Source organism: Sinohyriopsis cumingii, chromosome 11 (genome assembly GCF_028554795.1).
Source record: "Sinohyriopsis cumingii isolate HCF-2022 chromosome 11, ASM2855479v2, whole genome shotgun sequence".
Lineage (NCBI taxonomy): Eukaryota > Metazoa > Mollusca > Bivalvia > Unionida > Unionidae > Sinohyriopsis > Sinohyriopsis cumingii.
The window spans coordinates 49,726,194-49,798,282 of record NC_142971.1 but is presented as its reverse complement, the minus strand read 5'-3'; the positions used below and the strand labels follow the sequence as shown (position 1 = coordinate 49,798,282).

The window sequence follows — 72,089 nt, the reverse complement described above, 5'->3', positions numbered from 1 at the left end:
TTTACTTTGAAAGGAATGACACGTAGTAACGGTACGGAGGTGTGTCCCACCACGTTGTACTCCACCACATCGGAGTACACGAAGATCAAATTCAGTCCTTGATTCAGTTCTACCGGGTAACGAAAATACCTTGCAAAATGCCCGTCCTTGTCAATCTCTACCCTTTTAATCTTTTTGGTGTCCTTATCCGTGACCATTTTGAGGTCTCCACCCAAAATGTCATACAATTCAGGGCAAAATTTAATACGTATACTTTTTTCCTCACTTTCAAATTTGATGAGTAGACGGTGAGACAGTTTGTGGTACTCGATGGTGACACGTTTTTTTGCTGTGGTCAGAACTTTGTCAAAGGTTGCATAGAATTTGTCAGCGATGGCTTCCACCAGGTGTTGACCACTAAAATAATGGCCTGGGTTAATTTTAAAGTGATAAACGAAAAGAGGAGGAGGAGGAGGAGAAGAAGAGTCACTGCTGCGGGGTAATAGCTCCTTTGCAGAATGTGAGTTATGTTCAGGACTGCCCGTCATCTTTTGCTGCAGTGCTGGGTCCAAAATTTCGACGTCAGAAGTGTTTTGACCTTTATTGATGTTTTGGATTTGTGTTGGGTGAATCATTTCTACCAAAGCCACTTCCCAATGGGCTTCGTGATCTAAGGGGATGGCCTGAGGTAATTTGGCCGTGTAACAGCACAACGTGTTGTGGGGAAACACCTCCATGGAACTGTCACTGGGTAAAGTTAAGTAAAATTGGTTTTGGTGACTCATAATTCCAGAGTTCTGTGGCTGTCCGAGGGGTTAGTGGACGTTAGAGGCGTGTCTCCGCCCAAAATGGGGTTCTGGTTGTGGTTGAAGTGGTGACTGGCACTGGCACTGGACACAAGGTTCCCGTGGTTCCCGTTCGAGGAGAATTTCAGGGAGGGATTAGGAAGTAGGTAACCGATGCAACTGCTCAATAAAATGGTCCACAATTGTTTGTCTCCTTGTTGCAAACTCAGATTGGCAATGGCTGCCCCGATGACACAATACACCACGAAGATTTGGCAGAAAAAGACGATTTGCGTTTTAGGCACACGTTCTCCACACCACACCCACAAGGGATGTTTTTGTAAATCTTGCACAGAAGAACTAGGGGAAGAAGGAGTGGTCGACGTAGCTGCGTCTGTTGTGTGAAAGGGCATGATGGTCACTTCTTTTTATAGTCGATGACTTGCGAAGCGTCGATCCAAGAATCGAAACTGGGCGGATATCCTTTCCAACGTACTTTGACTTCTTTGACACGTCGTTTGCCCACTTTACGGGTTCTGCGTTCGAGAATGCTTTCGATGTCGTACACGTCGTCTTCTTTTTTGGTGACACGTTGTAACTCGGGTAAATAAAATGTTCCTTTGAGTACTTCTCCGTTCATGTCTTCCAATTTATAGACGGCAGGATGACGGCCATGCACTCGTCCAGTGACGCGAAACAATTCGGTCGTCCAGTTAGGTAAGTAACCTTTGTCGAAAGTGCGTTTGGTTTTGCCAATGCGCACCCAATCTCCTACGGCCAACTCTCCACTTTGCTTGGGGACAGCCCTCGTCGGGGACGTACCAAACAGGCGCTCGAACACCAGCACTTCGTTGTCGGGAGTCACGTCTTGCGGGGCACGTCCGATGCTTCGATGGTAAGATTGGTTGTACGCTTGCACCAGGTGCGGTAAGATGTCGATGTACTTCAGAGTGTAGTGATGCGTAAAATATTTCCAAATGCGTTCTTTCAAAGTGCGTTGAAAACGTTCTACGATGCTGGCTTTGGTTTCGGGATTCTCGGTGGCAAAAAAATGAATGTCACGTTTCTTTAATTCTTTTTGGAAAGCTTGGTTCAGAAATTCGGTGCCTTTGTCCGTTTGCCATCGAAGTGGGTGACGGCCACTTTGTTTCAGCACCCGTTGCAGGGCTCGCGCTAACTCGCTGCTGGATTTGGAAGTCAAGGGCACGACCCAGGCAAATTTGGAAAAGACGTCGATGACACAAAACAAATATTTGTAGCCACGATTGTAGCTGGCCAAATGAGAGACATCGGCTAAATCGGCTTGCCATTGATGATCGATGCCTTCCACTCGGGTGCGACTTCTGGCAAACTTGCGTCGAATCGGTTTGTGCAAAGTGTAGGTAGCTTGTTCTTGTAACCATCGTTGCACTTGAGGTAAACGGAGACTTTTCAATCGCGTTTTGGCAGCACGATACAGTTTTTGAACTCCTGCGTAACCTGCAGGATGCGAGGGATCGTAGTAAATGCTGGCTAAGACTTTTTCCATTTTTTATTTTTTGTGTTGGTTGGTGTGTTAATAAGTCACCCACTCTTCGGTGATGCTACTTTGGGTGGGTCGAAAGGGTGGTTTGGAAACGGATTTACGTGTCCGATGGGCTACGGGAGTAGAAGTCGAAGGTAGTGGTGGTGGAGGTGGAGGTGGCAATGGAATGGCTTTGGTTTTCTTTTCTTTTTTCGCTTCTGGTTTCCCTTCTTTCTTTTTCACTTCTGTCGAAGGAGGAGTGGACATCATCTTTTTAACCCAAGCTTTCATTTCTTCTCGTTGGGGTGTGGGGGACGGGGTCAACAAGGATGCTGCAATCTTACTCGAAATGGGAGCTGCTGACGGTGTTTGAAACACTTCTCCCATCTCTTCTTCCTCAGGTCTTCGTGGGGTAGCATCTCTGGTGACCCCAGGGGATGGTAGTATTGGTGGTGGTAATGATGATGGTGCTGGACTTTTCATAAATTTCTTAAAATCTTTCAGAGTGGGTAAAGCTGTTTCGTCTAAAGCTTTCTGGTGAAAGAGTTGCAGTCTTTGCAAGAGTTGACCGTACTTTTGCGATTTTTCTGTTTCGGACAAATCTTGGCGATCCATCAAGGATTGCATTTCGTGTTGTAACTGGGACATCTCGCTCAAATTGGGATTGGGAGGTAAATGCGGGGTGCGTTGTTCTTGCCACCGATGGTATTCCATCCATCGTTTGTAAGGCACTAAAGCTAGTTTTCGTCCTTCCATGGGGTTGTCAGGGGTGAATTCTGAGATCTTGGGACTTCCGAGGGTCTTTTTATCTTGCTCCCACCAGTCCTCCCAACATGGTTCCCAAGACTCCTTTCAGTATGGGGCCTAACAAGAGAGGCAAAATGCCTCCACGTTGGACCAACATCTTCTTTTTTTTGACGAATGGGAATTTTCTTTTGAACCATTTTCCGAAGAACGTGACGATGTTTGCCTAAGCATTGTTTCTGGTGTTTGGACAAAGGGATCGTGCCTTTCAAAACGTTCAAACAACATTCGCACACGGTATCGATGACCTCTTTGGAGGCTGTTTGAATCAGTTTTTTTCGTAGGGGTGGAGAAGCTTTGGACAGGATAGATAACAGGTCCCCATGTTTGGCTAAACGTGGTGGCAGTCCTTTCCTTTTCTTTCCTTGGGGTTTTCTGGAGGGTGACATCTTTGAGTCTTTAGGAGCACCAAAAAACACTGATACCCTACTCGGTCACAGGCCTTTTTTATACTGGAACGCGTCGCCACTGATTGTCTTTATGGCGTATCAGTTTGAGGACAGGCATGACACGTCGTGCAGGGGTACGTAACGGACTAAATCGAGCCAGTTCTTGCTTGGACAAATCCAGTAAACTTTGTAACATGCCCGATCTTTCATGGACTTTGATTTTGGGAGAAGGTACTTTGTGAGCAGCAGCCACTGCCGCTAAATTGGAAGGTCCTGCCACTGGGGAAGTTCTTTTGGGGGTCATCAACGGAGAAGTTCTTGGTGTGATCAACGTCTCCAAGTACTCTTTAGTTCCTGGTGACATCAACGGAGAAGTGGATAAACGTGAGGCTGTCGGAGACACAGTCACCGCTGTGGCAGGTCGTGGTTTGCGAGTGTAAGGTTGCGTCCTGGCCGAAGTGCCTCTCTTGCGACTAGTTTTCTTCTGTGGACTTTTCTTTTTCTGGGGACTTTTTCTCTGTTTCTTTTTCTGGGGGCTTCTTTTCTTTTTCCGGGGTGGTGTCTGGTAAGAGGAGGGTCCTGCCACTGGAGAAGTTCTTCTCTTTGGGGACCTGGTCTTTTTCTTTTTCTTCTCGGGACTTCGTTGGACTTTTTTCTTGGGTATAACTTTGGGGGCATTAGGATCCCATCTTAAGAGTGAGCGAATGATGACCCCTCCTAGAGTACCGCTCCCTCCAGGTTTCAAAATGATTTGTTTTTTGGTTTGAGTGTCGATGCGGGGATCGGCCAGTTGGACCAAAGCGACTTTGTTTCGATCGAAAAAGCGTTTGGTTTGATGGGGAATCTGAATGATTCCTTGGAGTATTTGACGTGCCGTCACCGTGAACCATCGTAAGACTTCTTTGAGACTAGCTTCTAAGACACGAGCTCGTGTTTGTGGATCTTTTTCTCGACTGATGCCATACAAGGCACGAATCAATTTGACGGGAAGATGCGACTGAAGGGACGTCATGTTCGCACTGAGAGTGAGACAGACGAAAAAGGGTCTGAGGATTTTATAGATTTTTTTATGGGGAGTGAAATGAAGTCGAGGACGGAGACGTGTACAGGACAGGCCCTCCGTCTTGGCACCAGTGGTGAAACAAGTGGGTACGAAATCGCAAATCCTCGGGGGTGGTAGGTTTCAAATCGACGAGTAAATAGGCGTGTGGCATTTGAGTGGCATCGTCGTACGCCTGAGTCAGCCAAGGCGTTCCTAACTGTTTGACTAAGACTTGCACTTGCGATTTATCTCGAGGGCTTTTAAACAAGACCACGTAATGCGCATTGAGACTGATGGTGCGATGGGCTTTACTTTGTTGAAACAAATTTTGGGTGATGTAAATGACACTGGCATTACGGTGATGCCCTTTGCGCGTGAACCACAATTTAATTTCTTCTTCGTCTTCTCCTAACATGTCGTCGAAAATGACCAAATGGGTTTGACGGGAGTCAGAGACGATGCCGTCGTCTTCTTTAGGAATGCCTTCCACAAACACGATGGAATCGCCTTGACTTTCTCGCAAGAGGCTGTACGCCGATTGCCACTCTTTGTAACACCACATGATCCGTTGAGGGGGCCGATCGATCAAATGATGTTTATGTTCGATCAAACGTTTGACGAATTCGGTTTTGCCTGAACCGCTAGGTCCGACAATGAGCATGTTAAAGGGATGGCGAAGATACAAAGCCTCCCAACTGGCACGATCTAAGTGTTCGTCGATGACTTTGACAGTAGAGGAAGCGGGAGCAGAGACAGCAGAGGTAGCCATGGTGTGAGAAATGTCACTTGTGACACGAAAAACAAACAAGACAAGAGTTTATATACTTTTTTAGAACACGTTTATTGAATGTTTTTTTTTCAAACATGAATACGAAAGACAAAAATACATAAAAGCCAAAGGCTTAAGTACAAGGATAAAAGACACATGATAACTATGAACGTGGAATAAACACAAGTGTCTGTACAACATGTTTTGGGTAATGTTCTAACCAGTTCTATAGTAGGGGGTAAGGTCACACAAGTGTCCTCCCGAAAGGGTCTTTCAGGCCTGTCCACGACAGTCCTGTCCTGGGTGACGGGTTCTTCTGGCACCGTCACTAACAAGGGTTGAAAAGTAACTTTTTTCCTTGAACAACTCTCGTGCATACTGGGCCACTTCTTGGGTCCAAGCCTCAAAACCCCATTCTTTCCAGGCACGGACATCTGTCCAATGGGGATGTAAGTCACAAGCTACACACACATCGTCATACACGTCTTGGGTAGCTAAAAGTTGACGAATCTTTTTTTCCTGTTGAGGTCGAGAAGTATCCAGATGAAAACGCAAGGCTTTGAGCAAAAGGAGTTTTTCGTGACCATTTAAGGCCATTGAGGTGGTAAGTACTGATCGTAAAGAGTCCACAAAGAATCGGCTGGTAAACGAAATCCCAGAAAACAATTCACTAAGACACACACCACTTGTCGTCCCAAATTGAATGGCTACAGTTCTTGTAATAATCGATGGTAATGATCCACAGTTTGAATATGGTCATTGAGTTCCTTCCACGGAATCTGTTGGATTACATACGACATAAGTCGTGGCATAGCAGCCTGTTTTTATAGTCTCTTTGTTTCGAAAAGAATACACGTACTTTCTAGCCAGTGATCTTCGTTCTCCAGTTGGGAATGTAAATCTTGCATACTGTAACCGAAACGTCAGAGTTCGATTAGAAGTTTCCTCTTCCGCTAAGTAGATTCCACGTAACAAATGTTGGTAATCCTTTACCTCGTCTTCCTCAAGGGGTTGCTCTAGGTGAATCTCGAAGTAACCAAAATGATCAACACGTGAATCATCGGGGGCCTGGAAGTATTGAACAAGGTCTGACCATTGAAACAATTTCTGACGAATCAGTTCTCTTATACCATTCAGGTACCAGTGGTTAAAGATCTGGTGACGTAACGGATGCAATTGTTCTTTACGTTTCACTTGTATTTTCACCAGCTCTCGGTAAATCCTTTCTCTCAACTCCTCAGGCAAGCCCAAAATGTTCTCTTCTAAAGTATCCATAAGTATATATACTGTTTTTGGAATCGTTGGGTGGTGGCCAATAGCCTCGTTTACCTTTGTGCCTAATGTAATATCCACTCATAATCAGTCTTCTTGTACTTTGGAACATAGCATAATTTAAAAACGGACGAATCACTTTGAGTTTGCGTTTCACTTGTATTTTGATCAGTTCTCGGTAAATGCGTTCTCTCAACTCCACAGGCAAAGCACGAATGTTCTCTAGCAAAGTATCCATGAATAGGTCATACTAAATCCTCTTTGGTCTGACACAAGAAATGTACTCTTTGCACAAACATGGTTTTACTTCAGTGTCGAATTTAAATCGTTCAGTCACTAATCTACACATTACAATTCGTTCAGAAGTTTCCTCTTTCACCAAGTTGACATTGCGTTCAAGATGTTGGTAATTCGTTAACTCTTCCTCTGGAATTCGATGCAGTACGTTTACAATGATGTAGGTAGAATCGTCCATACCAAACCAATCCTTTTTTAAAACTAGAGGATCGTTGATCAATGTCTGTCCGATGGAACACTTTCAATTGAATCAATCCTTGTATAGCCTTCAGGTACCAGTGGTTCAAACACCGGTTACGTAACGGATGCAATTGTTCTTTACGTTTCACTTGTATTTTAACCAGTTCTCGATAAATGAGTTCTCTCAACTCCACAGGCAAAGCACGAATGTTCTTTTGTAAAGTATCCATGAACAGATTATTATGGTAAGAAGTTACTTCAATGTCTCGGTCCCACTAAGGGTAAGTAATGACAATTCGGTGACCATCGAGCATGTTCTACGTAGGCCGAATCTTGCGGTTCCCAGTGGTGAAGTGACACACCGCAACTGAAGCACTTGACTTTATCTCCTTCGCTCAAGTAGAAAAATCCGGCTCTGGCTAATTCTTCGGGGGTCGGTCCTCCCAGATACTTAGGCCATTTTCCTTTGAACGATTGAAGACGATTTTCAAAGTCGCAGTATTCCGACAAACGCACAGGGAACGAATATTCGTCTTTCACAGGTTCGTTTCGATGAGGGTTGAGTGACATGGGTAGGAGTTTGCTCAGGGCTGGATGACATCCGTAGGGGGGTAGACGTGAAGGTGAACATTCCCCTTTAAAACGAAACCCAGTAAAATGTCCAAGAGGACGAGCGGCATCACTTTCGCATCCCACAGGTTTGACACGCACAGCATCACTTTCCATGATAGGGGTAGGGACACTAAAGTTCCCATGATGCTTTACGGCATCGCTCAGGTCACAACGTACAGCATCGTACCCATCGCAAGGCTCACAATCGCATTCCACTTCCGAAGCCTCACACTTGAATTGTGCCTTTCTAAACAACTTGTTCTGTGTTTCTCTGAAAGTATTCATCTTGTTTGCTCGGTCTTGGTAGTCACAATGAACTATCGATCTTGACCATAGCCCCTTTTTATACTACTCGCAATGCAGTCTCCAGCTTGTACATCTTTCCTTTTTTACGTTTTTTATGTCCTGTTCTGGAAGGTACCGTCTCTAAGGTACCGTCAACATTGTACCGTAGTGTGATGGGTGGAAAGGCCATAGAAAGGTAAGGGCAATGCGGAGACCATCGAGTATGTTCCAGAATAGCTGAATCTTTATAGATACATAGATCCATTCGTAACTTCAGTCCGCAAGCGAAACACTGTACCTCGTATCCCAATCCTGACTCAGGTCCCAAGTAGACAAATCCTGTTCTAGCTAAAACATGCGAAGAAGGTAATCCTTCCCTATCCGTAGGCCATTTTTGAAACGTGTCCAATCGACGGGCACAATCACAATAGTCAGGTAAGAAGACTGGAAAATGGTAGGGTTTGAACTTGGAGTTCTCATCGGGTTTCTCACTCGATTCTTGCTGTGGCGAAGTCATCTTTCTGGTGGGTGACTATCCTCTTACAACCAATGTTTTATACCAACGTGTCCATACGGTAAGGTGAAATGAATGGGAAGTCGAACTCGCTTCTGGCACACGATTTGATAGACTTTTTCCAAGGACCAACTGACGATGTGGTGAGTGGGTAAACGTACAATCTTGTTCGGTTGATAGGTGGTCACTTTAAAGTTTCCATCCTCTCCCGATTGCAAGGCTTCTTTCAATACCCCAAAGTTGACCACTCGACTGGTACGATAATTCAGAGTCAGTCCTTTCACTTTGCACGTCGTGTGCACTTCTCCTTGTTTGTCACGGTATTCGTAGCCGTAATTTTTGGGACCGCCACTGACGAAACTTAGAATCTTGTCGTCGGGATGCTCGTCTGTCCAGGCACCTAAACGGTCTCCTTCGATGTCAGGGTGATGTTGAATCGGGTGATGGATGTAAATGCAACTGTCCGTGTCAAAGTACAGGACGCGTTCTTCTAACAGTTCTAAAGCTTCGTACAATTTTAAGCGAGCATGAGCTGTCACGTAAGCCGCAATGATGACATTTCCAAAAGGGTCGTCTTGTACAAAGTCCAGATCTTCTTCGTAATTGACCAAGATTAAATTCTCTCGAACGACGTCCACGTGTTTCATGTATTTGGTTTTGTCGTGAATCATCTGGAAGTAGCGGGAAGGTTCTGTCAAATATTCCGTCTTGGGTAAACACGGTCGTTGTGCCATTTTACCCCACAAGCAATTTGACATCACTTTGGCAAACGATCGCCTGCCTTCGTTTTTTTCGATGTGGTCTAAAGTGATGCCTTCTTGTTCATAGTATTTCTCTTTGAATTGTATTTGGTCTTCGGGAGTGTGACACCAGGACGGATAGCCGCTGGCTTCTTGCTTCAGTTTCAAAAAGGCATCCACGTAGTCAGCGAAAATGCCTTTCTGACTGGGATCACCCTTGTGGTACTGTTGTGTCTTGGGAAAGTGGCAAATTTCGTACACTTCTAACAGTTGGTATCCCATGTCCAGAGCTTTGAACAATTCTACGCTGACCCAGGTTCCCGTCAAAGCCCGTTCTTCCTGGCTGTGCTGACAAGGTTGGTCTTGGTTGCACGTTTCGGCACAAGTACGGCACAAGGGAAACATCAGTTTGCCTTGACAATGGTGAGGTAAGACGGGATGGTATAGGTTCGTGGGAGGCAAAACTTTACACTTGATCAAGCCTTCGTATTGTCGAATGTTGACCAGGTCGATGTGTTCCGTCAGCAATTGTGGGTGCCCTACAGGAAAGCGACAATATTTGCACACGTAGGGATACAGCGAACACACGTCCAAGTATTTGATTTCTTCTCCTTTCTCTTCGTCGGCTTGGTACAGCAAACAGGTGGCATTGGTCCTTCCTCCGTACAAACTATCCCTCGGGTTCAACGGGTCCATGAACTGGTAACTTTCCACGAGGCGTTTAAACTCGGGATCGGTTTTCATAGGGTGATCGTATTCGTGTTCCCACATTTCCACCACTTGGTATCCTTGCTGTTCTAACTTTAGGCGCCGCTGACAAGTGTCCTGGTACAAGTCTTCCATGGTTCGTTGCAAAAACTGATTTTTAGTGCCACGGTCAGGGTAACAAACGGGACATCCGTGAAATAAGCAACCGTTAAACTCGTACACGATCTTGGGGTTTTCTAAGTCCCAGCCATCGACCGAATACGTTCCGATGGTCTTTTCGCCCCCTCCGTTGCGGGCATGTTGAATCCACTTGTCTTCCTTGTCGCACAAGTAATGTAACCAACGTAGGGCTTTGACCGAGTATTGACGTTTGGCATAGTGGGTCGTTTGAGGACTGATGACAGCCACGGTCTTTTCAGGCATGAATCGTTGTCGATACACTAAGGAACACGCTTTGGCAATGGTGCAAGCTTCTTTCAAAGGATCGACCCCTCCGTGTTCCATGAACAGTTCTCGAAATTTTCCAAAGCAACGCCGTAAAATGTCCACGTCGGAACGACAATACTTTAGCATTTCTTCCTGAAAGTCGAAGGGGTCCGAAGCATGAGCCTGGTACCAAGCGTAGAAAGCTTCTCGTTGTTCGGTACGCATGTTGTCGGGGTCGTAATAGTGAGCCTCAGGTAAATGGGGTAGAACGGCATGTTGATTGGCTTCCGTATTGAAAAAGTGTGGAAAGTACCCTTTAGTCATTTCTGTCATTACAAACGTTTTAGGCATTCGACTCAAAGGCATGGCCAAGTAACTCATCGAATCTTTAAACTGTGCTTGTCTCACTTGCATGAAAATGATTTTGGCTCCGTTCAAAGTCACTTTAGGACGCTCGGTGCCTTGTTCCGTATAGTACCTCAAAAGAAACTGTCCATCGTATCCGGAGAAATTGTGAGCCATCACCGTGGCATGACGATGACAATCTCCATAACGTTCGATGTCCTCTTGGCTCCACGTCTTGTCGACGGGGTCTAAGACCCCTTGGGCAAAATCGGCTAACGTGTTCGGTCCTCGAAAGATTTTTTCACGCCCTCCGGGAATCTTGCTGCAGTGAGGGCAATGACTGAAGATAGGTTCTTGAATGCACTTCTCGCACGCTCGATGAGCCACGCAGAAATTAGGAATGTGAATGCCAGTCTCTTGCATGCATTCGAAATCGAAAAAGATGAAATTGCCTTTCTTCTTGTGACCGTCCTCTTTCTCTGGTGGGGGTTGGTATTTTTGCACGTAACATTGGTGTTCCAAGTCCACAATGTGGTGACAAATGTGACATTTTTTCTTTCCTGAACATATGTGTGCCTTGGTATTATTGGTACGTATGACTTGTTCACACGTAGGGCACAATCTCAGGAGTTGACAAGCACATTTCTTCTGTGAACTTGCGTTTTCAGATGTTGTTGGTAACAGGTAGGGCTGACAAACGTGCGCAGACAAGTTGAACAAGGCACTGGTTCTTCGCTCAGACAGGGTGAAGAGGCCAAACATCCTGAGCATTTCCATCCACAATGCTTGTGTTGCTCTCGATTATTATAACCATGGTCACATTTCTCACAATAATAAACATATCCCAGGAATCCGGTGATACTGGTAATGGTATCGAAATGGTCATCGTGATGATAAAGGTGAATGTATTTTCTGTCCTTAAAGTCTTGCCCTCGAAACAACAAAGGCCCACGCACTTCTTGAGGGTGCACTTTCAAGGTGTAGCGTGGAGCTAGGACATCTTGCAATTTTTGCATTTCAGGAATGCCACAAGGTGTGTCTTTGGACAGGCCAGCTTGTTGCAACAAGAGTTCTGCTTCGTTTCGTTGTTTGGCTCGGTCCGATTGTCGAATAGTTTTCCAGGTTCTTTTCCATTCTACCGTGTCGTTCTTGTTGGCATAGGTTCGTCCCACCACGATGGCACGGGCTAAACACATCTGGTCTTGAGGGTTGTGAATTTGGACGAGGCTCTTTTTGGTACTGCGAAGTTCGTTCACCAATAACACCTTATTGCGTTGTCCGGTCCCTTGAGGAGGAGAGACGTGGGTCATGTCCAGTGTGGCTTTTCCATCGGTGATGTCAAACTGGTCATTAGATTGTTGTACGTGTTGAATCTTGTCCATGACTTTGGAAGTGGTCAATTCTGCAGGGGTGCTAAACTCGATCCAAACAGGGGATTTCAAACCATCGTGTTGTATGGAAAGTCTCAAGCGATCGTCTTCTTTGGGTTGACATTGTCGCTTGAGTGCAGTGAGCAAAGAATCCCACACCCCAGTGATAAACACTTCTGCTTTCTCTAACGGCACTTCAGCCTTGAAATCTTTAAACTTCACTGTGTATTTGTAAGCCGTGGTTCTAAATTTTCTAGAGGAGCGCTTTTCCGTCTCTCGAATGGAATAGTACTTTTCAGGGTTGACTAAGGGTGGTGAACTTGGTTTAGAGGGTTCGGATTCTGGTTCACTCATGTCCTCTTCAAAATCACTGGCATGAATTTGTGCCAAGATTTCAGCCCTGGTACGAGGCGATAGATCACGTTTCTGTCTCTTACTTTCTTCTTCTTCTTTCTTCTCGAATGAATAGGATCGTTTCATCTTGAGTGAAAAACGTCAAATGACTCAAGTTCAAACACCATAGACTAATTTATAGTCATGGCAGACCAGCGTATATAAAAGGGTGTGTGTCTTGTTCTTTCACTATTCATTTCACTCTCAAGCCGAGCACAACGATGGAAGAGACTAACCAAATCGAACGTTTCGTCAGAGCTTTGCGAGGGGTCATTAGAAAATTCTCTTCAGACCAGCCTACGGACTACTCTCCTTCCTTTCGAGATAAAAGTCAGGATACTTGCTATATCTGTCAGAAGAAAGGGCATTGGTCTTCAGAATGTCCAGACCGTCAAAAAAGAAAAAAAACAGGGGATAAAAAAGACAAAAGTCAAGATACCTGTTATTATTGTCAAGAAAAAGGACATTGGTCTCCAGATTGCCCAAAAAAGAAACAAGAGGAGTCAGAAGAAAAGAGGAATTCTTCAGAAGAAGAGAGGGATTCTTCAGAGGAAGAGAGGGATTCTTCTGAGGAAGAAAGAAGACAGGTGAAGAAAAAGAAACAGGAGAAAAAAAGAAAAAGGGAAGAAAGCGAGGAGGAAGAAGAAGAAGAGGAAAAGAGTGTAACGGTGAAGAAATTCAAAAAACAGAGAGACTAAACAAGGAGAAAAGAAGAAATCAATGAACTTTTAATTAAAGTGTTCTGTTATGAATTGGATTGTAAAAAATGGAGAAAAGAATAAATGAATGATATAAGGTAAGTGTCTTTGAGTTTTGATTTTAAAATAAGAAGCTACACTCACGCACTCATACACAGACACGTACTATAAGGGTAAAATGGGCTGTTAAATATTTCCTTTGAGTTATTGGCAAATTGAAAGGCTATCTCTTTTTCGAGAAATATGGCTGGCCCTGAAAAGGGCCTTTTTTATTTCGGTGTAGGGGTGAGTTTAACCAATCAACTTTAACTGCCTTATGCCTTTGCCACGGCCAAGGCCTACTTCTGAACTGCGTAATGTTGATGATTGGGTTGAAATCACTAAGGGTGGTACGGTAGGCTTAGTCACAGGGTTAACGTGTTTAGCTCGGGAAGGTCGTATTCTCTTCGGTCGTAATAAAGAAGTCTGATACATTTGTTTCAGACTTCTTAACTCCGCTAAAATGTCCAACAGTACCGTGACCGTTTGATTTTCACCCTCATGTTTCTTTGCTGCTACTTCTTCTTGCTGTTGTTGCTGTTGTTTTTTTCTTACCTCTTCTTCTTCTTGCTGCTGTAGGAGAAAAGCTTGTTCGGCTTCCTTTTGTCGTTGTATAAATTTCTCCAATTCTTCTTTCTGTCTCTGTCTAAAATTATCCACTTGCGGTAATGAAGAAGGTAACGAAGGTTCCGGAACAAATTCTTGCGAGGTAAGAAAATCCACAAAATCCCAATTCACCTCTTCTGAAAGTAAGTCAGGGTTCCCTTGGGCGGTCTCCCCTACTGGTGCACCCCATTGGATCGTTTTCTGAGTTTCCGTCATGTTGAATCACTGTCGCATAGATTGACTGCACACAAGCGCTAGCGAATCTATATTGACTACGTGACGTCACAGACTGCTCTCTTCGGATTGGATGCGGGCTGACTGAATTTCGTAACGCGTGTTCAGATTGGTGAATGAACTCAATCCGTTTCAATCCTACCTCTGCCTATAAATAAGCGCAGTTCACTGCATTGATTCACCTGTTCTCGTCGCTTCAAGATGTGGACCACAGTTGAGTCATCCACCCTTGTGTCTTCCATGATGTTTCGGACAGACTTGCACATGTATGTCCGATCCAAATGGACCGTTGTCCACAGGACAAACACCAGCCTGTGGATACGTAGGATCTACGTTGAAAGACAAGGATGCCTGAAAAGAGTGCTGATGTACGGACCAACAGTGAGACGCAGCCTAAGGACAAGAAGAAGACCAATGCGGTGCCCTTTATGTTAATGAACACATTAACATAAACCCAAAGGCCCTTTTCAGGGCCAGCCATATTTCTCGAAAAGAGATAGCCTTTCCATTGCCTACCCCTTTTTTATTTTTTTTAAAAAAAAAAAAATCCCATGTTCAATTCCCCTTGTACGTATATTAACCCACAATTTATTCCCATGTTAAATTTCCATTGAGGCTAATCTGACCCACGATTTTTCTTCATGTTAAATTTCCATTGAGGCTAATCTGACCCACGATTTTTCTCCAAGTTAATTTCCCTTGAGGCTAATCTGACCCACGATTTTTCTCCATGTTAAATTTCCCTTGAGGCTAATCTGACCCAAGGGTGTTTTTAATGCTAATTCCCATTGAGGCTAATCCTAGCCCCTTCACTACTATCAACCTGTAGCAGCTGTGGCCATCGCAGACCACTTTGTGGTCCACCACCTCGTTGATAAATTCGTTCAAACGCATCGGCTACTTCAGATGATGTTTTCGTTGATAGCGGCTCTGCCTCTTTATATCTACTTGCAACATCAACTACAGTTAACGCGTACTTGTACGTTTTTCCACGCACAGTATCATGTGGTAAAAACAGAATATCTGCTTGATGAACTTCATTAGGAACACTAACATCGAAATACGCGTACTGAATTCGTTTCGGTGGTGGTAGATAAATTTGCCATATTGCCTGTTTGGATAACCACGCTTTAGCAGCAGAATGTTTAACCGCTGCTGCATCAGCGAGTTTACCAATTGCTGCTTTGCTGTCCAATATCCTCTTGGTGAATAATAAATTAATTTCATTATATATTACCAGACCCAAACGCTAATTTACCTTTCATCGCGGATCTTACTAACCAGTTAGCTAATGATTCTCTGATATTTGTATTTTTTATGGAATTTAACGCGTGAATTAATTTCACATCTGCAATATGCCTATCCTGTAGATTTTTACTCTTATACACAACATCATGAATATGACAAGCTCGATCAATAGCGTTTACTGGTTCCTCGCCTGGTTTTGGTTGATCCTGATTATCGAGCCTGATATCAAGTCTGGTACCAGGACCGCAATAATTATATCCTGGTAGATGTTTTTCTCCTGGGTATTTAGCCAATGGAGTACCCGGAAACTTTGATATCAAATTAGCAATATCACCACCGCGCTTATTAGGTAAAAATGAAAATTTCTTTCTACCGCATACAGCACATTTTCCACCATACGCTATTTTTTTATTTTTTGTTATAACTGTAGCTAAATCAGTAGTCGGAGTTTTAACTCTACAGCGTAAACAATATAAATTCATGTTATAATATATATGGATATAATTGATTTCTCAGCGACAAGAAAACGAGAACCTGTTAAGCATCATCCTGCGCTACCGAATTCCATCAGAATGATTATCATAGGACCATCTGGATCGGGTAAGACGCAATTATTACTTAATCTGATAATGAGATGGTTGAAATGGGATAAGTTGTATTTGGTAGCACCATCCGCTGATGATCAACGATGTTATGAAGTATTAAAAGATTTTAACGAAAATGCAAGATTACTGGACGAAGATAATGATGTTATAGAGTTTATAACAGATATTAATGAAGCACCGTCCGTTGATGTTTTAGACGGATTTATTAATAATTTAGTTGTATATGATGATGTGATGCTAGATAAACAATCAAATCCAGACAGAATATTTTCTCGCGGCAGACATAAAAATACAGATGTGATCTATGTTACTCAGCGGTATACACAAATACCAAAAGTGATCGGGGACAACTGTAATATTTTAGTTGTGTTTAATGGCGTAGACACACACACGCTGCGAAATATTCATCAAACCTGGTGCAGCGGTGACATGGATATAATTAAATTCAGAAATTTCTTTTCACGAGCGCAAGCTACTCCGCATGGATTTATAACAATAAATTTACATGATCCTAGAACAAGATATCGTGTGGGTCTTGATAAAATATTTGGATAAATTAATAAATTTAATTAAACAGATATCATTAATATAATGAACAACTGTGCGTGGTTAATTCAAGGAACAACAGATAAATGCAACAAAAGGTGTCGTGGAGAATATTGCAAAAAAACATAATTATATTTTAAAGAAAAATCTTCATGCTGGTTCACGAAGTTGTGTTGGATGTAACAACGGCGTTAGAGGATTATATCAGATTTGTAAAAATTGCGGTGGAGATCAATACAGAAGTTTGATGAACTATTACAGAAAAAGAAAGAACATAAATCCAAAACCACCATCAGAACTTGAATATTACTTGAAGAACAAAACAAAAGATTCCCAGGATTCAGATGAAGATTCCTAAGATTATTGAGCAGCAGAGAGGGTCCTGTCTACAATTCTGTTTGGGACAAACAATAATCGTAGACGTGGTATTGACCTCTATGAAGGGTCACTATTTTTTTTGGTCTAAACACAAGGGTGACCATTCCCTTAAGTGGTCTGTTCACCCTCTCTGCTGCTCGGGATCTATTTGATCTTTCTGATTATCCAACAAATAGCGGATATCACTGCGATGATAATAAAAAAGTAATCGGAAAGTTTAAGGATGAAGTTTCTATGAAAATTAAAACGGAATTTATTGGTTTACGTAGTAAAATGTATTGCTTTAAATTATCTGATAATACGGTTAAAAAATGATCCAAGGGAATAAAAAAACTGTCGTCGATAAAGTAATCGGATTTGATAATTATAAGTCGGCGTTAGACGGGTTTCGTGGTCACGTTGAAATGAAGGCAATAAAATAAAATTGTCATAAAATTGATGTTATAATAAAACTGGTCATAATTTCGATGATAAGAGATAGTGTTCTGATGGAATTAATACATATGCGTTAGGTTATATAATTCTGATAGTGTTGATTTTAGCAAGGTGGATTTTTACAGTATATCGCCAGCGATTTCATTGAAAAAAATAAGGATAGTAAAACATTTGTGTAAAATATAAATCACGGTACAAGCCACCATGCTGTAAAAATAAAATGGCAAAAGGGAGTACCTGACGACTAAGTTGAATAACGTTGGATAACTCTGTTATGCCAAGTACGAAACAAAATTTTAGAGATTCAGAGGGCTGCTTATGCTGATTTTCAATTTTGCAATTGCTGGATCGTTAAGCGCTGCAAGTAAGACCTAGTGATTCTCAGGGCTATGCCGGTTGAGGTTCCATATCGCATTGCCGCTACGGTAGCCGGATTGGTCTGAGTATGAAGGGACGAAAACGTACAATGACACACTTTTACTTATTTCTGCCTTTCCTATCATTACTCTTCTGATTGTCCTATCACTTCCATCTTTACTTTATCTTTGACCACGTACCACCCGTTGCTTAATAGTCAAGTGTGACTGTGTCAACGTATTTATAGATAGATAGATAGTTTGAGAGTTTGTAATAAAATACACCCCCGAAGCGAACCCCGGGCACTTTGAGGTTTGGAGATGCCAGGCAAGTTGCACCTGGATTTATTTCAAATTTTTTTATACAATTTTACATTTACCCGTTTAAGTTTATCACGTCTTTACAATGTGCCTATCCCATTTTTCTGGACCAGAACCCATTAAGTAGTTTCCACTAGTTGATCTAACGTTCGTCCGTACGCTTTAACCGATCTCTTAAAGATACAGATGAAATTTAGATAGATAAATTTACAAAACAGACACTAATCTCAATGGAGCGTCAGTTGCGATATATGTAAGTGTTGATTATTTTGTAAAATCCCAGTGAATTATTAAAAGCACACTCATTTTATTGATAGAAGTCTAACCGGCAAATCACAGCGATTTATTGATAGCAGCACTGACATGTTCCTTGCGCTGGGATAAGCCTGTGATCTGTTTACAAATAAAGAGAAGAGCTTAGCCAGGGATGGTTCGGTATCATATATTAGAGACTTGCATGAATTGTGTTACTTATACGTAGTTGGAAATACTGGCGTTTCAGTCATGGTGAGTGTCTTCGATCGTAAAAATATGTTTCTCTCGAGTTGAGCTAATGAAGTCAGATACATCTAAATTACTTTAACTCCGCCCAAAAGTCTTGTAAATTTCTCACAATTTTGTTATCACTCCCTTCCCGTAACACTATTCTAAATTTCCTTCCTCTCTTATTCGTCTTCACGCTTTTGTTTTTCCTATTCTTTATCATTAATCGCTGGCAATGATGGAGGTTCAGGTGAAGGTTGTTGTTTTGGTTTTAATGCAATTTTCAGCGCATGATTGACTATACATGTCAGCCAGTATAACTTGTGGAGGAAAACCATAGTAAGAACCACCCACCCAGAGGAAGCTACAAGCAAGCTTTTCTCACATGCCAAAATTGACAGAGCCTGTAATTAGAACTGACCAGCACGTGTGAGATGGCAGTTCTCGGTAAAGGCATGTGCTTTAGACCACTCATCCAATCGGAGGTGAAGGTAGTACCACCGTCACAAGCAAAACATCTTGCTGAAATGACAGGAAATCAGCAAGACCTAAACGGAAGTCATCCTCTTCTGGAAGACTACTTGCTACAGCAGCAGTAGTAGTAATATTGTCATTATCTCTCCGATTACACAATGAATTTCCTGCTGGCACACCCCATTACAGTGGGTTTTTTTTTTTTTTTCAGCCATAGGTATTGTACTTGAACTGTTCTGCAATGGTAATTCATTGTATGGGCATATATATTTAAAGTCACATTATGTGTCTGCTCTTTTCTATGTGGGAGAGACAACAAACCTGGCCGAATTATGCTACATGTGTTCCGACTGTGGAAAATTTCAATCTGTTTTGATCCCATTCTAGACTATGTATGTATGTATGCATGTATCGCATGGTCCCATTGCTTCTCTAGTCCTACAACGTAAGACACATCACCCGATATTTTTGTTCTAGGGGTGATGATAGCACTAAAACAAAAACATGTGCTATGTCTTACATTGTTGGACTAATTGCTTGTCATGTTCTCAAGACGTTGACCACTGTTGAATCCTCCACAACTTGTTTCAAGAGGCTGTCCACTATACTGATGGCTTCCTAAACAAACAAAAGTTTTTTAAAGCATTCTAAGAGTGTGCTCTGTCCAACCAAACCAGGTACTGATTGTATGTTGAAAACAACATATACTAATCACCTCTACGATTGATTTGGAGATGTTGTTCAACAGGACTGGGCAGTGCCATGACAACCATTCGTTGGACCATTCAGTCAACAAATCCTTTATCGGTCTCACAATCAAGGCTGGTATAGATAGTCCCATATCGGTACCAGTCATTGGAGAAGAGTCTTACGGAAGTCTGAGATACTCCTTTTCAACAAATAACTTTTACATGGAAGAAACATTATGACCCAGAATTGTTCCTTGGTGATAACCAGAATAAACCTTAAATGTTTACATAAGCAGTATATAATTTGAGCCATAGAACATTTTAAAAGTTGAAATTAGTTAAGTCCACACATACTAAATAAAAATACAACACGCTGAAAAAATCCATTTCCCACTCTCTCAGGTTGCGTACTGTTTTCTGTGTATTTAACAGCATCACAGCCATTGAGTGCAAACACAGAAGTAAAATGTATAGATATCACCAAATCTTCAAGATATACCCCTTCCAAATAAATATAACCACAAAAGTAAAGATAAAATATGCTGTCCTTGTAATTTTATGAACTATATGCTGAATACAAAAAAGATAAATATTTTTTCAATCCTTAAAATAGTCAAAATTAAAATAGGCATAATTTTTTGATAAACCCCATTCCTTCAAAAAATATTTTTTTTGGGGGGGGGATGGTGCATCATCATAAAGTTCTTCAACTAACCTCCGTTCAAAAAATTTGTTAAATAGATTGAATACTACTACACTCGAGAAAGCTTTCCACTTTCGGGTGAATGCACTGTGGTTGAGAATCGTCCTTCAGAAAGTATGCTTAAGTTGGGTATGTGTGTCCATTACCACATCTCTCCGATTTGTTCTTTATAGGTAATGCCATTCTCCATTGATGTTAACGATACAAGGCTAGTTTCTCGAGTTTTCATTCCATATAATTTGCCTAGTGGATAGAACATGCTGATTTATATGCTGTCTGAAGCTAGTATATGGAATTTCTATTCCATAACAGGCAACTGCATGGCAGCTTTATCTGCCTTTCATTTCCAATAACATAAAAACTACAATGTACAAATACCTTTTCGAGATTGCTTGGATCTTACCATTTGTTAGGTTTTGCAAGGCTTTCAGTGTGTAAAGAAAAATCAAAACAATGATGAAATGAGTTTGTTAAAAGATTGATATTGGTTGTAAAATTTGCAGTAAAAATGGGGACTTTATCTAGTATTTGGCTTCAGATGGTGACATGCGATGTTGCAAATAGCAGGTGCAACATTGACGCAATCCTTTAAACAGACAGTAGACAGAGATGCATGGCCTGTATAAAAGTCTCCTATTTCCATGAATTTACTTTTTTAAAAATGAGAGTACTTGTTCAGGATTTTGAACTGGCAAAGATTAAATACAGGACTATCTGGGGTGGTTTTGATAACCAGGTGTCAATTTTGGAACATGCACATATTTAGCATTTTCAACATTGATTTTCACCGTTTCTTGGCGAAGATGAATTCCAAACAGTAGAACTGAATCTGGTTTCTGAGCATACAAGCTTTGGTATCTGGGCTTTAAGACTACATCATATATAGGTTTAGATGGACTAGAAACTAGTATGGCAGTATACTTAAGTCAATTTCATTTTCCTGTGATAAAGTGATGGTCAATTTGCCTCAACATTAATGCTTTCAGAAGAGGAAGCTCTTGATAGTCTCAAAGTCCAAGTCTCCGATTTTGTATCAGATCTAGGATGTGCAGGTCAGTTTAGAAGCAGATCCAAACATACTCCATTTCTTATTAAAGTCCCATAAAAACAGCAAAATCTTCTGATCTGCTCTCTGTATTTTCCATAACTTATATGAAATCCAAGGCATTTTGAAATTTGTCCCCAAGGTATGCAACACGAAAATCAAGTTAACAGAAGAAGCAAAAAAGCCCTAAAAATCTGATCTGAACAGTTAACAATTTAAGATAACAGAGAAATCTATGTAATCAACAGAAATGCATTCAAACAGTTTTGGATTTCAAAAATTTGATCCCATTTTTTTACTGTCCATTTTTAAACTCTAAGCATATCTGTAGCAGACATTTAACAGCATCCATACTCCTTGATCTACAGCAGATTGAACTGTCAACATAGAATGAACAGTCAGTTCAGAAAGTGTTTCACTACACTACTGCTGTTTAATAGGGTATGCTGCCCTGATGTACATCAATGTCCTGCTGACAGCTTTCTGAAAAGGTTGTTGTTGTTGTTGTTGTAGTTGTAGTAGGGTTTAATGCCATTTCTCAGCACACGATAGACAATACATGGCGGCCAGTATTAATGGTGGAGGAAGAACCCAGAAAACACCGGAAAGAACCACTGACCCACAAGAACCTACTGGCAAGCTTTCTCACATACCCACATTAGCTGAATCCGAGACTCAAACCAAGCAGACAGAGGTGAGATGGCAGTGATCCGTAATGGAGAGTGCTTCTGAAAAGGTGGTACCTGTCTTGACTAAAAACACTGGAGATAAAGTTAGAAAGGTGGGGGGAGGAGGATATATGTGTGTATATATATATATATATATATATACACACACACGCACACACGGAGTTGATACTTTTTATTAGTTAAAAATTTATTGTAAGTGCAATACAAAGGACATACATAGTAAAAACATGCAAAGGTAAAATAATTTCCACATAGAGAACATATCCTAACTCATTTATATAAACATTCAACCCTAAAATTCCTGTGGAAGATTTTCAAATGCATGTTCTACCTTTAAAAAGATTTATCAACAGTTCAAAACATTCTCCAAATACAGATGGTAATGCAAGGCTGAACAATTTCATAATTATATTACAAGTGAGATATAACAGTAAACAAGTTCCTTGTACATGTAATTAGCATAAAAATTGAAACTGATCTTTTGTCTTGTTAACCTTAATGGTACACACTACTCCTGCTTAGTTCCATGTTCAACATTTTAAAGAAATGCCATACTTGGAAATATCAATATTCTGTGATTTGTTTAACATGAAGTTGCCAGCAATTTGTATGACAATGTTTTGTATGCAGTTCTTGGTTTGTATTCAGCAGCAATTCATACACTATATAATCAGTGTCAGGAAATGAAAGTGCGTTACCCAAGGACGCACTAAAGCAGCCTACCTGAGTTGACATGGGCAGGCACTGAACCTGCAATCTTTTGATTTATGAGTCAGACACTCTACCAACTGAGCTACTGCAGATCCAGTGTAGATCACACAATGCTTTCAAAAACATTTTTAAAAGAATTCAACAACTCATTGATAAAATGCCTCTAAAAGATGCCACTCAACTAAAATTTCACAAAGTTTATATACATAATATGCAACCATCTATGTACAAGGAAAAATTCCAATCATTATCCCTTGCTCAGGAATATGGCAACCTTTGGGAAAATATACTGTAAACCAAAATATACATTTAAAAAAATCAATCATTATGTGGCAGCAAGAAACAAAAACTAATTGGCAAAAACTGCATGCAATCCAAGAAAATATGCATTTCAATGATTTGAGTAAACACTTAAAAGGGAGATCTGAGACTGGATAATAATTTCATTGACGCCCTTGATTTAAAGATATAATCTATTTTTTTTAAACAAAAAAAACCCATCATTTGATAGAAATAGCTTTTATATAGATTGCCAGCAACAACAAAAAAAACAATCGAGAATGGTACTATTGAGTCTTGTTCAAGCATCAGCGTCAGGTGTTTACATTTCAGCAGAATAGAATATAGCAGCATAATCAGTGTATAACACACCCATCTTTCACTCTAAGGCTGACCTTTCTTGTAAACAGTCGCCCTGATGTTAATATCTCAAGGAGAAGCTAATGCAAGCTAAAGTTTTATTTTAACGATAGATATTAATTATCTGCACCTCTTATCATCTGAAGTCTAGATTCATCAATATTAACACCAAATCCCCCTAATTTGTCTAATGTTATTACAAATAAGAACATCTGCACTCTGATTTTTTTACAAGCATACCAATATCCCCCAAAACACTTAGACAACCAAGGCTATGCTGTCAAGATTTATTCTTTGTTTATTTGCATTTTTTTCTTGAACAAAACTTTTGGATAAGCATTCTGCAGAATCTTTGCCTTGTCACCGATATCCGCCACATGATGCATGCACTTTATAAGAGCAAAGAAAGCAATGCTGGTACAGTGTCTTAACGAGCATGAACTATCTCACACAATGCTGGTACAGTGTCTTAACTAGCATGAACTATCTCACACAATGCTGGTACAGTGTCTTAACTAGCATGAACTATCTCACACAATGCTGGTACGGTGTCTTAACTAGCATGAACTATCTCACACAATGCTGGTACAGTGTCTTAATGAGCATGAACTATCTCACACAATGCTGGTACAGTGTCTTAACTAGCATGAACTATCTCACACAATGCTGGTACAGTGTCTTAACGAGCATGAACTATCTCACAATGCTGGTACAGTGTCTTAACGAGCATGAACTATCTCACACAATGCTGGTACAGTGTCTTAACTAGCATGAACTATCTCACACAATGCTGGTACAGAGTCTTAACTAGCATGAACTATCTCACACAATGCTGGTACAGTGTCTTAATGAGCATGAACTATCTCACACAATGCTGGTACAGTGTCTTAACGAGCATGAACTATCTCACACAATGCTGGTACAGTGTCTTAACTAGCATGAACTATCTCACACAATGCTGGTACAGTGTCTTAATGAGCATGAACTATCTCACACAATGCTGGTACAGTGTCTTAACTAGCATGAACTATCTCACACAATGCTGGTACAGTGTCTTAATGAGCATGAACTATCTCACAATGCTGGTACAGTGTCTTAACTAGCATGAACTATCTCACACAATGCTGGTACAGTGTCTTAACTAGCATGAACTATCTCACACAATGCTGGTAAATTACAATATTCTCTCACAAAAATCGTATCATAAAATGTTAGATCTTGAAGACTTTCTCTACCAGTTTCTCATCATTATTTATTTAACTAGGCCATGTAACAAAATAGTACTATTGGTATCTGAAACCGAAATCTTTTCTGGAAATTGACTTTGGTGTTATTGGCTTCATGTATAATAAATGATCAAGAACAGCATACTGCAAACATCTGACTTGTTACTAATGCATTTATCCTGTTACTGCTATCTGGAGAAAAAAATTCCCACAAAAAAGCACTGTGTTTCTCAACACAAACTATGAACAGTTTCAAAGGCATACATTCCAAATATGCATAAAAATACCAAGTTAGACATCAAAAAAAAAAAAAAAAAAAAAATACATGCCCCAGACAAAAATGTTTAACAAAATAAAATAAACAAGAGTCCATTAAAGGCAATGATGCTCTACTGTCTAGAATTCAAGATTAGAGCTTTTCTTCTATTGAACAGTGAAACAATCTCATTTTTGAGTAATATTTTCAAACTAGTCGATGTAACAGCCTTATTGGCTTTCAGATCAGCATCATTACAAGACTTTTGGCAAAAAAAACCATGCCAATATTACCATCCGTATCTTCATTGTGATAGCCATATTGGACATCTGCAAGGCACCATTTTCATTAGGAACAACTATATGTCAAATTACGTCTTTTGTTGTCAACTTGACTATCAACTCTTCCAGATTAGCAATTACGAAATTTTCAAGATGGTCACCATGGTGGCCATAGTCTGTCAGGTCATCATTTTCATTCAGGACACATCACAACAATTCTGGCAAAAAACCATGTTGTTACAGCTTCCCAGTTAGGAATAGTGACAATAAGATTTTAAAAATGTCTGCCATGGTAGCCACTTTGAACACAGTGGTATTCGTTTTCATTCAGGACCAACTAGGTATCATATTTATTCTTTCAGAAAGAAAAAAAAAACCAGGTCGATGACTTTACATTTAGAACAATAGTTAATAACAAGATTTTCAAGATGACTGTCACAATTGGCTATACTTGATATAAGATTGGCACCATTGTAATTTAGTACTAACTAGGCATCAAATCAAGTCTTCTGATGAAAAGCCCTGGCCAATATGACTTTCCCATCAGGAAATGTAGCAAAAGCAAAATTTTCAAGATAGCAGTCATAATGACCATATTGGATACTTAATTGGCCCCAACATAATTTATACCTGCTAGACTTGACAGGGAGTCTTCTAGTGAAAAAAATGTTGATATAACTATCCATTTAGGATGAGCAGTGACAAGATTTTCACCGTGGATGCTGTGGCAGTCTTACTGGATATCTGAGCAGCACCATTTTCATTTATAACCGATTTTGGATGAATGTGTGTGTGTGTAAAGTTTCATGCCAATCCCGAGTTGTTATCAGAAGTGACAACAACTTTGTGCTAGCTGACAGACAGGCAAAGGACAATGGGCAGTCCCACAAGCTATTCTGGTCTTTGACCAGTTGAGCTAATGTCATTAAAATGCAATAAAAAGTATAAAAATCCAACCAGGTAAATGTTTAGTGGTTTTGTGTAGTTGTGCTAACAAAGCTTTTCAATAAAACAAAGTTCAGGTTGCAAGAAATTTAAAAAACTTTATAAGAAATGAAAAAACTGCCTTAATGGCATCAGAATCCAATCAAATCATTTCCATATGCATATTAACTAAAGTAACAAAATTCCATCTACTTGTGAAAGGTAGTGTTTGTGCAATTAGGACAATAAGTTTCCGAAGAAAGACATACAGATAAACTGAAGGGACCAGATCAAGTTTACCCTACTGTAAGCAGTTGGGAACAGAAATAAAGTAGTGAACATACAGTTGTATATACATGCATGTAAAGGACAAATATATAAGGCTATATAAGATACATGTGCTGAATTATAATACTATGGAGAAAATTATGTATTTAATTCAATTATGTTACTAGATACAATATATTTCTCTATATTCAACTGAGGTAACCAATAAAAAAAATCACAGAGATCAAGCTATAATTTTCTGACTGAATTTTCTCAAGCTCAAGAAGTCCTTTTCTATATTAATGATGGTCGGCCATTCAAGTAATGAGTGGGAAATAGAGCTTGGGTAAAATCAATTAATATGGGCTAAGATAACTCAAGAAGATAAGGACTCAATATTTCCATTGAATATAACAAGTCTGGTATATTACCAAACCAATAACTTGTCCAATAATGTTTTCTAGATGACTTTACATACAATAAACAGACTGATGTTTGCATTACTCAGATTTTGTAATCCATCATGAAATGTCAGAATATAATAGTCCAGATAATGCTGATCACTAATAGTCCAGATAATGCTGATCGCTAATAGTCCAGATAATGCTGATTGCTAATAGTCCAGATAATGCTGATTGCTAATAGTCCAGATAATGCTGATTGCTAATAGTCCAGATAATGCTGATTGCTAATAGTACAAAGAAAATGTCTGTTTACCATTAAAGGTTAAGAGTTGCAGGTAAGCAGCTCACTTGATATACCCACTTCTGTGGCAGGAGTTGGTATATTTAAGTGTTATGTTAGTTGTAGGAAATAGGTCACAACAACACAATTTTGGTGATACAGATTAACTCAAAAATACACTTACAATGAATGCCTTGTGGCAAAAAGTTAACGAGAATCAAAATTAGTGCAAAAGCACCAAGTAATGTTAAAAGCCCTGAAAAAGAAGTCACAATGACCAAACATTGAAATGTATTCATCCTAAATAATAACACTCCCTGTAAAGTTTAAGAGAAGGTATTGGAATTAGAACTTATTTTTAATCTAGATCATTGTTTTTACTCCTGAAAAGTTGGTCACAGTGATCCAGCTTGGGTACATAATACATAATCAAGTTTCAGGTCAGCAGGTTTAGTAGTATGCAAGTTGCAGCCTGAGCAGGAAAGATGCACACGACTATAAAGCAATTTTAAATAAATTCTGTAAATTTAATTAGTGATCCACTTTTCGTGCATGACACACATCCATTCAAAGAAACACCCTCAATTTCATTTTGGTGGCAATAAGTAATAAATCTATTGGAATTAGTGCCAAGATACAATGATTAACAAACATTGTATAAATCCTAAACACTAGGTCAATCAACATATTGTTTTTTGCATGACAACGATTCGTTCCAATACATCAGGTCCACATTAGCAAAATGCTAAATCCGGTGCCTTTCATTTTACCGAAATATGCAAAGAACTGAAGCTGACTTCACCATTTCTGACACTGACATCTTTATGCCCCACTGTTCCCTTTAAGACAGTTTACTGCTTTCACATTCATCCAGAGTACAATATCGATTCTTGTGTCCTGAATTTTTTCCGAACAATTTGGACAAAATAATTTTTACAATTCATAACAATTGCACACAATCAAGAATGGCTGCAGTCTCTGTTCTCTCTTGCCTAATGAGATACACACAACCAAAACTGTCAGAAGTTGGCAGCTCTAACAGCTAAGGTTTATTCCATAAAAAATAATTTATTAGGGCAGAAGTTTAAGTTTTTTGTGTGTGAATGGCATCAAGGCAAAATATGACATTTTGAAGTCTAAATGAAACCTGCCCTTCACTGCCAAAATGTACTTTTTAATGGCACTGAAATAATCACAATTCTATCAATATTGATAAATGAATTTAACAGATGAATTATATTCACATTATAGGCATATGACTATGTTCAACATTATATATAGCTGCACATGAAATTTGCTGGAAATACAAGATTCCTGGCATTGTCAAGGCACAAAAACTTGATATAAGAGGACCTAAGACACTGATTATCAGACTCTACTGTCTGAAAAGAAATCTTAAGAATCCAAGACAAGATCATTTCAACCTTCTACCATCAAGTGTTGAAACCTTCTCTGCCTTTTGGTGAAACCCCGTTCCAATATGACCATCAATTCATGGAATTTGTTAAAAGACTATTAGCATTATTCATTGTTGCAGCCATATTGGTTGTCTGCGGGGCACCATTTTCATTCAGGACCAACCAGACATCATAAGAAGCCCTTGGTGAAAACCCTATGTTGATATGACCGATACAAGATTTTTAGGATGGTCTCCATGGTGGGCATACTGAAGGTCACATTGGTGTCATTTTTGTTCAGGACACAGACATCACAAGTTTTCAGGTGAAAACCTCATATAGATACAAATTTTCATTTAGGAGTAGTTGTAATATTTTCAAGACAGATGCCATGACAAAGAAAGTGAGGGTGGGGCAATAAAACTCCTCTAAATGTTGTAAAATCAAATGTTAACTGAATTTATTAAAGTTCTTATGAATATACAGCATTATACCAAATGAATGTACACCACATTTGGTTAAGTGCAACAATCCCTGGAAAAGTTAAGCTAAAGAAACGAATGCTTGGGTGACAGGCAATGACAGGCCAATGAGCCTCAAAAGGATAATAAAGGTTTTAAATCTTTAAAGCTTGTCCCTTTTGTTTCCAAAACATAATGCAGGTTTTGTTTTTTATTTCTCTGTATTTCAAATGCAAGCCAGTGTGAAAATGTTGTACATATATGTCACAAATCTGATGTTAGGTCATTTCAGTTTCACATAGAATCCATGTGGAGTTGTATCATTCAAAATCCAAGTGATGTTATACTGTTTAAGTTACATAAGGAATCCATATGTGATGTTACATAATTTTTGAATCACATAAGGAATCCATATGTGATGTTACATAATTTTTGAATCACATAAGGAATCCATATGTGATGTTACATAATTTTTGAATCACATAAGGAATCCATGTGATGTTACATAATTTTTGAAACACAAGGAATCCATATGTGATGTTACATAATTTTTGAATCACATATGGAATCCATGTGATTTTATTTCACTTTTGAATTACATATGGAATCCATGTGATTTTGCCATTTGAATTGGGTAAGGAATCCATGTTATATCAACTGAATAAAATGAGGAATCCATTTAGTGTTACATCATCCAAGCTGTGCAAGTCGTCTGCGTGATGTATCAATTAAGTTACAAATGGAATCTATGTGATGTATCATTTAAGTTACATATAGAATCCATTTAGTGTTACTTAAGGACTCATGATATTGTATCATTTAAGCTGCTTAAGGTATCTATATGTAACATTATATCTGAATTACATAAAGAATCAGTATGTCATGCTATACTATTTAAGATGCTTAAGGAATTCATGTTTTATCTTTTTAACTACATATGAAATCTCTAGGAAACTGAAAGTTTCCCATTTGTGCCTTGAATGTAATTACATTGTTGTATAAAAACTGTTCAGGCATGTTTATACCCCAACACTTTATTACAGGTTTCATAAACAAAAAAATGGACAAAAATATTTTTTATGCTTTGGATTAGAAAAAAATTACACAAAGAAACTTGCAAATAAAATAATTTCATTAAATATCAAACTTTACTGGCAATCTCAGACTCTTATCAGTCACTAAGCAACCAGACTGAGGCATTTGTAAATTTACTCTCAAAACAAGTTCATTTATAGAAAAGAACTAAGTGAATCACAGTGTATTCAGAAATTTGTATTTTTACCTCTTTTAATGTCTGTATACATTTATTCATGCTTTATTCTGCATTTTTAAAACTGCCACAGCTTTATTTTAAGCACATAGACTTAGTTTTCTGAGTTTATTTTCCTTCAAATATGAGATTCATAACATCGCTGCAAAGTAATTATAACACTGGTATGTAATAAACTGAAAATTACTGCAGCAGCATGACATCAAAGTAATTATAACATTGGTATGTAATAAACTGAAAATTACTGCAGCAGCATGACATCAAAGCCAAACACCCCACTGCAACTTGTGTAAAATCTTCTTAAAGGTTTGAATTAATCATTGGGGGAAAACCCCCCAGATTATTGACCAATTTTTTCATTCAAGTTAATTAGTCTATTCACCTTCTGTACATTTTTCTAGGAGTAATATATGAATGTAATTGAACTTAGCAGTCTTCTTTTTGAAACTAATGAAGATCTGACAGCCCTGGTTTGCCCATAAAAAAAAACTAAAGGTAAACAAGAAATTAAGGTCTGGTTTATATAAAATGTCTTTAACACTGTATATTTTAAATCATATATGGATTACATGTGAAATTTAAATCCATTAAAGGTGATTCACATGTGACATGTATGAAAACAATGTCATTTCCTGTGTAAATGAATACATCATCAGCAAGCAAATGTGATTGGTTTCATTATTTAAATGGATTCCTTTAACTAAAGTCTGCCTCAGAAGCAACTGTCACTTACTCCACATCAAGTGCATGTTTATTCAACCAACCAATGAGGAAGTATAATATTAGATAAAAAAGAATTCACTGTCAACTCAATGATTAAGCATAACCAAAAATGAACAATCATGAGTACAGTTTCTTTATGGGTTCATCCTGATTACTGGTAGTATGGACTGATTACTTAATCAGATAATGAGAAGCAGATACCTGTTGATAAGTGTGGCCTCTTACTAACAGCACTCACATAACACTCAACTACAGAAGTATATGAAGATAGTTTGGGTGCCTTGCTGTGGATACCTTGAAGTACAATCAAATGATCAAATGTCTGCCACTGGTAAATTTATACAACATCTTCTTTTTCTAAATAATAATTTTTTTTACTTACCTGACTGAGTTTCCAGATTGGAAAAAATGGTTGCCCAGCATCCATTTTTAGTTGTCCCCTGCTCCAGTAGAAAGGATTTTCTAGTCCAGATTTAATTCATATCTGACTTGAGTTGCCAAAGCTATACAAGATATCTAGCTTTTATGTGATGAAATAATTGTGCACATGAAAACTGAACAATTGATTGGACTAACCACCTCTCTGCAATAACTGACTGAAAGCTATCAATCAGTCAATTCAAAAAAATGTCTTTACCATGGCTGCAACATGTATCAAAATTTCCAGATGTGGACAGTTTCCAATAGCTGAAACATTAGTTTAATCAAAACAATCAGAAACTGAACCTTTCTCCCTATTTACCTATTAGGCTTAAAGTACAGCTAACTGTATAATGTGCATACTCACTCAACTTTTGGCGGTTTCATTTGATGAATGTCTTTTACCTCTTATTATGACAGGATTCAGCATGTAAGATACACCTTTCTTTTTAATATAGACAATTTATGTAAAACATCCCCAGAATCATAGTGATATTGTCTGAAACTGCTGCATTCAACTACATGGTGAAAATAAATGCAAATGGACCAACTATGTGGATATCAGAGATGCTCCCAGGATTTCCTCATGGGGGAGGGGATTTCCCCTCTTGTCACAAAAATGGGAGGGGGAAGACAGTATAACAAAAATGAGTTGGAGGAAATGGCCATTACATAATACTTTAATATCCATCTCTCTTTCTTTCTGCTCCACTCTGTATGACCTCCAATGAAATCAAAATCTTTAAAAGATGTTGTCTCTAGTTGCATATGCATTAATCTGTTGATTGTTTCTGAGTTTAATCTGTTCCTTATCTGCATGTGAATACTCTTCTGTACTGACCTCTTTCAGTCTCATATCTGAAGGGCATATACATAGCTTATTCAGCTGGAACAGATTTGAAAATTGTTTTTTATAGTTGCTAAGTACAATTTTCTAATGCTCACAGGTATTGTCTTTTGGATACTTCTGTTCCAAAAAAAAAAAAAGATTTTTCACTAACAAGCTTTGCCAGTTTAACTTTCTTGAATTAGCACTCTTCTAATTATTATACCAGCATTTACCGTTCCATAATGCTGTATTACGATTTGAAGTCCATTAATGTCATAGTCTATTTGTTCAAATAGCTTTATTTAATTTCATTTTTAGATTCTTATTTATTAGAGTTATCTTAACATTTATGCTACAGTTTTGCAGCACACGATCCTAAAGGGCTAAGTTGTGACAAGAAAAGAAACAAAAAAAAACAATCTACTTCTAAATTGTCTGTTAGTCTGCCTTTCTACACTGAATTTCAAAATACATCCGAAATGAGAGGTTGATCAACATGCAGTCTGTTTTTGTCCATCAAGCATCTACATCGGACTCATATTTAATACCAATTTTAGGTCTAAAATCATTCACTGGTTTCTCTATTAACACTTTCCCCAACTCCACTAATCTGAAATACTTAATAACTTCAGAATTAAATTGCTTCATCACTATGATCATCCAATATTTGCTGAACAAATTCATCATCAAAAGATGAACCACACTGGGGCTCAGCCATTTTGGGTCTTCTAGATAGCCTGTATTATAAGTGCGCATTTGTAAAACTTCCTTCCTGCAAGGTTCAAACTACAACAGAATGCTTGTTAGTGGCCCCATGTGCCATAACTGCAAACCATTAAAAACGGTCACAGTGAAAGTTTTGACAACTGATGAAACAAGAACATACCTGTCATGTGACTATAAACAACAGTGCCAAAGAAAAATGATAGAAAATGGATGGCCAAACGAATGAACCAAAGGACTTCGGGACAGATGTTGTGCATCCACCAAGTCAAAACTGATTTGCAAGCCAACCAAAAACATATCACAAAATGGAAAAATTGTTTAATAGCATGAAATTCCAACATATCTACCGCCATATGCACAACAAGTTTCAATTAACTACCCCGTTACATGGATAGACCAACGGAGAGACGGTTGTACAGAAGGAATGATCTTGATATGATCTATCATGGACCAACCAATAGACAGATTATTGTACTGTAGGAAAGGACAAAATAAAGATACTCAAGTCCAACTGCAAAAAACACACTGATCTGCCATTACATGTGGCACCATCAGATCTGGATGTGTTGTTTGTTCTAGTGATAACTCCTATCAAACTTGGTAGACCAAGATCTGCCACTGAATTATTTTGTTGTGTTTCGAATAAACTTGTGTGTATTTATGGCACTCACCCATACCACTTATCAGGAAAAGTAGACAAGCACAGTAAATTCATTCAATTATCCAATAATTTGATAATAAGAGCAATTATCATCCCTTGTTTATTGTGTTAGTACATTTACAAGGTTACTGGATAGAGAGTTTTGAACCTTGAAAACTTTGTGTTGAGCTTGAACAATTCAGTATGTATGATCTCGATGAATTCTCTGGTATCAAAGTGATGAATGAAAAATTTTGATACTGTTTCATCCTTTCAACAGTAGTGACTTCTCATTCATTCATGCTTACAACAATCTATTCCTGTACATCATTAAGCTACAGACCTATACCTTCCAACAAAAGTTCAATAATGTAAACATATTTTTTTAAAGTGCCAATTTTTGCCGACTTGATGGTCGCCACAAATCAAGAAATTAACTATATTCCCTCAAATGGACTAACACTCCGCTGTCAGAAAAGAACTGTCAGGAATTCAAGGCAAGACCATTTCTTTTTTTTGCCTGACAAGAGCAGAATCCATCTTGATATTCTTCAGTGATAACATGTTCAAACTAGCAGTTGTGGCAGCCATACCAGATTTAATACTGGCACCATTTTCATTTAGAACATACAATATACCATTATAAGACTTTTGGTGAAAACAACATGCCAATATGACGATCCATTCTGGAATATTATTGACAAGATTATTAATGTGTTTCTTGTGGTAGCATTCAGGAAAATTATTGACAAGATTATTAATATGTTTCTTGTGGTAGCCATATTAAAAGTTGGTGGGATACCATTTAGGACCAACTAGATATCTTACAGTCTTTTTGATGAAAACCCTATGTCAAGATGAGCATCAATTCTGAGTAGCAATGACAAGGTTTTCAAGATGACCACCTTATGGTCATATTAGTTCTTAGATCGACACAATTTATATTTAAGACCAGCTGAACACCTCAAAACGACTTCTAGTGAAACCCCATAATAAAATAACTTTCCATTCAGGACTAGAAATGACAAGGTTTTCGAGATGGCTGCCATGATGGTCATTTTGGGCATCAAAAAAGCACCATTTTCATTTAGGAAAAACTATTCATCATGAAACGTCTTTTAGCGAAAGCCGATGTTGATACAATCATCCGTTCAAGAATGGTGATTAAAACAAAACATTCAAGATGGCCACTACACCAGCTATACTGAATGCCTGAGCAGGACCATTTTCATTTAGGACCAACTAGATATAAGAACATTTACAGTCAGAACCCAATCGTAATATTACCATCTATTCAGGAGCAGCAATAACAAGACAGACTGCGGTGGCAACCATATTAGACGTCAGAGCAGCACAGTATCACTTACACCTTGTGATGAATGTGTGTACAAGTTTAATGACACAATCCTCAAAGTAATTTGAGAGGAGCCAAGGTAAAGCAACTTTTGTCAATGGACATCAGATGATGGAGTGCAGGCCACCCCACAGATTCTTCAGGTCAAGGACCTGTAGAGTGAAACACTACATACAATGTCTTCTTTTAATACAATATGACGCCTTTCCTGATCTACAAATCTAGGTACACCACTCCCTCGTTAACTTGTGCACAACAGGGTCCATAAACATAGACCACACTATAAGCGAGGGCACGAGTTATCGAGGGACCTCTAAAAACTGAAGAAAAAATTCAGCTGACATCGAGAAAACCAGTGGGAGTGGGAATGTTTAGGGAACTGGTCTGTTTAATTACTGAATCCTTGTTTTACAATCACGTCGATAATACTTGTTAATAATGCACTTTATCTAATGAAATTTTTAGTTTTTCTGTATAAATAACATTTATTTTCAAAATGTCCAACATGTGAAAGATCGTTCCAACTGGTTTCATACAACCATCACATGTACATGAAAACATCTGTGTATTATGTCACTGCTTTTTGTTTTGCTGATTAGACTAGTTCCCTGAGTGTATTAATTAGTATAATGCCAAGTTGGGAGTCAAGGTAGCAGGGAACTAGACTAACTGTCGATACACCAACAAACAAGATTCCTTTTAAAAAATTAGGGATATTTATTTCGTGAGACAATCATCTACGTTGAAACTCAATTTTTGTATTGTTAAATTAGTACAATATTGATGTCATGATTTCGTTATCATCCTTGAGGATATATCTAAGTGCCAGTTCAGGAATTCTCAGAAACGTGCTTGTCCACAATGGTCCATATCTGTGAAACCAAGCTCTTTATTTTACGAAGTATTTATTTCGCTTGGTTTCCTTGCTATCGTTGATCAGATACAAATGAGTCAGTTAATTTAAGGTAGTTTAATTGTTACATACACAATAACATTTATAATAGTGTTCGATTGATCAACTGAAGCAAGCTTGTCTGACGTATGATTGGGAACGCTAGAATTTAAGTATATGGGATTTGCATGCCTTTTACCTTTTTCTTTTATTCCACCTCCTTTATTTGATTCAAAAGACATAATTAATGTGAAAATACAAAGGAGGCCATCTTTTAATTCAGTACAATAATACGACAAATACTTCTGCAAGGCAGTTATCAAAACACAGCACTTAATTAGGTTCAAAGAGAAACGCTTGCAAACATAGCTGTTATGGTAGATTGACACATTTTATGTTTAAAATACACACTGTATTTATGATTATACTTAAGAGGAACTAAAAGATAGAAATAACACAAAAATTTCACTTAATAAAAATTATTTAACTGGCATTTAAATGTACAGCCTACAAGTTCTGCCACCCTAGGCGTAAGTGATATTTTCACTGATCGAAATTTCCTTGAATATCTTCATTTACAGTGTACTAAGAATGTCATTTGGAAAGAAAATGTAACCAATTACATGACTTCTTATAAAAAGCTAATAATTTAAAAATGTTGATAAAAAATTTCCAGGTCCTATCAACCGTTTTTGATCATAAAACAAACAATATATCAACCTTCCAGTTACCAATTTTGACCACGATTTTCTTAAAGTTCAAGAAATAGGGATCAATGGGGTGGGGGTGGTATTTTGTGGTACAAAAAATTGGGCTCCACCCCTGACCTCGCATTATAAGCGGGTTCACGAGTTATCGAGGGAGTGGTGTACTACAAACAAATGTCATTTTTCATAACCCATACCCAAGTAAATCAATCAATTCAAAGTAGTTTAAAAAAATAAATTCTACTAACAAGACAAAGTCCAAGCCTACCATTGAACTCTAAGGACACAAAACACAAAGTCTATATTGACACCAACTCTTGACACTAAGGCAAAGTCTGTGTTCGAAAGTGAATTCTTATTATGTCACAAAAAACAAAGTCTATATTGAACACTGAACTCTTATGACACAATGGACACTGAACTTATATAACAACAAGGCACAGGCAAAGTTGATGCTGAACACTGAACTCTTGTGGCACAAAAGACAAAGTCCTTGCACATTAAGCTCTTATGACACAATGACGAAAGTCCGTATTGAACACTTAACCCTGTGAGACAAAACCAAAGTCCATGCTGTGCAATTATTATAACACAAAGTACATGTTGAGCAATTAATTATTATGACAAAAAACAAAGTCTGTGTTGAGCAACAAACTCTTATGATGGAATAGGCAAAGACCACAAAATAAAGGAACATAACACTTATACGATGGCTAAAAACCCTATATCGAGATACGCAAGCAGTGAGATCTGTTCCAGTAAAACATACCTAGGACTCAAAGAAGGCACTTTTATTGTGGGGTACTCAGTGATGGATGCAACTTAGAATTTTCTTATCATTTTAATATGAACTCTTTGGAATTAAAGTACCATGGCATATAGTTTCAAAAAAACTGCCTTCCCTGGGTATGATGTATGTTTAAACGGAACAGCGCTCACAATATGTTGCAAATAATATGGGTGGATTCCCACTGCTATTCTTTGTAAAGTTAAAGAATTTGCAAATATTAGCCTGTAAAACCATTTGTGTGAACAATATATTGTTGTTGTTCTTGGGTTTAATGCCATTTTTCAGCACAAGATAGGCTATACATGGTGGCCAGTATTAATGGTGGAGGAAGAACCCTGGAAAACCCAGAGAAGAACCACCGACCAACGAGAAGCTACTGGCAGGCTTTCCCACGTACCCACGCTAGCCGAACCTTGGACTCGAACCCACGCAGACAGAGGTGAGATGGCAGTGATCTGTAACGGTGAGCGCTTTAGACCACTCGGCCACTCGGGGCCGCGAACAATATATTGAATTAATGTATTAAATGTGCAATACCATTTTCGTCTCTTATAGATAACTGGTTTGATCTAGAACAAAGTGTTAGAGCTATTTCAGAGCCGATTGGAGGTGGGAACAGCATTTACCAAGACATTTACTAAATAAAAAAAATTCCATGGAAAGTTATGTTTTGCCTGCTTCATTGTGGTATATTACAAAAGTCTTGCACAGTTGCAAAAGACAGAAAAGTTGGTCACTGTGACCTACTACATAACCTGTGACGAGTGACTGTACATGTAACAATGAGGAACTGACATCAATGCAAAAACTGAAAGTAATCACTGGAGTGCGAAGTAGTACACTCCAAGATGAATATATCCATCAAGTTTCATTAGTTTATATACGGTAGTTCAGCAGTTCCCAAGGTTTTTAGGCCATGACCTTAAAAAATAGTTTTTCTGAGCCTCACGGCTTTGTTTCCACCTTCTGACAAGTTCTGCCACCCTAAAAAACAAAACCCTGGCAACCCACAAAACATCCTTATGACCCTTAATTGGGCCACAGCCTGGTTGATGTTGATGTGGGTTCAACGCCATTTTGTCAGCACATGATAGGCTACATGGCGGCCAGTATTAATGGTGGAGGAAGAACCCGGGAAAACCCCGGAAAGAACCACCGACCCACAAGAAGCTACTGGCAAGTTTTCTCACATACCCACATTGGCTGAATCTGAGACTCGAACCAGCGCAGACAGAGGTGAGATGGCAGTGATCCATAACGGAGAGTGCTTTAGACCATTTGGCCACTCGGGGCCCTGGGTCACAGCCTGGGGATTGGTTGTTGATGTTGATATTGGGTTTAACATCATGTTTCAGCACACGATAGGCTACGCATGGTGGCCAGTATTAATGGTGGAGGAAGAACCCGGGAAAACCCCAGGAAGAACCACCGAACCACGAGAAGCTACTGGCAAGCTTTCTCACATACCCACATTGGCCGAATCCTAGACTCAAAATCACGCAGGTGAGATGGCAGTGATCTGTAACGGAGAGCGCTTTAGACCACTCGGCCACTCAGGGCCCCTCCGGGGGATTGGAAACCACTGCAGTAGCTAAATGCAAAAACTAAATCAGTGAAGTGAGAAAAGTAAGTCATTGTGACTTTTCGACATTGGTTAGTACTAAGTAGTACCAGAAAATATACTATAAGAGGACTAAATCCATCAAGACTTGTCATTATATATACAACAGTGTCAGAAAATGTTAAAACTTAAAAAGCATTCACCTGAGTGTGAAGATAATCTTTTTCTGCAATGGAAAGTAGTGCTCCCCAAAATGAATAGTCAACAAGTTGAATAACTTTACATAGGACAGTGTCAGACAAACTGAGCCCAAGCAAATTTTCAACGCTGAATGCCTACAATGATGACAATGCCATTGGAAAAACAATCTGCCTCACCTGTGCTGTGGGAGAGTCAACAAATTCAGTGGTGGTGTAAATACAGAGTGTTCGAAGTGTTCTTTGTTTACAAGTCAAATCAAAATTTGATTGGGGGGGGGGGGGGCTGGTGAGTGCCCTTCAGCTCTAAACTTTCCCCACCCAAATAAATATTTCATTCTGAAATAATCTTTCAAGATGCTAAAAAGAACTAGATTTCTAAACAAAACTCTTAAAATAAGTATTTGCGGCAATTCTTAGCCCCACACTGACACATGATCTTGTATTCATCTATAGGTGCACGAGGCGACTTCTTCATCTTTGTCAAAACAGGTGGACCTGCTTCTTTTTCCTTAATGTCTTTTGCCCTGCCAACATCAGAAGACACTGAATTACTGCCAGATTCAGGGTCAACTTTCCCTTTAAGTTTCATATCAACTTCTTCTACACTGTCACACTGTTCAATCAGCAATGGCATATCCCCAGCTTCGGACACAGAGACCTCAGATTCTCCATGTTGATTGTCACTGGTTTCCGAGGTTGTGTCCTCTTTGTCAATCAGCATGGGTTGCAGCACCGGCACCTCAACATCGCCACCTGCCTCGGGTGATTGTGCGTAAGTAGCTCCTGAAAGCAAAGCATGAACATTTTGAGACCACAACATTTTACAGCTTGTACCATGGGTAGCTCAAAGAATTTGGTCAAATCCTATTATTTAAACTATCAAACAATTTATCTATACATTGAAACACATTTCTCTAGTAAATGTCTCCCAATTTCTTTAAAGCTATGACCATCTTACCAATAGTTAGATCCTCCTGGAAAATATCACAGAACACGATATTCAGACCATGGAGTTTTTCAGAATTAACTGTACCAGATTTTGAAGGCACATTTTAAATTACTCTTCAACTCTCAAATTTTAACTGGAGTGGTCAGCAGTCTGAATTTCCCTTACCAGCCATATTTGATAAAAGTAAACGACTTCCAAAAACATAAGATCTGGAACAGCAAAAAGCAAATTTTTAAGTAACTTTTGTTTCTCCAAGAATACTTACCGTAACACATTAACCTGTCAAATCCAGTCCTATTAAAAAGATGAAAATTATTCTTTTCTATCTTGTATAGACAAAGGGCATTAACTCTTGAAACTTACTTCTGATTGCCACCACCTGGTGTTGTTAGTTTTTATATGTTAATGATGATGATGACATAGCAAGGTTGCTTTCGAGAGTTGTTTTAAACTTAAAAATTTGTTTGCTCTTTTAAATATGTTCCCAAATCTAACCCACAGGCTTCTTTCTAAGAAATAACAGCTGGATTTCCCTGTGAATGATAACTCTTCTCCTGATCTGATAAGCAACACAGTAAATGGTCACAGGATCTGTGACTGCTATATCTGGGCTTCTGATAATGCACAATTGTGAACTATTAAACATGATGCATTAAAACAATCCTAAGAATCCTGTCAGCCTCATTAAATATTGCTGAATGAAATTGATTACCAGCTTACAGAAAAGGTTAAGGTTTCTTGAACCAGAGGTCTCAAGGATTTTCTACGCCATTTTTTGGGTCACGCTCATTAATTATGCATTGTGTTCGTTTTCGCGTGTAGCTGAAGAAGTAGCTTGTGACCTCAAAATCAAGACTAAAGATGCTAACGGGTACCCCCCCCCCCATTAATAATAACCCTAGCAAAAAAATGAACAATCGGGTACCCTTTAAAAATAAAAAAGTATAACGATTACAGTTTGAGGCTCATGTCATGTGCGCATTTATTCATCATCACAGGGGCTCGTATAAACGTTAATATTTCAAGCTAGAAAGTCTGTCCATGGTTTGTGCACCATTTTCGCGCGACCTAAACACGCTTTTTTTGAGATCCTGATGACATTAACTAGGTCAATACCTTTCATCCTCAGCAACAGTAACTGCTGATTAAGAAATATTCTACAAAATAAAATTTAAGTACATACAATTCAAATTAAAAAAAAAGCACAATATAAATGTCCGGTTTAACTAATGCCATTTTTGCCTAAAGTTGGTGCCCCTGCACGAGTATTTGCTGTTCAAGTCAGGGCTTCTGTTCATGTTTGTTTAATGGACTCTTCATTTTATTAGTGAGGAAACCCAAGACGGGTATTTTTGTCTCGGCAAAGGAAACACAAAAACTTGGTTATCATAACATGCACTTCTTATACCATTTTAGGAAAAAATAAACAAAATGGACATCTATATTCAATGAAATTTTTCACTGAAATATTTAAATATAAGGGAAATCTTGTTATTTCATAACACTGAAAAAAATCTAATAAAAACTAAGCATGTGTGTAAAAATGGTTATTTTTGAGTTAATTTTTTATGGAACAGTTCCAAGAAAACAAATGGGATTCTTTAATGTGAAACCACTTGTCATAGATTCATGTGACAATTCCACAATGAAATACATCAGATTGAAGAAGCATGGGAGAAGCATGTTGACATCTGCAAATGTGTTACTGTTTCTATCACTGAATGTTTGAAATCAGAATGTGGTGAAAATACTAAGTCTTTCAACTGCAATTATCAAAAAGACGCATTAGAATTTAATGCTTATTTCATTTTGAGTGCAGTAAGGAGGATGTAATTGCACTTATATTCAAAATTACTTTACAATTTCGAAACGTGTAATCAAGATCGAGAACCTATGACATGGCTCATGTAATTCGGATTTCAAGAACTAAGAAAGTACATTTTGAGGAAATTCAGGATGTAAAACTGGAAGTATTTTTTTTGCCATTCTTATCACCAGCTAAGAAGACAGTGTATGCTTTGTCATTTGTATGTTATTTGTAAGGACCCTTTCTTGCGTCTGTTGAATAGCTAGCCTAAATCCAAAACATTGTATCAAAAAAGTTAACACAGAATGTCCCCAAGTAGCTGGTATGTGGCAGTCCACGAAACATCTGCTGTACTTTTTTCTAAAACAGATTTAAAGAACCACAACGTAAAGCGCCTAGTACGCGAGTGTACATGATTTGTTTACAAATTAAAAGTGCTGGCGTCTGCATCCATTGTTTACAATAGAAAGTAGTTCCTTTAAGCAAGTGAATGCAATATGTGTATTTGCATGCGAGTTCAGTATTGGGTAATATTGCATGGTTCTGACAATGTAAAGTTAACAGAGAAAAAAATGAATATATAATCATATTCCTTTCGTATACCGTATTTTCCGGCCTACAAGTTGATGAGGAGTATAAGACGAATTGACCAATTTTGTAAATTTTCCATCCTTCGTCCATATACAAGTCGATTCGGAGTATAAGACGAGGCCAGGTCAATAACTTGGCTTTGTATTTTATACTAGTAACTTCCGGTTGCATGAATATTGATGGTATCGTTGTATGATATTCCATATTACCGGCAATCGTGAAATTGCATTACCGATGCTAACATGCTTGTGATTTTACTTCTGAACTGCTATATTTTGTTATCAATTGACACAGCTGAATAAACAGTCCATGCTTGTTTTATTATAATTGAAAGCACATCCATGTTGTAGTTCATTTTATTACCTGTAGTTATGAACGTAACTTATACAAACTTGTCATTTTCTATCGTAAGTTTGAAAGTCACGGATTCTGTTAAATCGATTCATTCATATATATATATATATATATATATATATATATATATATATATATATATATACTATTTTTTAAGTGTTTGTTCTGTTTGGACTTGGATATAATTAACATTTTATTACTAATCTATTCAATGATATACCCCACTATTATCTTTATCGGTGAGTTTGAATACAAAGTAATGGGTATGATCTCTTGTCCTTATAACAAATTTTGTATGGACAATGACTTCAATAAAATGTTGACAGATTTTCATTCCCCTAAATAAGCCTCATTTCCCTACTGGCAGCCTCGCTGATTTGACCTATTCTGTCGATTCTTGCCCTCAATCTGGTTTCAATTATAGCCAAAGTGCTAAGCATGTTTAATTACCGTGTAAGTAACACTGCATAACCATGTGGTTGTTGTGACAATGTACATCGTAATTAAGAATGAATTGTTGATTTAGAGGTGTTTATTGATAATGGAATATAGTAGGCTCGTAATACATGAGGATTATCACAATCGTCAGGTAACTCAAAATACCGTCTTTTTTCTCTTTGCAAAAGCTACAAATAAAAACCGCCCTGAATAAAAGAACGATCTTGTACACGGACAATTTTTTCATCTCTCACTCTGTCTCGTGCGCACACACACAAGCACGCGCGCGCTCACAATATATCTGATTTTAGTTTAGTTTAAACCATATTTGTTTTAATTATGATATCCATTGCAACAAGAGCCACGTGGCTGTGCATGCTATGATTATTCCTTCCAGTTGAAACCAGTCTTGAGTGCAAGATTCAACAGATGAGATAAACTCAGTGAGGCTAACAATAGGGAAATAAGGCAATTCATAGGGAAATCAGAAATGTGAAGAAAATGAGGAGACAGAAAACAAAAGTTGCAAACAAAAAATAGATAAAAATACTTTTTATTATACTTTAACATATCTGTGAAATCCCACCTTTCTCTTCAGCGAACTTTACAACTTCCCGCTTAAAAGCCGCTGTGTAAGACTTGCGTGATTTGACGGGAGGCATTGTGAGATAAGTTGTATGATTTGTACGGGGATATTTATATGAATGATTATGACTGAAAAGATTGATCAAAATAAACCGAACTCATTAAAATGTGCCCGTACTATAGCAATGAAAACAATGCCCATGGCTAAATTCATTATTTACATCTAGAGAAGGGAGTGGGCATCATTTCCTGTTGTACTTAATCCCATTGATGTTAAAAATGGGTAGCGTAATTGATGCGGATTAATGATAAAGAACAATGGGGTACCGGCAATATGGTAACTAGTATCGGTAGCTAAAGCCAATATCAAGGTCTAAACAATTGCTGCAACTGGCTTTGATTGTTGTTGGAAACCAAAGACCAATTTATCAACAACCGGTATAATCAAAGAGAGACACCGAATCGTCAGCTGGTTAAGAATGAATATAGGTGAAGTGTTGACATTACAATTTGCTTTAAACTGAACTGTGAAACTAAAAATCATGGATCACTGATGATCTATGAGTACTGGTAGTCCATCTATATATCTGATTTTAGTGTAGTTTAAACCTAATTTATTTGAGAAATTTTGTCAAATACAATTAGAAACATATGATTTGGGGTATTCAGTAGAATGCATGATCTACATTATTTTATAAATAATCATAGAACGCTCGAGTTAATATGGATTACATCCCTTTGTAGGATCAATTGGATCAATCAAAAAGCTATGCCGGTAATTGCTCACGTGTCCAACATTATACTGGAAAATCAAATATTAATGGACCAGTTATTTCATATCTTTTTTTTTAGGAACAAACAATATGCTTTGAATTAGTACAGTACACTATAGAGTATAGACCGTAAGTGTGCTATACGGCCTGGTGAAGTTTTTACCGGTAAGGTAAATTGTTTTCATTTATTTTATGTTTGAGAAATAAGAAAAAACACGCAGAATGCAAAATAAATAATGACAAAACTTACAAATATAAACGCAGTCATATTAGTTTATGACAATTTACTGACATAGTAATTTAACATGAATTTGTACTTCTATGTGACCTGTTTTCGATTATGCCGATTATAGAGCAATGTCAATAGCATACCGGATACTGTAATCCATATATAAGTCGATGCAATTTCAATGACACAATCCATATATAAGTCGATTCGGAGTATAAGACGAAGACCGAACTTTCAAGTCAAAAAGTATCGACTTATACGCCGGAAAATACAGTATCTCTGCTGAGTCTGAATATTAAGAAGCTGATTGTCCCATTTTATTGTTGGATATTTTTCAGGCAGTGCAGTAAGCAAAACCTTCATTTTGCCTGAAAAACGCGCAGATAAAGCATCTGAGGTATGCCTGTAAAGTTAGTCTGGTTCTCCAATCAACTCCATTGAATCTAACATGAAAATCCCGATCTACCAACTCTGAACAAGCATCTGGCTTTTACTGCAATAATTGTATTTTTGGCTATTATTCTTGAAGTCCCAGATTTAAGGGCTATTTCAGCAAGGCTTATAGTCAAATCATATGTAGGTCAAGCAACTTAAGTATGGATAAGGTTTAACACCAATCCCACTATCCATAGGGAGATTACTCTTGTCTGACTCTAGACTTACCAACCCTTTCTATACCTTCTTAGTAACGCATTCAATGTTATTGTCCATTGTACCAATTTTCAGTCAGTATAATGAACCATCATGTACTACTATTGTCACTCAGAAAAAATACCTTTACAAAGTTCAGAAGTGTGATCTGATGCAGCAAAGATTCAAAGACAACTCAACTAAAAGTTTTGTAAAGTACTATTAGAGTTTAATCACCTCCAGCAGTTTCAGAAAATGCAGATCCAAAACCAGTGAGCTTAAAGAATCCACATAGTGATGGCAATCATCTTTCCTGCAAAAAATACACTAAAAACCAATCATGTCCAATAAATAGAGCTGACGACTTTCCTGAATATTCCTCTGTGCTGATTGTGTGGACTGACTTGTGGTCAAACCAAAAGGGTTGGCAGGTCAATGACTCCCACCTCGGTAGGCAGATGACTTTTTAACATTTGTATTGCCCAAAAAAAGCTTTGGTGGGATGGACTTGTCAAATACTCCTGTTCTAAAATGACAGGGGAACATATATGAAGAAGAAAATGAAACGGGGATCTAACAGGGAAATATATTTACCAAAGTAATAAGTACTTCACTGACAATATGTACTGTACTACACACTGGATGTGACTTCAATGAAATATTGGGATCCAGGTGCCATAGAACCAAACCCAGCATAAAATGTGATGCAAAAGCGCATGATCCAGGGCTTAACAAAAAATTTTTGGAGCACTCATAATGGATCCTGGCCATATCGTAAGCTCACCTGGCCTAATGTTTAAAACTATACATCACAAACCTGCAACTGAAGAGAGACTGACCTGTCATCATGTAGTCAAATGTCAGCTCCTCGCCCTTTTCAATGTCTCGTCGGGCAAACAACGCGATTCTAGGCAGCCGTGGGTCCAGTGTGTTGATCCATACTCCATACACCTCAAGGTTGGGGTCACACTGCAATAGATTATGAGATAAATAAGAGGCTCAAATGCTCACCTGGCTTGTATTACAAAGTTGACCATGTAATTTCACATTCTTTTTATTTTGTAAGAATATAAGACTATATAACTATTTCAAAGAAGACTATTCAGTAAATTATGTTTTGCCGGTAAAATTTACATAAGCACATACACATTTGGAAAATACCTCCCCCTACCTCCCAAATCCATCCCTCCCAAAGGGACAAAAAGATTAAAAATGATCTTAATATTTAAACTGCAATCATAGAGAAAGTTTTAGCATTCTGTTGTTTACAAAATAAATGTCCCTGGTCAGGTACACTATGAACATTTTTGACAAGATCAAGTACAAAATACAGATATACATAACATACAGTCATTAAGCATTAGAAGTAATTTCATCAGTAAGCATTTTATTCATCCAGATATTGTAGTCCACTGCTGTTGCATTTGGCTGTTTGGTAGATGTCAGAAAGGTTGGTGATCTCACGCCCACTTTGACCTCTTGTTTAAAATTCAGTTTGGTATTTTGTGAACAATACACACAAAAAATTATGACACTGGACAGTCTTGATCTTAAGAACATCATAAAGAAATGGATTGCTTGTGGCAGCCATCATTTCACTGACAATAATGGACTAAATGCTTAAAATTATTTTGTATAATTCTAATGCGTTTAAACAATGGTATGCATTTTTGGTGAAATAATTTACGTCAAATATTAGGCTTATACAGAGCTCTGGGATGATCCTGCATTTCCTCATCTGACTGCCTATTCTCTTATTGTAGATGTGTAATGGTAATGCAGTCGATGGAGGAAGGAAATTTTTATTGGAAAATTATGTTTCTCTGTGAATATTTACTAGAACAATATAAGTATAAGTGCAATGTTGCACGAGAACTCCTGCAAATTAGTTTCAAGTCATGCATATAAAAAAATGTACTATGCATATTATACAACTTTTATTTAACCGTAAAGTGCTTGGCAAGTACAAGTCATACCACTGGTAGCAGTATTTTAGCTTGTCACAACATATCCTTTCCGATAGGGTTCTTTAGCTTAACATGTATGGTTGTTAAACTATATATTGAGCCTTGGAACAAGAATTCTTTAGTACTTCGAAGTTTGAACAAATACATCTTTAAAACCCATTGTAGTTCATCTTCAGACAATAACTTATTTTGGCAAATACTGGCTGATGATTTTGACGACGACAATGATTTTTAAAGTTCTGAATACTGTCAGATAATTAGAGCTGGGAAAGTGCAAATACCAGTGTGGGATTTTAAACATGAAAACGATATTGAATATAAGTCTATGTACATGCTGGCTGAATGGACAAGAATGGCATGCAGGTCATCCTCTCTTTGAACTGTATTTTGAAATTAAATACAAAAGAGGTAGAATACCCATCCTGATCAAAATACACAGAATTTAAAAGAAGAGTCCAGTTTTCATTTCTTTTCTCAAACAATTTAGTCTTGTGTGACCTTATAGCACTAGGCATAAAGGAAAAACAAACCAATACATTTCAGAAGTTAAAGGTCAGGGTCACTGAAAGAAAGGTCATATACCTGAGTAAAACTCTGGATGGCTTGACATTGGTAAGAAAAAATTCTTATTGATTTTGTATCAAAAGGTCAGATGTCAAAGTCACTGTGACTGAAAAAAATAAATGTTTTCTGCATGAAAACATTAGTTCTTCGTCACAGCACAGGACTAAATTTTAGAAGACTGGCACTTTGGACAAGGAAGAATCTTATAAATTTTAGGGTCAAAATCTCAGGTCAAGTGAAGAGAAATTGTTTGAACACAATAATGTAAGATTTAAACACATACCAAGACTAAATATTATAGATGGTTTGCACTTGGGATAAAGAAGAAACCAACTGATTTTGAGGTCAAAAGGGTAAAGGTCAATGTTACTGTGCGTGATATATTTTACAACAGAAAAAGGAAATCCTGACAGCCACAACTGTCAGTGCACCTTCTTCTAACCAGCATACCCAGATGGACGATCAGCCATTCTGAACTATGTACAACACTGTCAAACTCACTTTTCATTCAGTAATCTCTAATGACCTATTCAACAATGAATCCACAATTACAGATTTGTTTGCATGTATTTGATTCAACCTTACATACATCTACTCCTCTTATTGAAGTTATCCAAATATATATCCATATATAAAGTATGTGCAGATACATGGACATGAGAACAAAAGGAAAGGTTAGAATGCATATAGTTAGAACAGCAAAGATAAACATACATCCATCTAAGGGCTTTTATCACGAAACCACAGAATAACCATAACAAAATTTTTACTGTTCCCAAATTTCACTGAGAATAAATATAGTTCAACAATGTGTCTGATTAAAAGTTGACATGTCACGTTCAAGCTTCTTTAAGATACTCGTGTTCAAAGATGCTACAATAAACTCTATTTCTGAGGAACCAAATTTTGTTTTGATTTGATGTATCCCTCCGACAATATGTGTAGAGATCATGCATTGTATTTTGATCAATTATCCTTTTTGTTTATTTTCATTTAATATTCTGTCTTACTCATCTTAATCCATAGAGTGCTATACAGGCCTGAAAGACATGACCTCTCAAGACTTAATTGTTTGAGAAAAGAAATATGAAAACTACATTCTACTTTTAAATTACCTGTATTATACTTAGGCTTGGGATTCTGCCTTTTTTCATTCTAATTGAAATACCGCTGAATAGGGAGTTGACCAGCATGACTTCTTTTTGTTCAACCAGCATATAAATTGGACTCGTATTCAACATAATTTTTGGTTTTTAAATCACCCACTGGTACATGAAGTAACATTTTCCAGTTGCAATAATTTCATATACTTTAAAACTGTCTTTCTATAATCGCTATCATCAACCAGTATTTGCCAAGTAAATAGTCATCTCAAGACAAATCATGATGTGATCGTGGGTTCGATCCCCGGCAGAGTCATACCAAAGACTTAAAAAAATGGTACCAACAGCTGCCTTGCCTGGCTCTCAGCATTAAGTGGTTAGTGTTAGGACTGATCGGCCTGGTGTCATGATAATGTGACAGGTGGGATATCATGCTACATGTCTGCAACAGGATGCCCTAGTGCTAGACGTCATTGTAGAACATTATCTGTTAAGTATTACTGTCTAATAAATCAATATTGATAATCTGACTGGAAGACTTAAATTGAAAATGTTGTTGTGCAGATGTAACATATAAATTAATTTAGATAAATATTTTAATTAGAATGATTAAGACATGTCAGTTTGTGTTTTCTTTCATTTAAATGTATGTCACGAAGTATGATTATTTTTTTAAAAGAATATTAAGACAGTTTAGTTTGTTTAAACTTGTTCAATTTTTTCCTAAAACCTATTCTATTTTACAACCTATAAAAATTGTCAAAAAACATTTTGTCCAACTTAAATTATATATCTAGTTATTGTTTGAAGACAAAGAACTTGTTGAAGCTATTGTTAAGTTGGGCCGCATCATCTTTAAAGTTGGGTCGAATTGTCTTAATTTCAGCCCAAGTTGGGCCTAACTGTCATTGGGCCAAATTGACTATAATCTGACATAAATGGTACAACTTTCCCATCCCTCACCCTATTCGATCCCACAGCTTCAGTCCACTTTTTTCTCTCTGGTAAACAGGGTCTTTTGGAAAAAGAAAAAAATCTTTTGTCCCATCAATCTTTTGGTTACATCCATAGGCAACAGAGTGCACTATATTTGCTGTATAAATGCACGATCGTAAGATATATCATATAGACATTTACATGGGGAAATTAAATATCTGAATGGCTAGGTTGAATAGATGGGATAAATATAAATCATATCTGTTTTTGGCACATGGAAACTTCCGATTGTATATGAAGAGTGTCAAATAATTTTTTTCATTTAAAAAATTGGATTTTTAGTCTAATTAAACAATTGTTATGGTGTGCATACATAACAAATGGACTTTTTATGACTATAATAATATGACATGTTTGTACAATATATGTGACCAGCGACCTTCAAGTATGTTGAGCTGAATGAACTTTTAAAAAGATCACAACTTACCGAGTGATTGACAAAATGGGAGACATTTCCATACCAGGCTGCATCCACAGTGAAGGGGCAGTCTCCATCATTATAATCCAGATCAAAGAGATAAGTTCTTCCACTGGCATCATATGATTTTCCTCGACGCTCAGCTTCCTCATTGGTGATAACCTGAAGCACAGCATTAATCAGCTGATGATTATTGTGGAAATTTAATTAAATGAAACATAAAAATGTGCTGGTAAAAATGCCATGCTAACATATCGGTATGTATAATATTTAAAAATGAGAGCTAACTTATCAGTCTACAACTGTAGACAAGATCACCAAAAATAAAGCAAAGAAGCTCTTAAAAGACGGAAAAAAATAAATAAAACTGGTGATCATATGGTATGACTTAATTACTGATGGGAAACATTAAGTTTTTCCATTTGATTCATCAACACAAAGGTATCAATTTGGTTAAGAATAAAAGAGAAGGCACGAAATAAATTGTTGCCCAATTTATCAGAGGCAAAAGAAACCAAGGTCTGGGCAAGTTGAAGGCATCAACTTGCAATTTTCACATCTATGGTTCATTTTTCAGAGTAACTGTTTAGAACTGAATGTGAATCATGCAAACATGCATCCTAAATGAGACCAGGCAAAACTGTAAAGTTTTAAATCTAGGAATTTGTGAGAATTGTTGTCTTTTTTTCCTTCAAACTTCAAAGGCCTTCCTGTTGTGCTGCTTTTGGTCAAATTTAATAAAATTCTTAATGGCAAACATAGAAGGACAACTAAGAAAACAAAAAGTGAGTCAGATGCAAAGCCATAAGCTCACCTGTATGACAAGCTGTAAATTATTGTCCCAACAAACATACCACTGCTGTCTTGAATGTTTCTCTTGGAAAAATATTCACCGAATGTTGAAGCCAGACTGACAAATCAATGGTCAATGCAAGTGTATTTTTATCCAGCTATCATCTACTGAACAGGCAGTAATAACAAGGCTATCTACTGGTCAAATAAGTCAAGTCATGCAAGTTATTTCACTGCCTTTGGATTCATTAGCTCTTTGTCATTTAATATGAACCTGAGAAATAATATGTAATCAACAAGGAATGTTTTCTCTGAATAATACTTCACTTTTTCCAATGGAATACGATTCCAGTCGTATGTTCACTATATTCTGTCAACCACTTTGCAAAAGTGTGCATTTAAATGTGTAATAAACAATCATTTTACATGTACTCTTTTAAAAAGATGGTAGTACAGTGAACAGTACACAAATGCAGTGACAAATAAAAAAATCTGTACCCACAAAACTGGAAAAAATTCAATTTTTAAAAACAGTTTTAATATGCAGAGATCAAAATGGCGGTCTATACTGAAAAAGTATGCAACGACAGGTGCTTGCTGAATTATTGAAAATTACAACAATTCCGTGTTTGGCATTTTAGGCAGTGGAAATCATCATCTTTACTTCATCAGAATGATTCAAGTTGATGATAACTGGTAAAATAAAATATGAGTTTTAAGAAGAGTTGTTATTTTGCAGAGAGCAACATGGCAATGAAGCAAATAATTGCAGTGGTGTGTATTATTTCGATGAAAATATTGACAATATGTTGGGGAAAATTTAAAAAATGTAAGCATTTTTCAGTTTACTTCAATGAAAAATTGAGTTTAATGAAAACTGTACCCTTTTAAATTGGTAGAAAACTTTGGAAACATTATTATTATTATTAAAACTTATCCAGTAAAGCCAGACTGAAGGATGCCACTGCATTCTCCCATGCTGATACAGAACTTACACCAAAAAAACTCCAGTTCTACACAACTGCCTATGTGACTGGGCTTCAGTATGAAAAAGGTTAAGGTTGCTTTTACAAGACTAACAGTGACGGTATAAATGTAGGTAATAAAGTACGATAATATTGGTATTAAATTAAACTGCTGCAAATTCTCTAAGATTTCCATGATGATGAGAAATGCCATAATCAGAATTCTGACCTCAGATAATCATATCATTAACAGAAAGGTCAATGATGCCATTATAGTAAGCAATAAAGGTCATACCTCGGCACTGAAATGGAACACTGAACTAAGCAAATTTATTATGTTGCCAATGAGACCAAGAGCAAGACCACTTGCAACAATGCTTAAAAATACCAAGTATCACCATCCTAGTCCCCTAAGTTACATGCACCAATCAAGCAACATTACCTCTCCCACATATTCCATTACAAATGAGCCTTGCTTAATATTCTGCATTGCCTTGACACCCCAGCCTCGACCATTGGCTGTTCGAAAGATGCATACTCTGAACTTTCTGCCTTGCTGCACGACTCTATTGGGACAGTCAGGTCCACACTCACATCGCTTGTTGCATTCGTAGATAGGAGTGCCTCGTGGGACACGCACCCGCTTGTGCTTGTAGTAGGCAAACACAGCCCCACACTGGGAGGGACAGCAGCTCTTCTTGTTACTATAGCAATCTTCACACTCACATCCTACCAGAGGGTCATCAGGAATCTCGATCCCCTCCCCTGGCTTGTAGTCATTCAGGTAGACAAAGTTCTCAGGTGGCCCTTCCAAGTCTACACTATTTTCTACATCAATGGGAGCTGGATCGGTATTGATGGAATTCAATTCTCGTTCCCACTCCTTCAGAGCTGCCAGAATCTCTTTTTTTTTCTCTTTGTAAGCTTTACTCTTGGGATTAAGAAGTTTGTAATTTATTAAAAACTTGGGAATCTTTTTTCCCTTTCCACTGATCAGTCCTTTGTATAAGGGTTTCTTACCTGTTGTGGCACTTGATAATCTTACCAACTGCATGGGTGTAATCCTGTTTTTCAGAGATGTAAGCTTCTCAAAGATTTTTTCTACTCGTTTCCTTTTTGCTTCCAATGGGTCTTCTTCATCATCTACTATCTCTGAAAACTTTCGTTTACGCCATAACCGTAGTTGTTCTGCATCACCAGAGTTTTTTGCATGAAATTCATCAAGAAGGGACTTGCAGTTGCTGAGATTTTCCTTCGGTTCCCATGTGTTATGTTTGTGACTCCAGCCTTTCCACTTGATGAAATAGTGATCAATGCCCTGAATGGGAAAATAAAGTTTTGTATATTTACATAAACACATTGCGCATTAAATAACATGACGATATTGTAATTATCATAAAGAAAAATTTACACTTGCATTTATTAGAACAGGGTTCACATGCTTCTGAAAAAGAAAATTTCAAGGTTTTTAAGGAATTGTTTTCAGGATCACTGTACAGTGTTAAAAACTTTATATCAGAAAATGGCATTTTTTTTTAATCAAAAGCTAAGACAGTAAGATTCTGATTAGACATAAAACCAAAAACAAAGCATGCACCAAAAGAAACCAGTATACCTATTGAAACTCATTAATTTGCATGCAACCTCTTTTAATTTGCAGAATAAGAATGTCAACTTTACTCTGGTAACTTGCACGCTGGTATGAAGAAACATTTTTTTTAGGGATGAGTTGTTTTAGATCTAACAAAATTCCTACAATTTTTTCTATCCTTGTACATAAAAACTGAAATTGCTATTAAAATCAACTGACGTCTAGTTGATGTTGCAAACATCTACCTTTACTGTAATCCAACTATAGACTTTATATTTGATGCATTCACTGTTAAGGACACACTGAGCAAGGGATTCTGCATTGAAAATAGCCCCAGTAGATTTCTAACTACAAGGATGAATCTGCTGTAGTTGGGGCCACACAGCCATTCTAATTTCCATTGGCAACCCCTTTTTATTGCGAAATTTCCCAACTGAATGTCAGTTAATCTTGCTGAACTAAATTTTTCCCTCTTTTCAATCAAATCCATAACATGTGTTACTTGATTGGAACCGTAATTTTACCGGTTTCCTTACCCGAAGTTATATTAATCATGCAAAAGATTGGCATTGCTTTCAAGTGCATTTAATCACAACAAGTCAAGCTCCAAGCTGGAATCCAATATTTGGGAAATATATCCCGTCTTTAGAATTGGACAAGTGGCAAAATATAATGTGTGTGTGATTTGGATTTGTAACATACCTTCAACAATTTTTCGGTGATATCACTACAATGTCTGTAGTGTGGTAGTTTATAGAGATGTCTAGCATTGGGGCATCATGCCACAGGCACATAGCATGATGTCCCACCCAGTTACAGTATCCGGATACCAGGCTGACCAGTCCTAACACTAACCTCTTTATGCTGAATGCCAAGCAAGGCAGCTGTTAGTACCATTTTTATAAGTCTTTGGTATGACTTGGCCAGGGTTCAAACCCACGACCTTCCTCATCCGAAGCTGACACTCTAACCAACAGGCCAACAAAGTGGTATAGGCAAAATAAAGACATAAGATGTTCAAAATATTCATTTAAATGTTTTGGCACATTTTCATATCAGATGATAAAAATGCTAATGAAATACTATTAAAAGATTATACCAAATGTAAAACTTTTCTGATAATGCTTAATCCTTGTTGTTATAAATTATACAACGGCAACTGAAAGAGTTTTTTAAAGTTGCAAATTGAAAACCATTTTGCATACATCCATGACAAAATTACAAATGATTTTTTAAAAATATTAGTAATGGACCTAGATACATCCACTCAGTTATAGTCTGCTTCATCCTGGACAACGCAAATTAATTTTTTCACTTGCTTTCCATGTATTATGTGTGAATTTTCTGTGGGAATTTCATAAAAAAAGTAATGCAATTTCTGGTTTTATGGCCATCAAACTTGTTAGCAAAAACTTCTATCTCTACAACTTATTCTTCCATGAGAAAATTTACCCCCAAAATTCTGCATTTTACTTTGACTATTAATGCATTGTACTGAAGCAGAAGGTGAATGAATGGGAATGCTGTGTAATCAGTGACAAGTGGGAATGCTGTGAAATCAATGCTGAATGGGAATGCTGTGAAATCAATGCAGAGTGGGAATGCTGTGAAATCAATGACAAGTGGAAATGCTGTGAAATCAATGACAAGTGGGAATGCTGTAAAATCAATGCTGAGTGGGGATGCTGTGAAATCAATGCTGAGTGGGAATGCTGTGAAATCAATGCTGAATGGGAATGCTGTGAAATCAATGACAAGTGGGAATGCTGTGAAATCAATGCTGAATGGGAATGCAGTGAAATCAATGCAGAGTGGGAATGCTGTGAAATCAATGCTGAGTGGGGATGCTGTGAAATCAATGCTGAATGGGAATGCTGTGAAATCAATGCTGAATGGGAATGCTGTGAAATCAATGCAGAGTGGGAATGCTGTGAAATCAATGCAGAGTGGGAATGCTGTGAAATCAATGACAAGTGGGAATGTTGTGAAATCATTGCATAGTGTGAATGCTGTGAAATCAATGCTGAATGGGAATGCTTTGAAATCAATGACAAGTGGGAATGCTGTGAAATCAATGCAGAGTGGGAATGCTGTGAAATCAATGCAGAGTGGGAATGCTGTGAAATCAATGCAGAGTGGGAATGCTGTGAAATCAATGCAGAGTGGGAATGCTGTGAAATCAATGACAAGTGGGAATGTTGTGAAATCAATATTGACTGGAATGCTGTGAAATCAATGCTGAATGGGAATACTGTGAAATCAATAAAGAGTGGGAATGCTGTGAAATCAATGCAGAGTGTGAATGCTGTGAAATCAATACTGAATGGGAATGCTGTGAAATTAATGCTGAACGGGAATGTTGTGAAATCAATACAGAGTAGGAATGCTGTGAGATCAATGCTGAATGGGAATGCTGTAAAATCAATGCTGAGTGGGAATGCTGTGAAATCCATAGTGTAAAGGTAACTTCACTTTTGGGCCTGTTAAGGTTGAATGACAGTCTAAGGTGACTATTTTTGCACAAATAACCCTCTAGTGTGGATGCTGCAAGTATTAGGATTCTCCAAATGCTTTGTTGAAAAGAGAGCTCCTCTAGTTTCACAGCAACAGATATGTTCCTTCTGTAAATTATTACCTTCTATGAATTATTACTGTTTTTGACCAGCTGTTTGGATAGTTGACAATATACACACGGAAAACGATCGATACACACATTTTCTTTCTTCGAGTTACTTAAATTCAACATGTATCCTGAGACTGTTTGCCTTGTCATGTGGTCTAGAGTGAAATGCAAAATAACACTTCTAATTAAGAAAATCACCTTTTTTCTAACATTTTACATCTATGCTTTTTTCATTGAAAAGGGATTCGTGTCTTTTTAATAATGTTCTGTATTATAGTTTACCAACTTGTGCCTGCTTGGAAAATATGCTCTAAAAGAAATTCCATCATTGAAACGTGTATTTATCACACACACACACAAGCCATTTACTGAAACAAAATATCGGTCTATTCATAATGGTTAATGTTACTCATATAACGACCTGCCCCCTTAAAAACTGACCACCATCACCGCCTTCTCATATGAAAATACAAAGAACTTCTCCCTCCATGCATCAATTGAAAATAATGGGCATCTTTCTATACCAAAAGTGAACTTTTTAGTGGCAGAAAGGCATTTCCTTCAGTATGTACTTCCTAAGAGTGATTGGAAAGAACAGAACTGCCAATTCAACATATATTATTTATTGCACAGGTGTGGTACTACTCAGCGACTTACATTGTCCACAACATAGTCCAGAATCTGTTCTACTTCCCAGTCTTCATCCCACTCTATCTCCCCTTGTTCGACCACTGAAATAAAAAAATGAACATTAACCGATTCCTCCTTACAATTCTTTCCGGATTTGATGAATATTATTCAGTTTCTCCAAACTAATATTAAAGCCATTAACAGCACTTACAGTCCTAATGTACAGGCTGTAATGGATTCTAATAGTCCTATTGTGCAAGCTGCCATTTTGTGGTGCTATGTTATAGATTCTAACAGCCCTACTGTACCGGCTGCAATAATGTGGTGGAATTGAATAGACGTGCAACAGGTAACTCGCAGCAAGCAATGCATGAAATTCTGTTTCACTCAGAGACATTTCAAGTGATTTTATAATCCAGATACGCAATCAATACACAAGTGCTTACAAAAGGTTTAGAGAATTGCTGGAAATTTATTTAAAAAAGATGTATATTGCTTCTGGATGAAATAATAAAAGCAGTAGAACTTATGCTATTTAATTTATTATTTATTTCATCAAGTACTGCAAAATGAGTTGGTTTTGCTTCTGGATTTTTTGTTACTCCCACTGTTTTCACATTTTTCAATTTTGAAAATTATAATTTTCTTTCATAAAATTTAGTACAAAAATCTTATGGATATCCATTACCAACAATTCATCTTTTTTCCTACCATTAAAATATTTTTAGTTTGGGCATTCCATGAGACTTTTAAGCATTGTTGCAAGGAGGGAGTTGCCATGTAGCAGTGGATTTGGAGGACAACACCAAAAGGGATACATTTTTTCAAGTAGCCAGGTGTAAAGTAAAAGTAAAAGTAGCCGGTTAAATCACCTAGCTCCCCGCTGATAAGGAAAGCCCTGATTAGTAGACAGAAGTCTCGACAATATGCAACTTATACTCAGAAGGCATGTTGGGTTCATTCTGACAATGTACTAGCTTGAAAATATTTCAGTTTTGTTGCTTCTTTTACCCCCTCCCCCATCCTATATTAACTGGGGTCAAGAATGCACATTATTCTACAACTGGATAATAACTTAGTGTGGAATGAGCAGATCAGTGAAATCATTAAAAAATTTAACTTGTACTTTTTGTTATTTAAGAAAATGAGAAATAACTTGTGTTTGGTTAAACTAGACCTTCATTCCCCAAATGCTTTAGGTGGGTGGATAGTCACCCGTAACCACTTGCTGAGTCTACTGCAAAGAATATTCTGTTAGCTACAAATCATCTGATGTCAGGGTCTGATGCTATAACTAATGCTGCCAAAATAAAGATCCCGGAGCTACCACATATTTACAGGCCAAAGATTCTGAGAAGTTGAAAAATTAATTTCTGTAGGGTGTTTAAACAATTAGGATGCTCTGTTCCATTTATTATTTAATGGCAAGTACGGTAATGTTTATTTGCTAATTTGTGAGGAACGCGTTTCAAAGATTGGTTGCCAGCATCTGAACAAATGGTCAAAAAAGCTGTAGAGTGCACAAGCCATTCAGTACAGCCAGTCCCCTGCTATAACATTTCCTAACATTATTCTTAAGTATATTTAATTTATATTTTGTGCGAGTTTTGCCTAGCTGACTTTTGTTATGATTTTAAAGGAGACCAGAAACCAATGGAAATATAGAATAATAATAGAAGTACTGTAGCAGAAAACCTTAAACTGAAGTATCATCTGCGACCGTAATGCCAATATTAAAATATTGGCCTATCTTCTAGGAGCTGAATTTCCGTGGCCTTGTATGCAAAATTTCCGCGCTTATTCGATTACTTTAAATCCTGGGAAAAGTGTTAAACGTGCGAGTTACGAAAATAGGCAGAAGGAGGAGTAAGTGACCACAAAATACAACAATCAATTGACAGATCTTTTATCTACACCAGCAGCGCTAAAAATAAATCTGATAGCTCGACACCCTGGGCCCCTCTGGTTTTAGTTCCGGCCCATCCTGTATTCAAAGTGAGGTGCCCGTCAGGCTTGTCGAAACAAAAATTGTTTGCCTGAGGAAACTTTGATGACGCTGGTGAAATGAGTAAATGTATTTTCAAGATGTTGACATACATGCTTTAAGACGGCACAATCTAAATCAAATCACTACTGTCCAATGTGAAATTTAGATTTGATTTTAATCAAATGGAGGGTTTGCCAAAAATAAGATTCTAAACCTGTCGTGTTTCGAGAAAACACAATTTTCAGTAATCTTATAACAATTACAAATTTTTTTTAAAAAGTCATTGTATACATGTAGTATGTATAAACGGTAATCTGTAATGATTGGAACTGATATAAAACTATTCCTTGGGCAGTTTAAATAGCAGCGATTAAAAGAAAAGAGGTCAAAGTTTCACATTAAATGGCTCCCAATAGAAACTGGGGGGGGGGGGGGAGACTATTGACCCAACCCCCAACCCCTTGCCCCAATGTGCGAGCGCCCATGGGACGTACCTTTTCTCCATGTGATACGCCTAATTATTCCCCCAGGACAAGCCCATTTTGCATATTCTGGTCAGCTCTGGCTAAATTGCAAAATAGCTAAAGTTTTGATTTAAGTACGCAAATAAAGCCGGTGTGACTAATGAACATACTCCTTATCCTTGCACTGATCTTGTGAAAAGGACTGCCCTTCGGACATACTTCAAAGAAACCATGTTCGACAGTGTGTGTATGTGTAAGCACCAGCAATTGATTGCCAAATAAATGATGCCTATTTTGTTGTTACTTACGATGCCATGGACTTCAGGTTTAAGTCTTAATGCATGTAACACTGTTTGCTGAACAAAATATTCATTCAGAATTAGTTCTTTAGGGCCACATATACTGCATGGTATATTTTGTTTTATTCCTTGTAATTTAATCATGGTAATTAAACTTTACATATACGGTAGAGAAATGTCAGGTGTTAACTGGCCGAATTTCTTTGGCGGAAATGGAGATGCGATTTTGTTTGCAGAGAAAATTTCACAGTGATCATTCATTTAAGCTAATTGGTGAAAATTTTATTCTTTTAATTTTTGTATACTATAGTACTGTTGTAGTTGTTTAAAAACATCTGAAATTTACTTGAATGTTTAATTTTCACGTTCTGATTACTGAAGAAGAAAAAAAAACTGTTGTATGATATTATTTTGCCCAGTGCGGATTTAGACGTGTGCATGTGATTTGAATTTTTAACGTAGCTTTAACAATTTTTCAGTCATATCACTACGATGTCTGCAGTGTGGCAGTTTAGACTGTGGACTGCATACGTTATATCTATTTATAAATGGTTTGGGGTTGTTTTTTTTTCTTCTTACAAATGAAAATTGACAGACATAATGTAATAATCGGGACTTCGCTGCGAAAAATTTAGAGATATTATGAGATCAGGATGTAGATGAGGAAATACCCCCAAAATCGGGAGGTTTTTCTCCCAGCTTGAGAGTTGACAGGTATGAACTGTCCGGGCTTGTGGAATTTCAGTCGGGCTCGAATTTATTTAAGTCACCAGCCCGGGGCCTGTGCCTAAAAAATTTATTTTAGCACTGACCAGTACAGTACATAAACTATTATATCAGACTGCAGATTCAAGTTTTGAATGTGCAACCCAAATGTGGTCTCCTTCTGTCTGCCTCGCTCGCCAATGTTTGTTTGTATTCGAGGACTGGCTAGTATTGCATCACGGTACCATGTGATCTGTCATCTCATCAAAACTCGGAAAAACTCGGCAATTTACGGAATCGTGGTATCTTCCATGCAATAAAATCACTACCCGCTTAAGATATTTAATTTACAAACATGACAGTCGAATTAAAATCTGTAGAGAATTACATACGTAAAAGGAAAATTTTGATTTCTAGTCTCCTTTAAGTTAAAAAAAGTAAATCATGGTATAGTAGTTTTCATTGTTGCCCCAAAGCATGAATTTAAATCCCCAACAAAAATTGAGCCATGAAGGATGATGCCCACCCACCCCCGTTTTCTTACAGTATTTCATTAACATAGCCACTGGTATTTGATAAATCAAGGTCAATACTGAAATCTGGTAATTAAATTGTAGGTTTTACATGTTTTTATTATTTATTTTAACCTTCTGAAACTAGAATTATAATCATTTTATATTGTTTCAATGTACATGTTCGATAAGGTATCCGATATCTGTAATTTTACACTCACTGCCTTAAATCGATATGTGAGGTAAGAAAGGAGAGAAAACAGAGAAAAAGCATAAGATATTTAAACAACAGAAATACCGAAAATGAAAGAAGAAAAATAATACAAAATAACAGTATATGAAAATTAAATTTAAAACTTATTCAAATCGATCCTTCATTCAAGTACAACTGTTGTTGAAACATTTAAATCCTTCTGAAAGCACATTTCATTTTATCCATGCATTTTTTATCCAAAAGAACAACGATCCTGTAAATCAGTAACTATTTCTTTAAACACTACTATGTATATACACTAATTACAGCAGAGTATTAAAGCTAACACTTCATAGATTTTTGGACAAAGCCACTGTATCAACATTGTGTCAATCAAGACTCATGGTACTCACAAATGCTTCTCAGGTAAATAATCCCCAATTACTGAATTAAACAAGTCCAGCTTTCTCAAAACCACTGATAATAAGGTTCTATCTTTCACTTCTTGTCGCGTGAGATGCAACTATCCATTCAGTGTGAATTGGCTTGATTAATGAGGTTGCAAGGTTTACTAATACTGTGCACTGACTGTCATCAGTAACATCTTTTTCCTTAATGGCGTCCATGACCTGTTTAGCATACCACTCGTGTTAGGGTGACTTTAATTCTTCTATAATAATCAATTGACCTAGTGTTGTTGGCTGCGTCGGCTTCCTTTGCTGTTGAGCACTCAAACAAAAACATGGCAAAAGTTATTCGTCTTGACAGGCGTTTTATTTGTGCTCATAGAGATGGGAGTATTGTTTTAGTGTTGTTGGCTGTGTCAGCTTCGACTTGTGTTATTGATTTAGTCGAAAATACGGTTTAAGTATTGAACTTGCCAGGTCTTTGATTTGTGCTCATACAGGTGGTGGTATTGCTTTAACATTAAAGTGACTGCCATCTGCGTCAGCATAGTTTTATTCTTTTGTATTCTTATTTTGGGCATTTGTAGAGGTTAAACCAAGAAATTAAATATCAACTAATATGCAAGCTTTGACAGCAAAACCACAAATTTAAGTACCCATGAAAATGACTCTTTTTAAAAAAACCACGAAAATTGAGCCCAACAAAAATAAATGATGCTACGGTAAAATAATTTCAATGCATGAAAGATTCTTTTTTAAAATACTTATTCTGACCTATCCAACACCAGCCGCAAGTAATTTCATACTGAAACCATTCTGCTATCCATCTGGTAAGCATATATTTGTATTACAGACCGAAAGTAAAGTGACTGTATGAACTTTACAAGCTATGGTACAGAACTGCATCGTTGCAGTTAAATTTCGGTCAATCACATCAGCAGTTCAAATATGATCCATGGTTCCCAATAAGATTTAAAACCAAGGGGCAAATTTATTTATTTTTAAATTTGGTTTTCAACACCCAAGGGAGAAATCTAGAAATATGAGGGCAAACCTTAAGATCAGAGAGAATGAAATAAGACTCCCTCCAGGAATAAAAAATATGACTTTCATCTGTCCTTGTATTGTTTTACCGAGTATAAACAATCACAAGAACCCACTGTCAATTAGTGATCAGATCTGCAACATTTTCGGTCAGAACCAATTAAATAGTGCAAGCATTTCAATGTCATTTCCATGTCAATGCCACAATTCATTCAGGCGGCATAATGACAGCAAGGTTTTCAAGATGGCCATTGAGGTGCCATGCTGAAGGTCAGATGAGCAAATTTTCAGTCATCAAGTTATTCCACAAATTTGGAAGTAGCCACTAATGATATTAAAAAGGTTGCAACCAGACTGGGCTACAGACACCTGGGGAAATGTCACAACCAGCTATATAATAATACTGAAGAGTGTTTTAGGGAAAACTTCATGTCAGCTGGACCATCTTAATCTTGGGCAAACTAGACACTGTATGGTCTTTTTGGCTCCCGATGCCAGTATCACCACCCATTCAGTTCATTTAGCAAAAACAAGATTTCAAAATGGGCACCATGACAACCAAACTAAAATCCAAGGGATAACGGCTTCAATTGGGCCCAACTAGGCCTCGAGGATGAAAGTGTTTGTCAAGTTGGATGCAATCCTACCAGCTGTTTATTAGGAGTAGCAATTTCAAACTTGTGAGACAGGACTGATGAATGCTGGTACAGATTATCATACAAGTTCTTGTCTATTGATGACAACCTCAATCTGACATGAAAACTAATGATGGCATTAAGTAATAGGGCAACTTTCTTCCATTAATACTCAGAAGTAACAAACAGATTTGTTTTAATGAAACCTAAATTTAGATGAACAAAAAGAAATCAATGTTTCATATCAGGGAATTTTTAAATATCAACACATCAGCCTCTACTGCTGGTATTTTATAATGCAACTTCTCTACAAAACAAGAACCTTGGGATGAACAAGAATGTCAAGTTTTATGGCAATTCCCCCTACCCCTTCAAGAAGTAGTGATATGCTTCTACTAATGGACAGACGGACGGTGGACAACAAGCCATCACATGAGCACTCCTGGTCTAAGATCAGGAGAACTAGAAAAGACACAGCATAGAAAATTCGTCTCCCCCCCCCCCTTACAAATCCTTATTATTCCAATGGGGCAAATCAAATATCCAGCTTAGTAATATGTCCAGTGGCTCTGTTATTATGGCTTGCATATGTTTACAAGAAAAACACACTTTACCATAAATTATCACATCTGGTCTTAAACCAAGTATATGTAATAGAAAATGAAGAAGAAAAAAGTTTTGTAAAAATTCAACAATTTATTTTCCTAGAATACAAAATGAAAACGTAAAAAGAATTTTAAGTATTGAGAATTAAATCCCAAATAATCCTTGAATTAATAATACAAGTCATGATGAATAAAGTTCTGAATAAACTTCAGTGATATTCCAAATAAATTACAATGCTGAAGGTGTTCATGTGGCTATAGTGGCCAGTAGACTCTAATGTACCAATGGCATTTTGTAATGATGTGCGAAGTCTTTTGTTGAATGTTTCTGTTCAAAATTATTATTGAGCACTTTGTATTTCTATAGAATAAATAATTTGAATAAATAAATTCCAGCCTAAATCAAACACTGGATATGACAAATGACCCGACCTCAAGACCTTATAGCATGAATGAATAATTTCTTGACAAAAGATTATGTAAAAAATAACCTAAGACACAAAACAAGAGCCAGGATGTAGGACAAAAGTTAATTTCCAGAACAATCCAAGCTATAATTAGACAAAGCCCATTACTAAAATTATAATATAGAATGTAGTCAACATCAGGTAGACCCGTCATTTCATGTTGAAATTCCAATGTTTTGGACTCTGATCGAAATAAACATGTTACTTACAAAACTAAAATTGATGGTTCTGGTCTGGTAGTAATTTAACTTGATTTTGGAAAAGGTCAGCTATAAAATACAATTTCACATACCCCATAGCAAAAAATGAACAAAAAGAAAACAACAGTGCAAATTAAATATACATAACAATGTTTTATACTTAATCAGCATCCTCTTTATATATATTCAAGTATTAGTCTCATATAAACTTTTGGATTTTATTTATCAGTAATTTCTTTTCCATATAGTGTTTTTTAATGGGTTAATCTTGTTATTTAACTTATTTTGACTCATTTAATTTTTCTAATTTGTACATAGTGGTAAGAATTTACCTGAAACTGAAAATAAAACCAATAACTTATAAGTCTTATCTCAATGACTGTACCCTTCCTGAAAAATAAATACTTAAAAATGTCAGCAAGTTTTGAAGTTTCAAAACAGAGCATTAAAAAAATGTGCTGCATACCTACACTGTCAATTAAATTTTCACAGTATACATCAGTAAAATCTTGATTGCAAGTAATAAAAATTCTTATAATAGCATCACGATTTTTCCATATCTGATTTTTGTGAATTTTGAAAAATAATCTATAATTTAAACTTTAAGAAACTGTGAGCAAAGATCAAAATTTAGAAAACCAGTCTCTTCTCTCCTAACTAAGCCATACAGATATTATAAATAGAATCCGAGGTCAAAAGTCTGTAATTAGATACCAGCATGTTTCTTGGAAATAGGGCAGATGCTACAAATAGAACATAATACTGTTAGAAAAGTGCATGGAAGTCTATGGACAAGCACACTCTTATGTCGTAGTTAAACAGTGGCCGTCTTTTCTAGAATACGGAACCGCCACGTGGCCTAGTGGTTAGAGCGTCCGCCTCGGATGCGGGAGGTTGTGGGTTCGATCCCCAGCCAAGTCATACCATATACTTACAAAAATGGTACCCACAGCTGCCTCGCTAGGCACTCAGCATTAAGAGGTTAGTGTTAGGACTGGTTGGATTGGTGTCAGGATAATGTGACTGGGTGGGACATCATGCTACATGTCTGCGGCATGATGCCCCAGTGCTAGACATCACTATAAGCTGCCACATTGCAGACATCGTAGTGATATGACTGAAAAATTGTTCAAGTTACGTTAAAAATCCAAATCACATCACAACACATCTAGAATACAGTCTGTGGGATTACCGGGATGTTAATAAAAATGATAAAACAAATTAAATTTTGGGGGGAGGGGGATATACCAAAAATGTGTAATCCAAATTTATGCATAAGGCATAATTCAGTGGAAAAAAAAGCGTAATGATTATGCAAAAAAAATGTGTAATCCAAATTTATGCATAAGGCGTAATTCAGTGGGAAAAAAGCATAATGATTATGCCAAAAGCATAATGGTTGTGATGTATGAAAAACATCTGAAAATAAAAAACTAGCAAAATCAACAATTTTTAAAACTTCACAACTTTCTCAATTGTTAACCAATTTTTGCACCAAAATGTAACATATTATAGCCATAATGCACACATATACAAATAAAGCAAATGCAATTATGATACGGCAAAGTTACATATATATCTACCAATCTGTGGCTCTCTAAATACAGTAAAATATTGTATATGCCTTCTGTTTTCACTATAGGTATATTTTGCATTTAATATGCATCGATTTAAGATGGTAACTGTGCCAATTAAGCATGTATTTTATTTACCGCCCGCATTTATTACCACCACCACCAGCAAATTTATTTGGGTACATACATCATTTTCTTCAGCTAACTGACCTGGCTGCTTATAACACAGTTCGGTCTACAATGTGGTCAGGTTCAATAAAATTCCTTTTTCACTGACAGAAAGGAAGATGTATAATCTTAAGGATCAGGTTAGTCATCTCCAAAGCTACCAACCTTTCAAACTTGCAAATTAGTGAAAAAAGGGATAAAAATGAGTGAACTCTGAACACAATTTGAGAAAAATTATACCATGACACTAGTTCCATCCACTTTGATGGTTAGTACTTCATTATATGAAAATCCAGAAATAAAATTATTTATACTGATTACAGATACAAATTTATTTGCAGCCAAAGTTACTGATATACACAAACTTCACGCTATTTGTCATTATATGACGCTGTGACAGACTTTAACTTCCTCAATTGGGATGTGGTAAATTTGTTTTAAAACAGCTCAAGCTTCTTGCTTTCCGTTTAATCTTGTGACTAAAATTGTTGCAAATTTTCGACATCTAAGGAGGCTCTAAAGTTTGTATTATTTTTTTCTTACAATGGAAAATACTTTTTTACTGTTACTGTTGCCAATCTCCAACTGAGAAAATCAGGTTATGTTCAACAAGAAAACTCGCAATCAGTGCATCTGCACTGTTAGCATACAGAACTTGATTAGGTGGCTTAAAGTACTCCAGAGCTGAAGTCTGCTGGGTGCTCACCATTTTTCCAATATCTGCGTGCTTTTTGCAAGCTGTGTGCTTCTTCACATCATTCTGCCACATGCCCACAGGGGCTCGTATTGTTCCTTACACTTTATCTGTCATACATGTACTATATATTATTATACAGTTATATTATTATACAGTACACATATAACGGGTAAATTGTAAGCAATGATATGAGCCTCCGTGCACATTCCCAATTCTAAAATTCACAGCATACTACTGTAGGAAAACCATAATGTTCATCAATGTTTGATGGCTGCATGCAGGGCCAATTTTTGATGTTCTCAAATCTATATTTCACTTTTTGTGGAATACATATCTTTTTCCATGGAGATGAAAACATTGGTGTAGCTTAATTACAAAATGGTATTAATCTGCAAGATGGAAAAATATGAACTCAAGCAAGTTACAATAAATGCTAATCTTTTAATATCTGAAAAATTCCTCCACTCAAAAAAGCTGTCTTTATTTGGTGATTTTTTTTATAAAGAAAACAACTGCTATGAGCATGTACATGTGTCATTTTCTTTTTAAAAAATCAGTACGGCCCTGGTTTTCTTCACGAGTATTTGTAAATATAAATATATTTTACAATGCTTGCTACAGGCCAAACTGTCACAACTGCATGGTCTTCTGTTTAAAAACACTGTAATGCCTTATAAGTTACATGAAAACTTTACATTGGCAATAAATTTCTTTAAAAGCATTCATGCAAAACAAACAGTGCAGTGACCAAAATTATTTCAGCACCTGATGGAGCATACAGAAATTGTCTAAAGGGTTAATAAAAATCATAATCCTAACAGGCAGTCGGTCTGAAAGTACCGTTTTATCCTGCAGAGAATGAGAATAGTATATGACTAGATGACAAGTCTATGTCTGTCTGTAGTCCTACAATGTAGGACATAACAATCGTATACTCATTATTCCCCCTATGAAAACAAAAATCATATGGACAGCGTTCTTTTGCATACCAGGGACCAGCAACGTGGAATGAATTGCCCACTGAACTTATTCAAGACACAAAAACACAGTGATCACATTCAATAGTGCTCTCAAAACTTATTTCGACTGCAATAACAAACTTAACAGACCTAATGTTTCCTACCTTAAATATTCTCAGCATGTTTTTTTTTTCTTTCTAATTTCATGGTGTTTGTTTTTGTAATCATATCATTATAAATGTTTTTTATCTTATTGGTGTTGTCTAATGTTGCAAAGCGCTCAGAGCTTCTAAAGATTAGGCGCTATACAAAGTCCTCATTATTATTATTATACTGACATGGGGTTTTCACCAGAAAATTTCTTATGATATATAATCAAGGCAGAATAAATATAATACAGATCTGGCTACAAGCTTCAAACTCTTATTACTGTCAGTCCTGGATGGATGGCCCTACTGACATAAGGTTTTCACCAAAAGACTTCATATGATATCTTGCTGTTCCTTAATAAAAAGAGTGTCAGTCTGACATCCATTATGGCCATCATAAAATTCTTCTTCCTGCTGCTCATCCTAAATTGATGGTTATATCAAGCTGGTCTGAAATGAAAATGATGCCAATCTTGCATACAAATGGCCACCACAGTGGTTATCTTGAAAACTTTGTTATCAATGCTCCTGAATAGATAGATGGTCACAGAGACAGAAAATTTTCACCAGAAGACTTTTATGATATACAAAGTCCTCATTACTAATTATTATATAATACGTCCAGATTTTAAGTACAACAACTTGAGAAATTTCATTTTCAATATCATGTGACTATATGACCTCTGATGTTATTGACACAGGTTGCGAGATTTGTAGTCATGTGACTTGTAATGCAAATGGCCAAATCCAGGTCAAATTTCAGCAACGACGTACGTTCTATCAGCGGATTAAAGGCATGATGAATGCTATGCAAATGGTGTGGCGAATTCCAACTTTTTTTAAATATGGAATGGGGTGACAAGCGTTAGAGGACACTTGGACTACTTGACGCCCAAAACATAAATATCAGCATTGACGTCTTAAATGTGGGACCATACTTGTAACCAGCATATTAGATTGTAACCAGCATATTAGAAATACAACTCATGTATGAACATACAACAGCATGACCCATTGATACACTTTGTAAAGATTAAAAGACCATCAAGTTTATTAATTAGCTGGCTTTGTGAAGATGTGTATCATTTCAGCAAACAAAATTATATCTTCTTCTCTGTAAAATATTCGAAAAAAAACTATATGTATGCTAGACCTTTTTGATCAGCTGTATTAGTATAAAATATAAAATATTTTCCAATGCTATCGTGCAACACAGGGGCTCATATCGTTGCTTACAATTTACCTGTCATATATACCACCATGTCTGCAATTCTGCGCGGCTGGTAATTCTGCTCAATGATACGTCATTTCTGTAAACACGTGTTATTTTGGGTCAAAAATCCATTTTGTATAAAGAAAGAATGATCATACTTAATTAAGAAAAGTGATACTGATAAAGTGACAATATCGCACATTTTGACTCAAAATGCAGATGAAAATATGATTTCTAAATGTCAACATGAAGACCCACTCCATGACCCTCTTGAACCTGTAACCCAGTAAATCCTGTTTACTGTGTATTTTAGAATCATACAATTAAATACATTATATAAATGATGGAAATGTATACCTTAAAAAAAAAATCGACATCTTAATCCAAGTTTCCAATTTTGCAATACGTTTTCCCCACACATACAAAATCATCTGCAACCCAACATGTCAGCTTGATGCTATAACAGGATTGCCACGAAATTTCCCAGCGTATAGTCTGTTTTTAAACTGTTTAGTAATTATTCCCCATAAACAAGACAAACACATTACACCCTATTCATTGTTATTTCTCTTCCACATAATAGCTTATTTTTTTAAATAAAATGTTGAACTTTACTAATGTTTTTACAAGATCGGTTTGGTGGGCTTAATATTACTTGCCATTTATTGGCAATGTTACGCTGAAATTTCTAGGATTAGCTATAAACATGCCCTAACTGCTTGACTGAACTGTGTCAGAAACAGACCAAAGAAATGTATTTAATTTCTAAAGCCCGATGGACAAACATTACATCTTTTCAAAGCTGTGCGCAGAATTGGCCGACATATCGCGAGTCATGAAAACACGAGTGTGATATCCAGTGTCCAAAATTAATATTATTTTGAAGAGAATAGTCTGGTGACAGTTGCCTTTTTTCAAATGCTAAGCATTGCAATACTTTATTTTCGTCAGTCGGTCAAATTCAGTAAGCGATTTGCTTCAATACTGAAAACAGAATCCTTAGGTGCGCAGAAATAGCCGACAGCATTGTAGTTATTGTACTGCATAGTACATGTAGGAAAAGTGTAAACAACTATACGTGCCCATGTATCGTGCAGTGTGGCACAGTAGAATTACCGATAAGTACTAACTTACGCTGTTGAACTATTCTTTGAGCCGCAGATGCCCCTACTTGTTTCAAAGTGTGATAAAGCAAGTATTTATTTGTTTCGGCTGAGAAAGCAAGCGCCTCACGCTGAACTGCTTCTTGTAACTCGATGATTGTAGACAGACATGGTATACTAGATTCGAAAATCTCAATAATTCCCGACATGGTCTACATTAAAACAGTAAACTCACACCCATAAAACCAAATTTAAGTTAAAACAGACAGTCTTAATGCTAAATGTCGGAAAGAAGCAAAAGTCTCAGGTCAAATTGGCGCGTAAATTCTCCTTGGCCACAATTTCCTGTCGTAGTTGTACTTGATTGGCTAAAAATAGGTGGGTCTAATTTCCAATTGGACTAAAACGGGTAATGATACCGATTCAGACCGGAATGGAGCCGCAATAAATACTAATGAATATATGCGTGTGCGTCTTTTCATATTAATATGATTTACAAACATCGAATGTTCCCTGTTTACTTTCTCTTATAAATTGTACATTAATTATAGTACCTTTCTAGCGAATGTGCATATTAATAAATGCATGTATATTTGTATTTGTGCATACAAATTGGTGGTATTACAATATATATGTCCATTGTGTTTAAATAATTTCTTATAATGGTGTTTTAGGCAATATTACTTTTGTGTAAATTTTATTCCTGTATTGAATAAAATTTTGTAGCATCTTTACCGTTTTATTGTTTACTGTTATGTATGTCTATATTTTGTATAACTCTTGGTACGTGTAAATGACTGTATCTATATTATGTGTAATTTATTTTCATGACTGTAAATTGTGGTGATTATCTATAATGAAGATACTACATAGTTAAATTTTGTACACATATATAGATTCTATTTTAAGATATTTAGAGTGGCTATAGCTTGCATAGAATCTATAAATATATGTTGTCAAGTTCTAATAATAAAATCTGTTGACAAGTTTGGGGTAATTTCTAAATTGCAACATATAATCATAATAGATTCTTGGAGGTATTCATGAAAAAGAAATAAGCAGTTAAGATATTCCTTTTATGGATTCATTCCTATTTTGGATTCTTCTTTCATATGTTAAAACCAGTCTTCAGCTAATGTTGTGTTTAGATTATATTTGAGAGAAAGTTGAAATTATTTAATGGAATTACAAAGTACTCCATGAACTAAAATAATATTCTGGAAATATTGTGAATTATTCTGATGGATTCATTAATTTATCCATTTTATTAACCTGTGTGACATCAAGTTTTATAATAAAATTTAAAAATTGGAAAATTCTGAATTCATTAATTTATATTCTCAAAGTGCTTTGGTTTATTAAACTCTCGATGTTATGTTCTTTTCATGCATCATGCATCTGTGAATCGTAGGAACAAGCACCAGTGTTTTTTCTGTGTCTTGTCAGTGGCTATCTGTAATAAATTACAATTTAATTTTGTTTAGGTTCACAAATTTCTCTCAAATTATTTTCTAAAATATTAAAAATAAAATATTTTGCTGATTCTGCTAAGAATGTTATTTTTTGACACTTGTACACTTTTCAGTACAGTTCAAACATAGTGTACAGTTCTAAAAGTAGCACAAATGAGGTTAGCACAACACAGCATTATGCTACAAGTAGGACACAAAAAGATAACTCTAATAAACAAACTTTATTAATACAACTAACACAAGGTCAAAAATGGGAAATGTTGAAGAACATCACTAAGGGCCTTATCTAGTCACTATAGACTAATAAATA

The 72,089-nt window shown here is 37.1% G+C and overlaps 1 protein-coding gene across 1 annotated transcript; it reads right to left on the bottom strand.

Annotated features, from left to right (window-relative positions):
• Positions 1 to 35,468: 35,468 nt before the first annotated feature.
• On the bottom strand, positions 35,469 to 70,643 carry LOC149788422 (histone-lysine N-methyltransferase SUV39H2-like). The gene is made up of 6 exons (XM_089974402.1): positions 70,339 to 70,643; positions 56,954 to 57,027; positions 52,525 to 53,400; positions 50,335 to 50,487; positions 46,117 to 46,246; positions 35,469 to 39,704 (listed from the first exon to the last, which is right to left on the bottom strand). Exons 1-6 carry the CDS (start codon positions 70,514 to 70,516, stop codon positions 39,310 to 39,312), a joined length of 1,806 nt encoding a protein of 601 aa, XP_089830528.1. The 5' UTR covers positions 70,517 to 70,643; the 3' UTR covers positions 35,469 to 39,309.
• Between the last annotated feature and the right edge of the window lie 1,446 nt (positions 70,644 to 72,089).

Bases quoted from the DNA above. Each gene is read 5' to 3' on its own strand.
- LOC149788422 (XM_089974402.1), bottom strand. From the start codon at position 70,516: ATGTCGGGAATTATTGAGATTTTCGAATCTAGTATACCATGTCTGTCT. The intron at 50,488-52,524 runs GTAATGTTGCTT...GCTGTGCTTCAG, and splicing joins TAATGGAATATGTGGGAGAG to GTTATCACCAATGAGGAAGC. The intron at 39,705-46,116 runs GTCAGTCTCTCT...CTTTGCTTTCAG, and splicing joins ATTTGACTACATGATGACAG to GAGCTACTTACGCACAATCA.